The 72,089-nt window shown below is 33.6% G+C and overlaps 1 long non-coding RNA gene across 1 annotated transcript; it reads left to right on the top strand.

Moving 5' to 3' along the window:
- Positions 1 to 27,490: 27,490 nt before the first annotated feature.
- LOC131511436 (uncharacterized) lies at positions 27,491 to 46,740 on the top strand. Its single transcript, XR_009261522.1, has 4 exons — positions 27,491 to 27,548; positions 38,171 to 38,336; positions 42,254 to 42,307; positions 46,620 to 46,740. It is a non-coding gene; the product is annotated as an uncharacterized LOC131511436 (long non-coding RNA).
- The last annotated feature ends 25,349 nt before the right edge of the window (positions 46,741 to 72,089 follow it).

Genomic DNA, 72,089 nt, shown 5'->3' with positions numbered 1-72,089 from the left:
AGCTTCCCAGATTCCACTAGACTTTTGAATTACTTTAAGATTTTGCTTTAATTTATAATTGGATATTTACATTATTACCCTTGACTTTAATTTAAAAATTTGCCTGGAATATATGTGAAGTTATGTATTTGAAAATTTTTCCAAATTTCCTCATCGTTTGTGCAGTGTGTCATGTATATGGAGACTATAATTTACTTTTTGGATAAATATTTTATTGACATTTAACATAAACACATATAGAAAGGTATACACATCACAAATTGACAACTAGAGGAATTATTGTATTTGGTAAATAACCAATAGTCACGATCCACATCAAAAAAAGAATTTTAACAGTAATACAGAAACTTTCTTCATCTCTTCTTCACCCTACATTTTTGTTTTCTTATTTTTCATTCTTCTTTTTTCTCCTACATCTCTTCAACACTACCTTTTTTGTTTTATTGTTTTATTTTATTTTTATTTTTTTTTTAACATTTATTTATTTTTGAGACAGAGAGAGAGCATGAACGGGGAGGGTCAGAGAGAGGGAGACACAGAATCTGAAACAGGCTCCAGGCTCTGAGCTGTCAGCACAGAGCCCGATGCGGGGCTCAAACTCATGGACCCCGAGATCATGACCTGAGCTGAAGTCGGCCGCTCAACCGACTGAGCCACCCAGGCGCCCCTTGTTTTATTGTTTCAATTCTTGTCTTATTTTTAATATAAATTAAATGATAACTTCTTTTAAAAAGTCTTATAGTTTTAGTTTACACATTTCTCTATCCTTGACTCAATATTACACTATTTAAATATTATACACTTATTATTCTTCCTTGATATCTTGTTGTATAAACATTCCAATTTCACATTTTTTCAGTATTGTCTTGGGCATTCAACTCACTGCATTAATAATATATTGAGGAATAATAACATAATTTTTGTCAGTCCACAAAAAATAAGTGATAGCCTGACAATTTTAAATATGTATATACTCATGTTACTATTATTCACATCATGATATAAGTCATCTCCTAGACAGGTTAGAGCTCTGTTTTTTAAATTATTCTTATTATTATTATTAAGGGAGAAGGACAAGTAGGAGTATTCAAAATAAAAATCTTCATCCTCTAATTGGATATTTGGTTAATTACAGTTAATGTGATTATTGATACAATCTGATTCATTTTCATAATCTCACTGTTGGTGCTCAATTTGATCTACTACTATTACATACTGTTTTTCCGAGTTTTTATCTTTTTTATGATCAATTACATGGTTTTTTCATTATTTATTTTCCCCCTCTGTTAAATATTTTCATCCTTTTGCTATTTTTTCCAATGGTTATCTTAGAGATAAGATATCTTAGAGATTGAATTATTAAGTACAAATAGTTATTTTCACCACTCTAGAAACTTAGATTTTAAATTATATACTAATTCTTAACTTTTCTTCCTTTCCTTTTATGGGTTTTAATTCCATATATACTTTAATTGTCACAAGTTACTGTTATTTTATTTTAATGGTAAATTTTTATTATATGTACAGCCATATTTACTCTTCATAGTTTCATACCATCTTTTAAGGGCCTCCCTATAGAATCATTCTGTGCTTAAAAAATTTGTTCAGTATTTTAGTACATGCCTGCTAATGGTAAATTCCATCATTTCTTCTGTTCTAAAAATACCTTCATTTCCCTTCATTATTGAATGACACATTCACTTATTTAATTTCATCACTTTGAAGAGAAAGTTTTCCATTTACTGTGATTTCCATAATTTCTGTTAAGAATCAGCTATAAATCTCATTTAATGAGAATATGTCTTTTGTTGTTGTCTGGCTTCTTTTAAGATTTGTCTTGGTTTTTGTAGAACAATTGTTTTACTCTGATATGCCTAGATAAGGTTTTCTTTTCATTTATATTGCATGAGGTTTATACATCTTTACTATGTTCAGCCACCTACCTACTCACTTTCATAATTTTGCAAGTATCTTGAGAAATTGGTTGTGTGCCTGAACACCATCACATCACTATTTTTACCTCCATCCTAAAATACCATCAACAAATATTGATTATCTATCTTCCAGGAACTAACATCTGCCTGAGTAAAGCCCAGAATTTTGGTGTCTTGTTCTGGTCTTTAAATCAACAAATACCCCAGAGAAAACTTCAGCGTTTGAATATCTGCTTACCTCCCAGTATTCCCCACCTCCCTGAGATCTTCAACCCTATTATAAGAATGGCTTTAGTAGCTCTATGATCCTTGCCCTAAAGAATGTGTAGCTTTAATTACCCAGCTTTTCTAGTTATTAGGAGGTTGGTCTGTCACACGTTTCTTCATCTGCAACATGCACACAGGATCTTTCTGTTTTTCTTAAACATTCAGACTCATAACTCTGCCATAAGTCCCACTTTCAACCACTTTACTTTGAAGGATATTAGCAGGAGATATAGCATTCTAGTAGGATGATGTCAGGAGATCCTACTCAACAGCAAGAGTCCTTGAAGCAGCTCAACTGCAGATGTCCACAAAGGTACAAGGCTCTCCTTGTACTACCCATCATACAAGTGCAAGGGTTGCCCTGACTTAAATGTCAATAAAGGCTTCATGTTCCACAGAGCCTATATCTTTAGTAATGATTTCACAGCCCTAGCTTTCGGTATCTCTACAGGTGATATGCTGGCCATAAGAAAGAAAAGAGTGCATGACATCTCATTTAGTATTTATATTTTATGTTTAAATCCTCTCATCCTTTATGTGATTTACCAATAAGGAATTATTTATAAGTAATGTTGTATTAATAAATATTAATAATGTATTATTATATTTTGACACGTACGTCTTACCATGTTATCAGAACAGCAATAAAGAATTAACCAAAGATTGGATTTTCATGAAGCAAGGGGAAGAACCATAGCATTCTACTCAGAAGTACAATTTGATAATTGGCTCCATTTTGTGTCGCCTTATATATTTTAAAATAAGACAAAGTCAGTGTTTCTAATGAGTGGTGTAGCTCATGTTAATTCTTTCATATTGTTTTATTATTTTTGTTTTCAATGTATTCACTATATTCTTTTTGTTTGTTTTCTGAATGTTACAGTATTGCTCTGTTTTGTCTTTAATGCCTTTTGTTTGTTTTTCTCCAATTGGTAGTTATCTTCCTGATTATTCTTATTTTTATAATTGTCACTTTAAAAAACACAACTGATTGTCTTATACTTTTGCCAACATCTATATTCTTTTTAATATGAAAATTTAGAACTGTAAGAATTTAAAACTATACCATTTAAAATTATAAACTATATTAAACTATACTATAAAGCATTTAAAACTGTAAACACCCTGTAATAACTGCTTTAGCTAAATTTCCTGTTTTTATGTCATAATTTTACTCTTATTCAGTTCAATATATTTTTAAATTTTCACAATAATTTCTTTTTTGACTCATCCCATTGGTTATTTACCCCAATGTTTATAGCAACACTATCAACAATAGCCAAATTATGGAAAGAGCCTAAATGTCCATCAACTAATGAATGGATAAAGAAGATGGATAAAATACTACTCAGTGATCAAAAAAATGAAATCTTTCCATTTGCAATAATGTGGAGGGTACTAGGTGGTATTATACTAAGTGAAATTAGAGAAAGACAGATATTATATTATTTCACTCATATGTGGAACTTGAGACACTCAAAAGATGAACATAGAGGAAGGGAAATAAAAAGAAAATAAAAACAGAAAGGGAGACAAACCATAAGAGACACTTAAGTACAGAAAACAAACTGAGGGTTGCTGGAGGGGCAGTTGGTGGTGAGATGGGATAAATGAATGATGGGCATTAAGGAGGGCACTTTTCAGGATGAGCACTGGGTGTCATATGTAAAAGATAAATCACTGGATTCTACTCCTGAAGCCAAGACTACACTGTATGTTAATTAACTTGAATTTAAATTTTTTTAAAGTATATTATTTAATATTTAAATAGTTGGACACTTTGATTTTTTTATTGGATTTTATAGCAAAATCCACTTTGATAAAAAACATATTCTGTATTATTTTGATCAGTAATATTTTGATCAGTAATATTTCATCTGTAATATTTTGATCAGTTTGACTCTGGGACCAATAATATGATTGTTTTGATAATCCATGAAAAGTTGAAAAGAATATGTATTAGGCACTTACAATGATCAATGCATCTCTATGGCAGTATTTTTAATCATATCATGCAAAATATCTATCTCTGATTCATTTTTTGTGTTTCTATTATCAATTACTGAAAGGTATGTTAAAAAAATCAACTATGATTTTATATTTGCTATTTTTTTTCTTTTTTTCTCCAAAAAAGGTGAGATAGAATAGTGAGTATTGAGGGAGGATAAACAATTCTTGGCACAAAAATACAAAAAATAAAATAAAATAAAAAAACAAAAAAAAACCTGACAACATGCCCTGAATTTATCATGAGTTTGTCTATTCAATAGATTCCAGCTATAGAAAGGAAAATAAATAATTCAAATGAAATTGGAGGGTTTTTTGTTTGTTTGTTTTAATACATTAGACTAGACATAGCAATTACTGAACTAGACTAAAAATTACAGAACTTTTTACTTCAGAAGAGTTACCAGAAAATTCAAAAATCTTGCTGTAATTCTATTCAAAAGATAGGTAAAAATTAGTCCCCCAGAACATCACAGACTTATACATGGAGTGGAAGTTATAAAATGAAGTCATTCCGCTTGTTTGATACAGTGGTCACTTTAATAAAACTCATTGACATCTATATCTTCACCTTATTTGAACTTTCATGGCATAGACTGAGTAGACAATTTTATATTAACCAATTCCACATTTTCTTGATTTTTTTCTTACAACTCTGGTCCAATATCTTTTTATCCTTAACTAAAATGTTTCTTGAGGATAGTAATTGTTTTCTCCCTTAATGCTGTACTCCCAGTGCCTAGAATATGCCTGGCAGAAAATAAATACTCATTAAATATTTCCTGAAAAATGTCCTCAGTGACAGGCTAACTGTTGGAATTCTTCAAACTAGATGTTGGATCTTATTCTGTATTCATTTATGCCTTTAACTTAGATGAGTGAAACCTGATGGTGCTATAGAATTTCATACATGTGTTTATTTTTCTTATAACTGACATTTTTTTCTGATACCATAACTGGAACTGAGCATCTTTCCTTTTATGATGGGCCTTGGCCAAACTCACTGAATTCAGTTCCTTGTAATGTAATTGAAGGCTGATTGAAGATACCTACAATAGTAGGTTTATCAATAAATGCTTGCTCATAATTGCAACAAAATTAGAAATATGACATGTCATCATTAATGAATAGTCTATGAACAATACAGCAACTTTAGCTGTTGGCAATAACTAATGAAACATAAACTAAAATGTAATGCAAGTAATTAACTAGTTTTAAAAAATTAGAGTGATTTTAAATGCTACTTAGAATATTTTAAGTCTAATTTGAAATCTATGTCTAATTTAAGTGTAACTCAAATTTGAAAACTTCAAATTTAATTCAAGTTTTAATTTTAAATTCAATTCTAATTTGAATATTTTTCTTCTACTTTTTTTCTTATTCTTAACTATTCTTATCTGTCTTTCCTATTAGACACATATTAGATCTCTCCTCTCATATAAACTAGTTATATGCTCAATATGATTGTTTTAATTTCCTTCAGAAGGCTAAAAACTGAGCTACTTGACTAAATTTCCCAGTTTTCTGCTTTAATAACTAAACTGCATAATTTTTTACTCAAAGATTTTACTTTGGAATGTAGGCTCTTGTAATTTTGGAGGGTTTCTTCCTCTGATAAATTTAGTCTTCCCAAGTTTCAAAAAAATATGGTTTATAAATTTTTGCGAGTTCAGTTCCTTATAATAAAGTAAATCTAATTTTATGGGTGACTGAAATTCTCATCTTTTCAAAACTAAATCTTTTTATAATCTATCTGGTGTTTTCCTCCTTACTTCTTTCCTTTTTCTTCTGATTTTGAAAGAGGACAAGATTTTTTACCCGGTATTGTTTGTTTGTTTGTTTGTTTTGATGGTGAGAGGGGCAGAGGGAGGGAGAGAGAGAGAGAGAGAGAGAGAGAGAGAATGAATTTCAAGTAGGTTCCAAGCTCAGTGCAGAATCCAATACAAGGCTTGATCCTACAGCCCTGGGATCATGACCTGAGCTAAAATCAAGAGTCTGACACAACCAACTGAGCCACCAAGCCACCCCTGGTATTGCATTATTTAGAGATAAGGTAGAATTCTCAATTAGAAGGATATAGTTTATACTTTGTAAAAAGTTGTTTTTTGCTAGATCATGGGACTCTTGGCCATGGCTTATGCAATGGGCTGCAAAAAGGAACATATTTATTGTTATCATGGACAACCAAGTCTATCGAAGACATTGATTGCTGTCCCTTGAAATGAAAAAGATGTGTTGAGGTTTTTTTCTATATACTGTTTTCTTTTCTGCTCCTGATTTCATTTCTTATTTCTTGATCCTTATGAATGCTTGTTCTAAGGCCTCTTGAGAAATGAAACTTCCACCAAGTGTATTATAGTGATCCCAGCTCTGCTGAACAATTTGTTTCAGTTTTCTTTGTATTTGTTGTGATGACCAATATTTAACTGTGTTTTACACTCCCTTTTATCCCCATACCTTAGAAGACTGAGGTAATAAATCTTTGTTTTACATAGCATATCATATATTTAAAACAACAACAGTAACAACAAAACCCAAAAAGAAAATAAAAACTAAAAAACAAAAAAACAAAAAAACTGGGGTGGATATTATTACAAAATATACCTGTTCAGGGCACTAATAGAATAATAGAAAGGCTTTCTGTTTTTCCTCCACCCATGATTTCTACTTTTACTTCATATTCTTGCTGCTGCAAGTGTGACAGTTGTCTGGATTCAGCAGGAAAAAGAAACAAACAAAAAAACCAAACAACAACAACAACAGAAACCTTTACAGATGAATCCTTCTTTTGTTTCTGTTACCTGACTGGCAACGAGCAGTTGACCCTAATTTTGTCCAAATCTCATGTTTTTCAGATGTTCACAACTATCTAGTTTCACAGCATTATTATTTTATAGGGGTTTGAACATTCCTATATTATTTTGTGAGGGAGGGAGTTCAATATGTGGGCCAATTCTCTCTTGACATCATTTCCTTTAAAAGAGTTGACATTAGCATTAAAAGACAATTTACATATATTTTCTTATTAGCTCTGTCATGAACTCATATATCCATTTAATTTAGAAGACAAATTAGATTATCAAAGTTTAAGCTCAGTTGTATGGCTCTGAAACCTAAATACAGTATTGTTTCAAACAAAATAAAAGTATAATCTGATTTTTCAAGAAGCATATCTAGCAGATTGCATTTGAAGCAAAGCATTTCTGGTCTTGCCTCATCAGTAAGCCAAAGAGAAGAAAAACAACTAACTATAAAATAGAGGATTATCATTTCTCTTACTGTGTCAACCTCCAAAATTTATAGTCAAGTTAGAGTAGAAAAATATGAATGTTACCATCTCCTACCACTTAGTCTTATTTCTCCCACATAGAATAGTCAATTATTATTGCCAAGTCTCATATTTTCTCTATGGAAGCATATAAGAAATTCCATGAAATCCAACTCCTCCTCTGCATCCATTATACCACTTTCAGTGCAATGTGCCATTTCTTTTAACAGAGATGTGGATTCACATGGGAACATAAATTGTGCAAGCCAATATGAATCCAGGGTTTTTCATCCTCTTTTAAAAACCTACTTTTTGAGATAAAGTACTTTGAGAATATTTTCCTCTTTTCTTTGTGGTCAGTGTAATCTACTTACTTCATGACTAACCCTTATGATTCATTTAAGATGTTGGCATAAGGTTGATAGTCATTATTTCTAATAAAAATCAACCCATAATCCTGGTGAACTTCTGTGACAACAATCTAGGGTAGACGTATGCATGTAAATGCCACATTCTCTTCAAAAGAGATCTTCTCTACTTCATCCTCATTGTATCTTTATCATACTCCCTCAATTTTTCCAAAGTTCTATCATTCCACTAATAGATAATGGAAATATATTATAATTTAGGCAGTACCCCTAGCTCTAGAGACTTAGTGGTGAACAAGATATATTTTTCACTGGGGGAAGAAGGAAGAACAGAAAATAAACAAATAAATAGATAAATAGCACTATGATAAAATTAACATTTACAATCTTTATTTCTACTTTGTTTTCCTTGTCCAATCTCTCATATTATTTGTAACAAGTATTTGAAAATTTGACCCTCCAATCACTGATTTACTGCTCCTGGGGTCAAATGTAAACATCTTATTAAACTTATATTTTAGAATAGTTTTATATTTACTAAAATGCAGTGAAGAAGTACAGACATTTTCCATTTATGTCCATATGCATTTCTGCAATTATTAGCACTAATAATAGTGTGGTACATTTGTTACAATTAATAGACCAATATTGATAAATTAGTAACTAATGTCTTCAGATTTCCTTGGGTTTAGTGTAAATTCTTATATGCCATTCCAGAGTAATATGAGGCTTGACAATAATAATTGACTATTCTATTCGGGGGAATTTCCTTTACCTAACATTCTTTTTCTGTTCCAGGATCCCATCAAGGATACTTCATTGTATTCTGTTACCACGTCTTCTAATATACTCTTAGTTGTGATGGTTTCTCTGATTTCCCCTGATTTTGATGACCTTGATAGTTTGGAAGAGTACTGGTGAGATATTTTATAGAATGTCCCTCATTGGGATTTGTCTGATGTTTTACACATGATTAGATTGAAGTTATGGGTTTTATTGGAAGAAGAACATAAAGGTAAAGTGCTATTTTTATCACATCTTATCAAGGCTATATACTACCAACATCACTCATTACTGTTGATGTTAACCTTGATCACCTGCCTGAGATAGTGCTTGTCAAGTTTCACCACTTGTAAAGTTACTCATTTCCTCCCACTTCCCATACTGTACTCTTTGTAAGGATGTCTTTGTAAAGATGTCACTGTATGCAGCTATACTTTTAATGTGGAGAGGTATGATCCACCTACTAGTGGACAGAGTATCTACATAAATTATCCGAGTATTCTCTTACATTTATTTATCTATTCATTTATTTATGGACTTATGGAATTTTTTGGACTATGGATCTTGACATTCAATTTTGGGCTATAATCCAATCCTAGTTTCTTTTCTCAAATGTTTCCACATTTATCTTTTTTAGGAGCTCTTTTAGTTGGCTTGTGTGTCTCTTTGACATAGCTCATCATTGTGGCTATCCTGGGGGGTACCTCCTTATTTTCTGTCATTATCAGATGCTTCATGATTTTCTTGTATATTTCCTGCCCCAGTCCTAAAACATTTCTCTTTAGAGTACTTATTTATTCATTTACATATGTAAAATGATATTAGTAAAAGATGTCTGGGCTGGGGAAGTATTATTTCTGGGTCCTCTCAGATGACAGAGCAAGAGGATATGCATATAGTATATAAAATATACTAATTTCCTGAGAATATACATTAGCCATGATGAAATTCATTTACTTTACCATGATCCATTGAGTATCTATATATTATATTTTTCAGGTTAAAATATCATATCCTCTAGAAATTCCAGTGTTATTTTGTCTCCTAAATTTTATTCAGTTCCAGATTAAATATAAACATCACTTTTTGTTCTTTATCTTCCCAAAGTTAAATGTTTCTTTTGTATAGTTTCATACTTTCAGACTCATTATAGTAAATATTCCATATTATATTTGTGTATCTTCTACATTACATAATTAATTCTGAAGCAAAAGGCTCTTGGGTTTCAGCCAACAATTGTATCTTCTGTGACATAAATTATGCCTCACACAGGACATGCACTCACTTAAAATTTTTAAAAATGATTAAATAAATGAGCATTGTTAGGGACTGAATATTTGTCTCCCCTTCCAAATTCACATGTTAAAACCCTAACCCCCAAATTGATGGTATTTGAATATGGGGACCATGGGAGGCAATAAGTGAGGTCATGAGGGTGGTGCCCACATAAGGGAATTAGTGCTTTATCAGAAGAGGAAGAGACAGAAGAGTTCTCTGTCTCTTGTCTGATCACATACTGAGGAAAAGCCATGTATACATACAGGAGAAGATGGCCATAAGCAAGCCAGGAAAAAGTTCCTTATCAGGAACTAAATCTGCTGGTCCTTTGATTTTGGACTTCCAAAATTGTGAGAACTAAATGTTTGTGGCTTAAGCCACCTAGTGTATGCTATTTTGGTATCACAGCCTGAGCAGAATAAAATAAACATTAAAACATTTTTTTAGAGTAAAAATAATATGTAGTCTGTGTTAATATCCATCCCTTGACTAGGCAAGTGATTCAGAAATCTGGTAAATTAAAATTATATGGGAAAAATCATATGGGCTTTTAAGAGTTATCTTAAGCTTTCCCTTATAATATAAGGTATAATAGCTTTTTTCAGACCAATCTTCTACAAAGAAAAAAAGTTGTATAAGGCATTTTTTTTGAAGTGTGAGAAGACATAGAGGAGCTTAAAAAACTTGCAAGCACTTGAGGGCTCAAGGTCCTATAGAGCAAAAGCCCACAGAATAAAAAAAGGCATTGGGCAACATTCTTTTCTTTGAAACTTTAGCAAATTAAAGAGGTCATTAAGAAGCTGAGAGTCTGAGTAAAGCTCTCCTTAAAGTCAAGGATAGATAGATGAAAACTTTGGGAGTTTCTTGTCCACAAAAAAGAAGCAGACCTGGTAAATACCCAAGATTTTTGGTGGAACCTTCCAGGGCTATGCTGTAGGAGTAAGAGTGAATGTGAAATAGTCCAGTTCTAACAAAGAATAAAAAATAATTCAAATGGGCTTGGTTATTTATTTAGGCTAAGTAAAAATCTCCCTTGCACAAACTTCCTACAAGAAGCAAAGGAAATGCTCTCTGTAGGAAGATAACATGATCAATAGCTTCCAAATTTCTTCATCTTCCTTGCTAGAATCCAAAAAAGATGTCTCTTGGCTCTTCATGATTAGAATCTAGTGGGAACACTGGAAGTAAGATCTGTGAAAATAAAGTACCCAGGAGTTTCTAGCACTATGTAGACTGCAATGCAATTGAAATAGAAATCAATAATGATATAAAATAGCTGGAAAATTACCAAATATTTGGAGATTAAGCCACACCCTTCTAAGTAAGAAATTGGCCAAAGAAAAACCTCAATAGAAGTGAAAATTAGATTTTGAACAAAACAAAATTGAAAATAGAATTTATTGGGTCACCTGGGTGACTCAATCAGTTGACTATCCAACTTAATTTTGGCTCAGATCATGATCCCAAGGTCATGGGATGGAACCCTGTATTGGGCTCTGCACTACTTGTGGAGCCTGTTTAAGATTCTTCCTACCTTTCTGCCCCTCTCCCCTGCTCACGCTCTCTCTCTCTCTCAAACAATAACAATAACAACAAAAGAAAATAGAATTTATCAAAATTCATTGGATGCTGTGAAAACAGTGTTTGGAATAAAATTTATAACATCAAATGCATACAATAGAAAAGAAGAGAGATCTAAATTCAATACTTTATGGAACTAAAAATTAGAGCAATTCAATTCTCATGCAACACAGGAAAATAAATAATGAGTATTAGAGTAGAAACTAATGAAGTTGAAGACAGAAAAATAATACATAAAATCAATGAAACCAAAAGTTGATTTAAAAATTTTTTTTAACGTTTATTAATTTTTGAGACAGAGAGAGACAGAGCATGAACGGGGAAGGGCAGAGAGAAAGGGAGACACAGAATCGGAAGCAGGCTCCAGGCTCTGAGCCATCAGCCCAGAGCCCAATGGGGGGCTCGAACTCACAGACCGCGAGATTGTGACCTGAGCTGAAGTCGGACACTTAACCAACTGAGCCACCCAGGTGCCCCTGAATTTAAAAGTTCAATATAACTGATAAACCTCAAGCCACAATAACAAAGACAATTGAGAAAAAACACAAATTATTAATATCACAAATGTAATAGGGAAATTATCAGTACTGATTCTATGGACTTCAAAATAACAATAAAGAATACTATGAACCACCATATGCTCCCAAATTTGATAAATTAGATGAAATAAACCAATACCTTAGAAGACCCAAAATACCAAAACAAGCAGGACGATAAAAATCTGAATATGACTACATCTATTACAGTTATTTAATTAATAACTAATAAAATTCCAAAAAAGAGAGCATACAGGCCCCAGATAATTTCACTAGTAAATTCTACCAAACATTTAAGCAATAAATGATACCAATTCTCTCTAATCTCTTCCAGAATATAGTCATAGAAGAAACATTTCTGAGTTCACTCTATGAGGCCAGTATTACCCTAATACTCAAACCAGATAAAAACATTGCTAGTAAGAAAACACATAGATTAATACATCTCATGAACATACTTGGAAAATACTTAACAAATTATTAGCAAATCAAATCTAACAACATATAAAAATTATACAGCATGGCCAAGTGAGATTATTACACATATGCAAGACTGGTTCCACCTTCACAAATCAATTTAATCCACATCACTGATTAGAAAAGAAAACTCATGTGATAATGGCAATTAATTTGGGGAGGGGATGGCAAAATTCAACAATTATACTTTATAAAATTTCTCAGAATTAGATACAGAGGGAACTTTTTTAACTTGGTAAAGAATATCTATAAAATCTACAACTAACATCCTATTTAATGGTGAGACACTGAATGCTTTTCCCCTATGACCGATAGCAATGTAATGATATTCCATTTCACCACTCTCATTTAACCTGGTACTGGAAGACCGAGCTAGTGCAATAAGACAAGGAATAGAAAATAAAGGTATATAGATTGAGAATGAAGAAATAGAACTGTCTTTGTGGATGATGCAAAGTCAACTAGACAAGCACCAAAAAATGGAAAAAAAAAACCCCTTAGAACTAATAAGTGATTATAGACAATTACAGGATACAAGGTTAATATGCAAAGGTCAATTGCTTTATTATATACTAGCAATTAACAGTAGGAATTTGAAATTAAAATCATAGTAACATTTTACAATAGCATTTGAAAAATGAAATACTTAGGTAAATAAAATATATTCAGAATCTATATACAAAATCCAAAAAACTTTGATGAAAGGAATCAAAGACAGCAGAAGTAACTGAAATTATATTATGTTCATGCATTGAAATACTCAATATTGGTAAAACGTCTACAATCTTTCCAACTTGATATACAGATTCTACACAATCCCAAACAAGGTCCCAGTGAATTAATTTGTAGATATCAACAAAATGATTCTTAAGTTTATATGGAAGACAAAAGACCTAGAACAGCCAACACAATACTGAAGGAGAACAAAGTAGGAAGATTGATGACGTCAAAACTTATTATAAAGCTACAGTAAACAAGACAGCGTGGTATTGCTGAAAGAATTTAATGGAGGAAGGATAGTCATTCCAATGAAAGGAGCTTGAATATTTGGATATCTATATTTTTATAGCTGGACATAAAACCTATATATTTTATAAATTATAACTCAAAATGTATCACCAAACTAAATAAAAAATGGTAAGTTATACAATTTCTAGAGGCTAGCCTAGGAGAAACACAGGGCTTTGTTCAAGGATGACATAATTGCATACACAGAAAATCTAAAAGAAGAAACAAAAAAAAAACTTCCCAGAACTAATAAACAATTATAGCAAGATTATAGGGTAAAGGTTATTATGCAAGTCAATTGCTTTTGTATATAATATTAATTAATGAGTGGAATTTCCTAGTATAAGCTCATTACCATTTGCATTAGCACTCCCCAAAATGAAATACTTAGAAAAAATATAACAAAATATGCACAAGATCTATGAGGAAGACTACAAAATTCTGATGAATGAAATCAAAGAAGAGCTAATTAAATAGATATTCCATGTTATTGGATAGGAAGACCTAATGTTATCCAGATTCCAGTTCTTCCCATTTTGATCTATATATTCATTCAATCCCAAACTAAATCACAGCAAATTATTTTGTGGATATCAAGAAACTAATTCTAAAGTTTATATGGAAAGTCAAAAGACCCAGAAAAGCTAGCCAAATATTGAAGGAGGAGAACAAAGTTCGAGGACTGACACTACCTGAAACCTAGATAACCTAGATTGTAGTAGATACAATCCACAAAAGAACCATAAGTTGGTTTTCATTAAAGTTAAAAACTCCTGCTCTGTGAGAGACGATGTCAAGAGAGTGAGACGCCAAGCCACAGACTGGGAGAAAATATTTGCAAAAGACACATCTGCTAAAGGATAGTCATCCAAAATATATAAAGAACTCTTAAAATTCAACAGTAAGAAAATAGGAAACTTGTTTAAAAATGGACCACAGACCTTAACAGACACCTTACCAAATAAAATATCCAGATGGCAAATGAACATATGAAAAGGTTCTCAGTATCTTATGTCACCAGGGAAATGCAAATTAAGACAGCAATTGTATACAATTTCACACCTATTAGAATGCCCAATATCTAGAACACTGACACCACCAAATTCAAGGTTGTGGAGCAACAGGAACTCTCAGTCATTGCTCTTGGGAATGCAATATGGTACAAACACTTTGGAAGACAGTTTGTCAGTTTCTTACAAAACAAAGCACATTCTTAGCATATGATCCAACAAACATGCTCCTTGGTATTTACTCAAAGGAGCTGAAAACATATGTCCACATAAAAATCTGCACATGGATGTTTAAAGCAGCTTTATTCATAATTGCCAAAGCCTGGAAGTAAGATATCCTTCAGTGGATGAATGGATAAACAAACTATAGTACATTATTCAGTATAAAGAAGAAATAAGTTATAAAGCCATGAAAGGACATGGAGGAACTCATATGCATGTTGCCACGTGAATGAAGTCAGTGTGTAAAGACTATCTACTGCATGATTCCAGTTATATTCCATTCTGGAGAAGGCAAAATTATGGAGACAGTAAAATGATCACTGTTTGCCAAGGGCTCTGGGGGAGGGAAGAAAAGATGAATGATTGAAACACAGGAGAAGAAGTGAAACTGCTGTTTTAATACAGTAATAGTGGATACATGTCATTATATATGGGTCAAAACCAACAGAATGTATTATACAAAGAGTGAACCCTAATGTAACCTATGGATTTTAATTAATCAAGTATTAGTATTGGCTCCTCTATTGTAGCAATGTATTATGCTAATATAAGATATTGATAAAAGGAGAAATGAGATGAACCTGGGGGAAGTGATATAAGGGAACTCTCTACACTCTCCACACAATATCCTTGTACACCTAAAACTGCTCAAAAAAATCTATTAATTAAAAAAAGAAAAGAGGAGTATATTTTGGACAAATAAAGTCATATTCAACAAAGATAAAATTTTGCTTTGTCAAATTAAAAGTTAAATTTATAACATGCAAACAAGAATGGAGCAGTTCTAAAAAATGCTTAACCTAAAGGAAGGCAATTTAACCTGAAAGAAAGCCAGTGGGGTTAGTTATTTGAGTACATGATGGTACAGGAATTCTCTTCACATCAGAGCAGGCAGTCAACAATGATGTGCTCAAAGGCAAGCTTTAAGGGAATCAGAGGAGGTGGAGAAAGACTAATAATGACTGTTATTTATCTGGAAATTTAGCAAATATGAAAAAGAATCCTTGCACAAGTGAGTTGCACTCCTTAAAAATAGAATATAAACCATTACATATAAATTTTTTAAAAACCAGGCACCCTGTCTTTTGTACATGTAAGTCAAGTGGATGGAATACAAAAGACAAAAATTACAAAGGAAAATGTGTGAAAGTTGACTAAGGAGAGCACTGCAAATGAGCCAAAGGTGAAAGTGATCATAGCTATATGCTTTCATTAGAGATGCAAAAGAGGAAGTTCAAAATTAAAACTCCTTATGGTGGATAAAAATGGAAAAGCTCAATCAAGGTGATAAGTAAAAAGGCCCTTTCTAAGGCAGCTTCCTTTTTACAGCACATGCTCATCTATCTTGGAGACACTGAGCCAGAGTCACTGTCAGCCTAGATACAACTTGGTTTTGTCAAAGAGGGAGGAAAGATTGCAGAGAAGGAGTTATTAGGGCATTGAATGATATGTACAGTTGGATTTAATTAGGGCAAAGTGATAAGTGATGGTTTTAGCACAAGAATTAACACAGATGGTCAAAAAAGACAAATTTAGTATCTTCAATCTGGAAAATGTCAGGCTTAGCATAGATAATGAAGTCCTAGAAAATAAAGAATGAAATGAAGGCTGTACTGAAATGGCAAATGATTCTAGGAAGGAAAGCATGCACACACTATTCTTAGAATTCCTAAATAGATAATGACTATATTAGCTTAACTCAGATATCTGCTATAGCAACATAATGAGTATGAAAATTGGAAACTTGTCAAGATAATAAATACCAAAAATTTTTAGTTTTTTCATTTTAAAAAGAGAATGATAAAGTATAATGTCCATAGTCCAAATTTTATATCTCTTGTTATTAAATCTTTCTATCCAAACATATTTATAACCTAGCTCATTCTAAAGTGGTAATTAGATATATAGATAATATTTATAAAAGCTGAGTCTAATCATTATTGATTATTTCTTGGAATAATCTGTAAATTAATACTGAAAATAATTGTTAGTTGTCTGCATTTTCTATGCAATATCAATTCTAAGTCAAATGCTACTGTGAAAAGAATTGACATGCTACTATTCAAATTTGGGGTTTTCCAAAAGGCAATATTATCAACTGAAAACACTTGAGATTTTAGGTAAAGAAGAAACTAGTATTGTTTTTTTAATGGATGACTAAAAATAATGTATCTTTTATTATATCTGAGATACTTAGGTTTTTCATTTGAACTCCATGAACATTTCAGTGCCTATAATTTTACATTAAATGATCAGTGACACGGTTTTTTTTATCCAGGTCATTGCTTAATAGAAGTCTGTGAAGGTAAATGCTAGTTGATAAAGAAACTGCCGACATATGGATAGTACAATGATGCTAGATAAAATACACACACACACACACCACACACACACACACACACACACACACACACACACACACAAATACACATCACAGAGGAGGGGGGTGAGGAGAGAAGGGGGAGGAAGAGAAGGATGGGTAATAGGAAGGAAGAGAGAGAGAGAGAGAGAGAGAGAGAGAGAGAGAGGGAGAGATGTTGCTGTCTACAAACACAAGATAAATATCTTTGTGGCCAAGATTCAGAATGAAAATGAAAGCAGTAACAGGGACTGCAGCCAGACCTCAGATTCATACACAAGTATTTAAGAGTTTTATTCAGAATATTGGAAGCAGTATTACCACTTTTAAGGCAGAAACTGCTATTGGGGCACCTGGGTGGCTCAGTTGGTTAAGCATCCGACTTCTGCTCAGGTCATGATCTCATGGATTGTGAGTTAGAGCCCCATGTCAGGCTCTGTGTTGACAGCTCGGAGCCTGGAGCCTTCTTCAGATTCTGTGTCTCCCTCTCTCTCTGCCCCTCCCCCATCATGCTCTTTCTTTCTCTCTCAATAATAAATAAATATTTAAAAAAAATTAAAGCAGACACTGCTATTGAACTCTGTTCATAAGAGTCAAAAAAAAAAAATCTGTAGCCAAGTTCAGCTGTCTATATCTTAAGTATTACATCTTTAACACAGTGGGAAATATCAAACCACCTAAAAATGAGCTCATTGTTGACTAGTGCTCTCAGAAGCTAGGGAGAAGGTATAGGAAAAAAAATAAAACAAAACAAAAGAAAATAAGCTAATAAAACAATGGAAAGATGAGCTGAAAGAGGAAAGAGAAAAACAAATTAATTCTTGATACACCTGAAAACAAAAATCCAAAGAACACGAGAAAAACTAACACTAAAAAAGTAATAAAAAAATTAGAATATAATTTCATTAAATGAAAATAAGAGAGCAATTTGAAAATAATCATTAAGACTTAAATAAATGGGCACATGTGTATTGATGACTTACAATCCACCTAGAATTAGTTTTTCTGTAGAGTGTGAGATAGTGATCATTTCATTTTTCCTCTATACCTACTCAATTGCCTGAGAATGGGTTATTAAAATGATGTTCCATTTCCTCCTGTCAGGCAGAGCCATGCTGGTCATAAATCAAAGGACAATGTGCTTGAGTTTGTTCATGGGGTCTATGTTCTGTTACTTTTATTTATTGTCTTATCCTCAGGCAGTGTATCTTAATGGCTATAGCTTCATTATAATTTGGATATCAAGTAAAGTAAATGTTCCCTCCTTGTTTCCTTTTTGAAGACAGTCTTAGCTATTCATTGGTTTTTTGTACTTTCAATGTGAATTCTGCATTCAGCTTGCTTAGTTTTTTTTTTTTTTTTTGAGATTTTGTTTGTGATTGCATTTTATTCATAAATCAAAGAAAAAATTACATTTATTTAAAGTACTGATAATCTGTTGCATGAACAAGGTCTATCTCTCCATTTACTTATCCTTTTTCTTGGTAGTGTTGTGTAATTTCTTATATTATAACAATTTATTTAATATTTCTGGTGATACTGCAAATAGTATTTTATTAAAATATGCCTTTTTAAATTATTTTTTGCAAATATGTAAAAATAATACTTTTTTTTAATAAATAGCACACAGCTACCATTGTTAGTTATGTATTTGTTTACTTATTTATTACTTATTTTCAGTTGCTCTCATTAAAATGTTAGTTTCCTGTGGGAACTCTTGCCTTACTTACCATTCTATCTTCAGTATTTTGAAAATATATGGCATACAACTGATCTTAATAAATATACACTGCACAATGGGGCACTTAGGTGGCTCAGTTGATTAAGTATCTGACCCTTGACTTCGACTTAGGTCATGATCTCATGGTTTGTGAGTTTGAGCCCCACAACAGGCCCTGTGCTGACAGTGTGGAGCCTGCTTAGGATTCTCTCTTTCCCTCTCTCTCTGCACCTCCCCTACTGGCTCTCTCTTTCTCTCTCTCTCTCACTCTCTCAAAATAAAGAAAAATAAACTTTAAAACATGAAAAACAATAAGTATTCACTGCACAAAAAATTTATTGAATGAATTAAGAAAAGACCATACTTTAAAAAATCAGTTGGTTAAGCCTCATGAACGATTGTACTCAATTCTCACTTTTTCTCATTTGAGTTTCTTGCCCATTTTAATAACCTTAATTCAGCATCACCATTTTAAACAGGTACTTTGCCCCATCTCCTACATACTTCATGGAATATCACTTCCTTTTCCTTCGGTTCTCTCTTTTGAAAGTCTTTCTAATTATGACTAGATGTGTGTAGAAAAGATAATAATGCAGATAGATGGACAATGGGAGTATAGAGAAAAGAAGAAATGAGAAAAGATCAAGAGAGAGAAAAATCAAGATTTACAAACAGACAATTATTTCAATTTCTTCTTTTCCATCTGTTCCCAGAAACTCTTTAAGGAGGAGTGAATATTTCAAGGTCTGGTAATGCACACTTCTATGCAACAGGAAGGCAACTTTGGATTTGACTATTATATGCACACGATTAATGAAAAACAGAAAACTCTCAAAATGAAAATAGACATAAAGAAATCAAAAACATCAATAAAACTTCAAACACATTAATTCATGAGATATACTTGTCCCCATGACCATCACAGGATAACACTTTATTTTTGCTTATCCTTGGTTTGTTTTGTTTCACTCTAAGAGGCTAACAGATATTTCAAATGGTGTCCAACAGCTAAGAAGAGTTGAGGTCTCAATGTCTAAATTTCTTCATATCATTTCTAGGGTCTTTTCTTTCTCTCACTGGCATACTTCCCCTTAGGTAAATATTAGGCTCACCTTAGCCTAAATCTTGGCTCATCTTTCAACCAAGAATTAATTAACAGCCAGTTCCCAACTCTTGTCCTAGACTTGTGAGAACAAGTACAGGTATTGCTAGTCATATCACATCTGTAATTATTTACATAGTACAAATAAAATCTCTTGAAATCATGAAAATTCCAAGTTGTTGGTGGCCACACATCAACTACTCTTTCAAATACAATTGATATTAATTTTATTTTACTTAATAAAGGAAGTAACCACACCAGTAGGACAAAAACTATTTTGCAGTTGTGGCTGAGAAGGGAAGAATGCCAGTTTATATACCCATCAAATGATATGCCTCTCTACTGAGACTTCCAACAAAGGTGTTAAATGCATCTCAAAAGACTTGATACAGTTAAATTCTTACAGCTGACCTCCTTTTTCATCTTTGACAATACATTCAATAATATGAAAATAATGAAAATTAAAGAGAGTTGTTGGGAAGTTACGTTTTTCATGTGATTAAATTGCTCACCATCTTTAATAAAAAGCAGTATATAGTCAAACTGAAAAATTCACAAGTTGGAAAATATATCCAGTATTCAGAATATAAATTAGTTTGGGTTGCACATAGGAAGTGAAAATTAGAAATCCTGATTCTTTATTTTACTAAAGTAGGATAATTATTGGGTGTTTATTTTAGGATACCAAATAAAGAAAATGCCCAATCATAAAATCTTAAACTGGATTAACTCTGCGTAAATCAATTTCAGAAGGAACTACAACCACATAGAAATCCAAACTGCAGAATATTTTTCAGCTCTCAATTATGAATAACTTTTCCAATGCAACTCAGGTGACACCAGGTTAGAAAAACATACAAATAGTTAAGATATTTCTAATGTTTTCTGTGAATATAAAGAGTGGTATAAAATTTTTGTTTCATCTCCACTGCTCTAATCTTGTTTAATTAATTTCTTCATTTGTGAGGTATAAAACTGTATTTAATAACCTTAATGAGCACTACCACGATCTTCACATATATACAAAAGTGCAGAAGACAAATCTCCACCCTTTGTGATCTTCACATCTTCCTTAGGGAGATAAAATTGGTGTATAAGGAAAAATAGGAGAGTTAGTTTTAACCATTCAATGAAATGAATGAAAGTCAATGAAAATGATATGAACAAGTATTATTATAGCACTATATTCAAAACATTTTCACATAGCACACACGTAAAATTATGATATTTATGGCACTTTAAGGTAGGGAGATGGCAATTTGCAGCCGGACCAGTCTAGGACCTCTGGCCACACGCATTTTCATCTGGATGCTGAGAAAAGGCACACACCTGCAATGCATTTGTGGTACATCCATGTGTACTACCCAGTTCACACCAGGTGTCAAGCCTTGCCTCAGGGAGTACCCAAGGGGGAGGAGATTGGTAGGAAGAGTGTCTTCTTGGATTTGTTAACTTCTGAATCTTATTTTAGATATACATCAAGTCATACATGAAAATTCTAGATTAATAATAAAAATAGAAGAATCTATGGAAACATGTAGAACAGATTAGAAGAATATCATGTATGAAGAAAACAGCTTGGGCTAAGCCAAAACTGAGGTTTTTAAGGTACATGTAAAAATGTGGTGAGAAGTGTCACTTTAGTAGAAGCTATGATTCAATATCATGAACTAAGATTTTATGTGATTCACATGTAAGAAGAAATGATTATTAGAATATTTGAAAAGGATCTGACAGTTTTATGAAATAATTTGTGTCTTTGGAGGTGTTACAGCAGAAATTGTACGTTTTCCTACTACAAAAATCTATAAATTTGTCTGTGGGCAGGTAAAACTTATGAGCAAATTCTGTGTTAAGCATGTTGTTAAATGAGCTAGGCTGTGTCTCATCATAAACAGAACCTTGATCCAGAATCACATGTTTATGACAGCAATAATTCTGAACACCATTTTGGCTTTACCTCATTCACTTTAGAGCATCATCACACATATGAAGTAAAGTAAAGTGCTGTTTACTTTAGTAAAATTGAATATTACTAACTGTACTAAAATTTTTTAATAAATTAATTTTTAAAAAATGAAATAAAGAGTAATTTCCCAATAAAGCATTTATACTTCCTAAAAACAAGAACTAGTTGGCTTGGCTCTCTTAAGAATGCATGTCTTATCTACTAATAAGAGCATGTTCTTGATCTGAACCACAATTTTTGGAACCTTCAACAGTTTCTCACATGTGCGAGCAAAAGCACATACACAAACCAAAAGAGAGTAGTGAAAGTGTTCTTTGAAATTACTTTATTTTACAAGACCAAGTACATGTTTATATGATTAAAAGACGGTGCAGGGTGCCTGCAGTTGGTTAAGCATCCAGTGTCAGATCAGGTCATGATCTAGCAGTTTGTGGGTTTGAGCCCCATGGACACTGTGCTGACAGCTCAGAGCTCAGATCCTGAAACCTGCTTCAGATTTTGTGTCTCCCTCTCTCTCTGCCCCTCTCCTGCTCTCACTCTGTCTCTCTTTCTCTCTCTCAAAAAAATAAAACATTAACAGAGTTTTGTTTTTTTTTTTTTTTTTTTTTTTTTTTTTTTTTTTTTTTTTTTTTTTTTTTTATGGAAGGTTCATATACTAACACCTCCAACTTCACTCTTTTTATTCAAAGTAGCCATTCAATCTTGGACTTTCTGAGTGAATTCTTTGGAAAGTTCACAAATTCTGTTGATTTTTTAAATAACTTCATATATCCTGTGAGAGGCAGTAGGGATTTTCTGTTAAACTTTGCAATATATGTTACTTGAGGTATTAATATGATATTGTATTTTTTGTAAAACATTACTAGAATTGATGATACTATGTTAAATTCTAGATTACTATAAAGGCACGAAAATTAATAAATTTATCTCCTATATAAAGAGGAAATATGTAAAGGGCCTTTGAGAAGCAGTGATTCAAATTCTGGAAAATCAAGGGTTTTAAAAATTTTAAAACCATGTAGACATCTGATAGATAAACAGAATCCTTTCTGGAAAAGTCAATTAAATTTTATTTTGGATTTTCATTTCCATCATTCGGCAGTATACTTTGGATACAGAAATAGGTTTTAATCAATTTTCTATGTTGCATGAAAGCTATTACAAATAAAAATTTCAATGCAAAATAGAATTTTTCTTGATCATTTACTCAAAGTATGACCCTATAGTTTAAAATATCTTGAAATGATTGATAGATAGATAGATAGATAGACAGAAGAAATGTCTATCACTGGTATGTAGATTTTATGTGCCCTCAATTTGCACTCTACTGTTGAGTTTATATTCACACACACAAAAAATGGTCTGTCATGTAAGCTACAATAAGGTCTAGTTTTAAACCAGATCATAGATAAGTACTACTTTGTTTTTTTGTTTTTTTTGTTTTTATTTTTTTCCAATTAACCTTATATCAAGAGATCTGGTCACACACTTCAATACCTAAATAAGGTTTGTGAATGTAATAGGGTAAAATAATATGACAGCAGCATACAAAAATATATTTTATATTGTTAGAAACCAATTGGGATGATTTGTATGTCAAAACAGCTGGGTAATTCAGTCCAATGTTAAAGTACTAATAGGGTGGGAGGCAGGGCAATCATGTCCTGTGTTCCTTTATAGAATGAATCGTTGTTCCACATTGAATCTTTGCAATGCAGTGTGAAGGATGCTGACACAATCAATAATTCCTTCTTGAAAAAAAAAAAGGTTCAAAGATTCAATGTGAATAACATTATCCTATTTTCTCAAAAGCCCTTTCCTGCATCGAGTAATATGGGTTCAGACAAGAATTCCAACTGAGTTGTGGCATAAAAAAAGATTACAAGGATTCAGTAGATCAGCAGGAAGCACAAAAAGAAAGCATCCTTTCTTGCAACTAGCTTGATTAAACCTAATGATCTAAGATAAAATAAGATAACTGACTTATTATCAATATCTTCCCTAAGACTTTGCTTTCCTATTTGTTCAAAGTGAACAAATATATCTTGCTACGTTTTCCAAAAATGTTTTGCTCTCATTTTTTTTTTTTTTTTTCTTAGACTGAAGACCCTTTATTCAAGATTGGGCCATAAAACATCAATCACATAAACCAGAATGATTCCCTCCTATGATTTTGGTGGAAAATCTCTGTGACTCTGTTCCCAATCCACCCCCCCCCCCAACAACAATTGATAAAACTTAAGGGAGGTAAACTTTTATTTCTCATTTTCTCAAAAATGGCTAACAAAAGAATCTGCTAATATAGTAATTATTTTCAATTTATTCAATAAGAAAATATTTATCTCTGATTAATATTTGATAAATTAAGTAAATGTTATTTTATCTGATTACTTTTAAGATCAAATATCTCCACATATTTTAATTCTTGATTCATTGGAAAAGAAATAGGTGGTAATGTATAAATAGGAAAAAATAGTTAACTTCTTAAATAAAAATTACATATTATAGTTTTGAATATATAATCATACTATATAGTCCTTTTAATTCTAAAGCTTAAAGGTTTTGTTCTCTTCGTTTACATGTTATGATATAGATGAAAAGATATGGGACACAGTTATAGCAGTTGATTTTGAGCCAAAAGATTTTGGCAGCATCTAACATTGTACTGATAACCCCATTAACTGAGCCATTTCTTTTGATCATTATGAAGATATTACCATGAAAATCCAGCCAACACGTGAAACAGGAGATGAGCCATAGTGTCCAGGATAATAAGGAAGCTAAATTTTCATCACTGGAAGTGACCCAATTATATTTCACTATAAATAACATCTTTTAGAGCAACACCTGATAGAAACGTTAGAAATACAGACATTCCACAGCTTTTTTTTTTTTTTCAAAATAGTCTTCTCCATTATTTCAAAGGATTGATTTTTCCCACTCGTTTGTCAGAACAAATGGTGCTTAGTTGGTCTAGTGAAACTTAGAAGTAAATTAAATTTCGGAGACTGGACTCCAGAATGTTAAAATCAGTCGATCTCATTTTAGCCTAATGCACATGGAGTAGCATACATGGAGGTTTATTTTAGGTTATTCCACCATCAAACTTACATACCTACATCACCTACTTTTGAACACATCTGTATCCCATTTTGGAATTAGATACATAGGCTCTGTAGCATGTATAGATTTTCAAAGTAGTCAATTTCTCCTTATACATAGTTGACTTCCCTTAAAACCACAGATTAATTCTTAAAGTGTACCACTGATAATACTGGCTAAAAGTTTCTGAAAGAGTTTAAATTTCAGGTAATTATAGCATTGGTGGATGATCCTTATGTTACTTTACTGGGACTCAGAATGCATAATACAGTATTATTTTTAGAAAAGAGGACTGATACCTGTTTATGTTATTTCAAATAATGTCATGCATAATGATGCACTCATAAACTCTTAATGGTGTTTATATATTCAAAATGATCATAAAATATTAAAAAAATAGAATTCAAAATTTAGAATTTAGAATTTAGTCTTAATATTATAATTATGGAATAAATAGATGTATATATGCAGCTATTATAAAGGAAGAATTTAAATAGAAGTAGGAGTTATTATGAAGTAGGTACACTTGATTTCTGATCTTTGCTATGGTCAGATTTGATTTTGTGTTTTTGAAGAAAACCTTTCTTTTGCTCTTTTAAAAAATATTTACTTACTTACTTATTTTTTATTTATTGTTATTTTTATAAACACTTGTGCCAAGAACTGACCTACTAATATCACAGTTTATGGATTAAGATATTCAAAATATGTTACAATGTCTCTGAAATTGGAGAGACAAAGGAAATTTAACATAAATTTCTACAATAGCTTCATGTTAGTATAAAAATAAATACAGAGATACATTTTAAAATACATTTCTACAAATGACTGTGATCTAATGATATAACTGCAACATTATAACATTAGTGTTGAAAAATATGATAGATTCCTAATTTATCACATATTTGTTTTTCCAACACTAGAAGTAATATTATTACATATAAAAAGACTGCTAAGTGACCTTGAAATTTTGGTGGTATTTTTTAGTTATTCTTAGAAAAGTGGAAATAAATCCCGATTTTCACCCTGCATTGCTCCACATTTAATACTTAAAAAAATTTTTGCAACAACTTCTGAGAATGTTCTCAGAAGTGAAATTCATGCAATATCAAGAACAACATCAACAGCAAGAAGAACAAACATATTTTCATGAAATATCTAACAAGGTGAACCAAAAAACAGCTATATAAATTTTCACAGATTTACAACAGTAAATAACATTAATAATTTCATGACCAAAAAAAAAAAATGTAACTCAGTGTTTCTTTTAGATCTGGGAAAGACAAAGACATAAACAAAAGCTATGGAAACTCTAAAAATTCTTTTGAATTTAAAGGGAAATATGCTTTTAATTCTGGAAGGCAGGGTGGATAACTCAGAGTCTTCAAAACTTCTCCTGTAAAAATTCTGTTCATCACTTTTCTTAAATTTACTGTGACTTATCTTATTTAAATAAATAATGTGTTTTAATAACAGAGGACATTTAATAAATGATGTTACAAAAGGAGAAAACTATCATGAATACAATGCAATGGTATCCTGTTTGGGACAGCCAGAAAATAGCTATTTGAAATTTACTTTTTGAGAATAATATAGTCTCCAAAAGTGAAAAACAAGTTTATCAAGTTAAGGGAGACAAGTTCTAAATGTGAAATTGAGACTAAAATTTTGAATAATTCCTATAAGGAAGAACCCAAGATAGATACAGAGGAATCTACCTAGTTTCACTGTTATTTGGGGGAGCAAATAATGAAATTTTATAATTTTTTAAAAATGTTTATTTATTTTTGAGAGAGAGTGAGACACACACACACACACACACACACACACAGAGAGAGAGAGAGAGAGAGAGAGAGAGAGAGAGAGAATCTGAAGCAGGCTCCAGGCTCTGAGCTGTCAGCCCAGAGCTCAATACACAGCTTGAACTTGTGAACCGTAAGACCATGGCCTGAACTGAAGTCAGACACTTAGCTGACTGAGCCACCCAGTTGCCCCAATAATAAAATTTTAAAAGCCACATATTTCCAAAATAAAATAAAAGAGGTGAAGAGACATCTAAAAACAATGTAAGGATGCCTAAAGCCTAATATGTCATGGAAAAAGTCTCAAGTTGAAAAATGAAGTAATTGATTAAATTAAAAAATAAACTTTTATTTTTGAAAGAGAGAGGGAGAGGGAGAGAATGCAAGCCAGGGAGGGGCAGAGAGAGATGGAAACAGAGAAACCAAGGCAGGCTCACTTACTGTCAACCCAAAGCTTGCCACAAAGCTTGAACTGTGAAATCAGGGCTTGAGCTGAAGTCAGACACTCAACTGACTGAGCACTCAGGCAACACTGATTAAGCTTAGAACAAGAAAAATATCAAGGAAAGAACGGACTGATTCCTTATTACAAATGGTGTGACGCTAACAATGGAAAATGGTGAAAGCTGAATGACTCAATGACTCAGCTCCTGTATTGCTCCCCCTCCCCCTCCTGTTTAAGAATGATACTCATTCTGAAAACCAACAACAGCAACAGCAACAACTTGAAGCTGTATCGGTTTGTGGATACCAATGTAAGTATATTGATTATAAAATGAATAATCTAAATCAAAGTACATTTATTTGTCTCAACAAATTAGATCTCAACGTACATAACTAGGTTTATAAAATTGTCAAATTATTGCTGTGAGTCTTATAAGGATTGTCAGGTCACGAAAAAGTGACAACAAAAACTGAAGATGACCAAATGTACCAATTTTCACCAGGGGAATAAAGTGTATTACACAAAACCCTGATTGGAAAACTTAATGCCCATTTTAGACAAGATTATGAGATGGGACAAGAAAATAAAAAGAGGTCAATTATTAAAAATCATTGCTATGTAGACAACAAAAGAAGTTCAATATGATCCAGCGCTTGAAGACTGTATTTGTTTTCTAATGCTAATGTAATAAATCACCACAAATTTGGTGGCTTACCAAAAATTGTGCCATGGAAAAAATTATTGATTGAATTGAACCATTAAGAGATGAACAACCAACCTTGAGATGAGAAAGGAGCATCTTTTCTGTTTTCAACTATTTAAAGATTTCATACAAATAATTAGATTTATTTTGCTTGGCACTTTTTAAAATTGTTTAAAAATATTAAAAATTGATAGATTAAACATACCAGGAGAAAGCTGTTTAGTTATATAATTTAGAGTATGCGTTGTCCAAGAAAGATCCCCATCTTTGAAAGTCTTTGGGCATATTTGGATGTTGGAGAGGAAGGTCAAGCAATGGAAAGGAAGTTGGAGCAATGCTTTCCATGTGCTTCAAATTATGTTTAGAGTAGTTGCAATTTCAAGTTTCTATGTATTTCCATGCTTATTTTCCTGAATCTTATAATAACAAGAAAGAACAAGAAAACACATTCTATATATTTGTTTAAAGAGATATCTTCCAATATTTTGTTATTAAAAGGAAAACATTTTATCTCTCTTTTAATTCAATTTATTGAAATTCAGATGAAGTAAAAAAAAAAAAGGAATAGGACAGATCTTGTTTCAACGTTTGCTATAAATGTAAATTTTGGGCAAATTGACAGTCAGGTACATGAGATCATCCAGGGAGAGTTTTTAGGGAAATAAAGAAAAAAGTTTGAAGAAATAAAGGAACTAACCCCCAAATTTAAAGAGTGAATTGAAGACAAGTTTTGGAGAAGAAAATAAGATATACAGAGAGAATTATCATTTCCATTAATTTGAACAAGAAGAGGATGCCAGTCACTTTAGTAAGAGCTTTGTCAGTGAAGCTGACAGAATAAAAATCAGATTGCAGGAAGTTGAGAGAAGAGAATGGAAGGCAGTAAAGAGGACAGGAATACTGGATATAAAGTACTCTTATCAGAAGATTCTGAATTAAGAAGGAAGTAAACATGGTTATCTTAAAGGAAGTTAAATTATAAGAACAGACACTTTTAAGAAAAAAAAAAAGCAGGTTTATGTGATGAAGGGGGAGAAGAAATGATAGGAAAAGGAAGAAAGGCAGATGTGTTGTCCTTCACATAAAGGAAGAGGACAGAATTCATTGTACAGATTGTAGAATTAGCTGCAGAGAAGGTAAAGAAAGTTTCTTTTACCGGAATATGAACAAAGGTGTAAGAATTACTTCATTTCACATGATCAGGCTGTTAAGATATTTTGCTAATGGGTACAATTTTCTATAATGTGAAAAGTTTATAATGTATGAAAATAGAGCCTTGAAATTTTAACTTTTTATCTTTCAAGAATAAAATGTAGTGGGTAACCAGAGAGGCACTTCTATATCATTTATTAAGAACTCATCATTAAATACCTAGCCATAATCATCTATTCTTCTCAAATATAAGCATCAGTGTGAAGATATCTATTTATAATAATTATACTCATGTAACCAATATGCTATTATGAGATTAGTTATATATGTTATTTTTCAAGACTAATTAAGAGGTATAGTTCAGACTCAATTTGTAATGTGGAATGCCTAGAATAGTAGAAAAAAGGGGTTCTAGGAAAAGTCTGCAGTTAGCAGGTGATTTCTTTAATTTTTCTTAAGTTGAAGAAAATATATTTTCCTTTAAAAGTTTTATCTTTCACTTCTGTATACTGTCTTTAAAGTGATTTTTTTAAGTCTAGAAATTGGCCATTTAAAAATGTTTGTTCATTTATCCCTCACATGTCAGTGCTATTATTTGAAACTGGCTTATGTATATCAATAGGCTGACAACACTATAGAAATGACTTAAGAAAGAAGTTGTGATTTAATCCATTATTTTAAATATATTCATCTTCTAAATAACTATCATTTAATGTTTGCTTACATAAGGATGATCGTTTTTTATATATGCAAATGTCATTTTCATGAGCTTAATAAACATACAGTCAACAAAACTAAAATCTACAACTCTTCCAGAAACATTTCAGTTATTATCTGTCATCTCTCTCTGTGTCTCTATCTATCTATGTATCATCTATCTATAAAGATTTCTAATATCATATGCTGCATGATGATTTAGGAGGGGAAGAAGAAAAATTTTTTGGAGGAAAACATGATTTCTATACCATAAATATGGTATAGATAAAATGTTAGTGATTCAGACCATTAGGGTTACTATAAGAAATTATCAAACTGCATAGCTTAGAAACAACAGAAATTTCTCATAGTTCTAGAGTCTGAAAGTCCAAGATCAAGGAGCCAGCAAATTTGGTGCCTGTTGAGGACATGCTTCTTGGTTCACAGACTTCCAAGTTCTGGATGTGTCCTTCATTTAAGAAGGTTCTTGAAAACTCCCTGGGGTCTCTTTTGGAAGGGCACTAATTCCTTTTTAAGGACACCATCCACAGGAACTAATCACCTCCCATAGTCATTATACCTCCTAATACCACATTTGGGGGTAGTATTTCAACAAACGAATTTTGTGAGGACACATTCAGTATATAACCATTGATATATACAAGAACATAAATATATTAAAACAAATACCTATAGAACTTATCAATTTGAATCTTTACTATATTTTAGAATCAGTCAAAATGCCCAGATTTTTTAAAACAGATTGTCTTAGTCAAGGAATATTGTGTGTAGAAATCTAACATTAAAATAACAAAACTTTATATCTTTTCTTGTATCCATTTTGAGGAAAGTTAAAAAAAAACAGAAAAAACAAAAAACCAACAACGAGAAAAACCCCACACGCACACCTATACATTTTCATATGCTTTGTCTGAAAAGTCAAAGAGCACCACATGGCAGAAAGCCTAGAAGAGCATAGAAAAAATATATATATATAACTTTCTTCATTCAGGACCTAGTATCTGGCATGTACTTGTGGGTGCTGACACTGAATAGTTATAAAATTTGAATTGTGTTTTATAGTAAAAAAAAATGTACTCTACAATTTCATAATGATTCAACTGCCAGTACCTCTCTCTAATTCTGCCACTTCCTGCTTTGGGCCTCATGCCCTTTTTCTGTCCTTGGTTTTCTATGCTATAAGGTAATTCCATAACCAGACAAATTACAATAGGTTCATTTGATTGCCTCATTGCTTTTTAGCATGAAGGCATAGTTGAGTAACTTTTACTGAATCTACTGTAAAGTAAATTGCATTGTAGTGGGACACCAATGCACATTACTGTTCATTGTAGGTAATAAAAACCTGTAGATTGTAAAGAGGGCACCATTTCCAAACTCCTACCCAAATTAGGAATCTCCTCTACAATATTAAGAGTAGATGTTCATCTACCCTCTACCTGAATATTTTTACAAATATAAAATGTTAACTTTCAACATATTAAACTTTATGTATGGATAGCTCCAACTGTTAAAACACATTTCATTCCTTTAACCAAAACCTGAACTCAATTAGCTCCTGGCCCTTCCCCTTTTGTTCTATTTCTGAGAACATATACTGACTTAATCTCTTCTCTTCAATATTATAGCTTTATAAATAATTGAAGACACTTCAGGATTCTTATAAATAGTCTGATGGGCTTTTCTGTTTGCCTTCTAAAGTCCTAGTTTATGGCTGTATTCCTGGAAGAGCACTTGTCCATCTTAGGAATTATCCCCAATTTTTCATTTTTAAAAATAAAGTAGTAATAAGAATTAGATAAAATAAATCAGAATTGGTTTAGTAGATCTTTAGTGATTCCTCTCATTACCTGGCATCATCTACTAGTGTATATGATATATGCTCAGTAAGAGTTATCAATTTAACATGTGATTAAATTTGAAAAATGAGCAAAGATAACTCATCATTCTTTTCCTGAGGGCACTTGCTGATAAAAAAATATAGTGCTAAGGGATAAGATAATCTAGAAGCAACTAACTCATTCCAGCCCTGTGTAGTAGTAGGAAAATTATTCAACCACGATGTCCTTGTAAACCACCTGTGCCAGCCAACTCTGTCATGGCCTATCCTTATGAGATGCAGGAAGTTGCCAAGCTACCTGTTAGTGCAGTCAGTAGGAAATGTGGGAAATTATACATCAGACATATGTGCAATATATGTGAGAGATGAAGTGAACAGTACCACCATAGAACAAGCAGAGAAAAATATGAATGTTTTTGTAAAAGCAGTTTAATCAATTCCATGAGTGGTATAAATCTGCAATTGCTTATTTTATGTTTAATGCCATTTTTTTTTTAATTTGGATTTTAGGTGCCAGTGGTTCAAAAAAGTTAGGATGAAATCAAATAAAAATTAAGAACTAAATTTCTATTTCTCAGCAAAATTATAATAAATATAAAGGTTGCACAAAACCTGAAAAGAAGCAAAATGATATTTTACCATATGTAGTTGCAGAATATGCATTTTCATATCACTCTAACTTATGACTTCTTAGTAAATAATTTTTCTTCCAAATTAATTTTGGTCTTTTTGACTCCTAAGTTTTTTTTTAAGTAAAAAAAAAAAACTCAATTATTGCTATAGCATCAGTTACAAGAGAAGCCATTCACAAACACTTAAATGGTGCCAGATTTATACTAATAGATGTATCAAGTAGAAAAACATGGAAGATTATTCAAGTAATAATTTAATGTTTTATCCAATAAATCAAATAAAAGTAAAGCTTTTGGAAGTTCACTGTACATGATTTTGAAATTTTGTAAATTCAGTTAAAAAGTTGTCCATTGAGTAAAATTAATTGTATTATGTAGTAATACTATCAGTAATAATATTAACACTAACAAATTTCAGTGACTCATAGAATTTTGATAAGAACAATTTTTTTTTCTAAATTACAAATTCTATTCAGCCAATGCGGTTGAAATTGGTCATGTGAATAAATAATTCATAATTGCATCCAAATGAGCAGTGATATTTTTGCAACTGAAACAAAATCTGTAATTGTCAAAGTATACATACAGAAATCACTGAAATACATAATTTTTTTGTGATGAAGTTGCTCAATCATCATCATCACCATCATCATCATCATTTCTTTAGTGCAGCAATATGCATTTTCACTTTGCCAGACATCAGTTAAATTTTAGAAAGTTTTGAAATTGCTAAAGGGTATTTTGTAAATCAACTTCAGTAGACTGTAATTCTATTGAACCTTTCATAAGTGAGTCCTCTACATTTGATCACATTTGTTTCAAAACTGACTGGAAATCTTCAAAGATGTCAATGAACAAGAAATAAAAAGAAGTCATCTGTTTTAGTTTTAGAAACTTTTAATTATTGAAAATAAAGCTTGTGGGGCACCTGGGTAGCTCAGTCTGTTGGGCTTCCGAATTCAGCTCAGGTCATGATCTCACCGCTCATGAGTTCCAGCCGGCATCAGGCTCTGTGCTGACAGCTCAGAGCCTGGAGCCCACTTCAGGTTCTCTGTCTCCCTCTCTCTCTGCTCCTCCCCTGCTCGTGCTGTCTCTCTCTTTCAAAATAAATAAACATAGAAAAAAGTTTAAAAACAAAAGAAAAGGAAAGAAAAGAAAGCTTGTAAACAAGACCATGTTATAGAAATACACTGAAATTTATTGCTACAAAAAGTTATGGAGGAAACAAATTGAATGATTGATGGGAGTTTCCATATGGTACAAATTTTAATTCTGAAATTCTACAACTGTTCCTTGCAATACATTTTGAGAAAAATATTTTCATATCGTTCCTATTTATTTTTATTTTTTTTAGTCTTTATTTATTTTTGAGAGAGAGACAGCATGTGGGCAGGGGAGGAGCAGAGAGAGAGTGAGAAGCAGAATCCAAAGCAGGCTCCAGGCTCTGAGCTGTCAGCACAGAGCCCGATGTGGGGCTCGAACTCACAAACTGTGAAATCATGACCTGAGCAGAAGTCGGACACTCAACCGACTAAGCCACCCAGGCGCCCCTCATTCCTATTTTTTGATTAGATACATTTATATTATACAGTGAAACTGAATTCTACTGAGGTGGCCTAATTGCCACATCCAAATTTGGCAATACTTTAAAAATAAATATTTAAAAAATAGCTTTTTCAAAAAAAATTATGTTGAAAATATTCCTATTTTTAAAAAGTCTCTCTGAATAAAGATAAAAGACTGAAAATACTTGGGCTGAATTTTTATATATTTATAGATGATTAAAAATTAGGATTAAGAATATTAGCACAATTATTAATTACCACAATCCTGAGATTTCCAGGTAACTCAGAACTACATACTGTTTTCTCTATTATAAAAACACATAGAGACAAGTGACTAGAAGTGATAGAAATTTAAAATGTATTACAAATAAACTGCAGCTTTCCAGATCACAAGCAATTTATTAATTTTTTAAATTGGAAAACATTATACAGAAGTTATTATAAAATCATAAATCTTGGTATTCAATTATTCTTTTCACTTGCATACTTCGGGACTGTTTTGTAATTTTTTTCTGTGAGAATTTTTCAACTTTGCTGGTAAGGTTTGCGCAGGTTGGTCTTGTCAAAATAATTTGCAATTTATAAAAAACTATAATAAACAATTACAGTAGTGTCTGAAAGGATGTATTGATTTGACTAGAAGTCAATTCCAGTGCTCTCCATGGTGTAAACCAACACTGCTGGTTAAAGTATATGACAAGTCACCTCCCTCTCTTCACTCCTGTTTCAATCTTTTTCCTTTCGGAGATATTGATCTCAAGAGCAGTCTCTCATAAACATCCTTCTTGCTAACCTATCCCAAGGAACCTAACTTTCAACAATAATGTCAACAAGTGTTATTGTGAGGATAATATTAACACTGTGCCTGTACTGTAGTAAGCACTGAATTCCAAATGACTTACCAAAGTGTCTATCTTCAGGATGATAACAGTTAAAAGCCAATAAATATGCTGAGAATGTCTTGTCAAAGCAGAAGTTCAAGGAGCTCATTCATTTAACACTACTTTGTTGAGAACGTATATAGTAACTAACTTTGCTTATGCTGTGAAGCCCTGAGGGGCATTGAGTATTGCAGCTCTGATTTAAGTCTCATATTCTACTGATTCAAGAGAGGTTAATTCATAATTATACTAATTATACTAAATATAGTAAAGAAAGGGAAGCTCCAATTACCTATTTATTTATCGATATATAATAAATTATTCCAAAAACTTAAATGTGTTAAAACAACATTGCTTATCATTTTATGCATCAGATATTGAGAGGGCTCCGCTTGCCTGGCATGACTAGGGCTGGATGATCCACTTCTGAGATGGCCTTCTCATTTACTTAATTGGTGTCTCTTGTGTGCATCAGCCTCCTTCTGTCTCCCCTTGATAAAGAGAATATTTTATCCTTTAAGATATTTCATCTTTCACACCCACACCAGCCTAGCCCATGTCTCCAATTTCTTGATGATTATTCTATGTCTCTTTGTTCCACATTCTGAGTTCTTGGTTCTCTCCTTCTTTTCCATAGGAAACAGACCATGATCATAATGAAATAAGCTTCTCAGTATGTTTCCTGTATAAACAAGTTTAAGGGCTCAAAGACTTATTTGCATTTTATATTATCTCTGTTCCTTTTTGTTGAAGCTGATATAATGTGTTTAAGACTTTGTGAGCCTGTAGTGTATCAGATTTTAATCCACTCCATTATATGGAAATCATATCCACATTTCAAGACAAGTTCTGTTCTGATTTGGCTCAAAAGTCAAGTTGGTATGCAATATTTCCCTTAAGATTCTTACAAGTGTTTTTATCTGGTTAAAAGGGTCAGTGTGGCATGCCCTTAAGATTCTTAGAGGCATGCTTTTGTGGCAGAGAGGGTCTGAGAAGATCTTGTAAGATTCTACGAAGTCTTAACAGGGATGGCCTTAAATCTTCTAGAGGTATCCTTAAATCTTCCAGAGGTATCAACACAGGATACTGAAGCCATTCTTTCATAAAAGTGACCCCAAAGCCTACTGTTTGTTCCATACTAAATTAGATTCTTTCTCTTTTTACCTTGATAATCTCTAGCAAAGAAGTAATGGAGATGAAAATTTTCTGAAACCAGCAAGTCCTGGGTCCTCTGCATATTTTTAAAAATTTTTGCTCAAAAACTGGGGCATCTGTGTGGGTCAGTCAGTTAAGTGTCCAACTCTTGATTTCAGCTCAAGTCATGATCTTCCAGTTTGTGGGATCAATCAAGTCCCAGGTCTGGCTCTGCACTGGCAGCATGGAGCCTGCTTGGGATTCTCTCATCTCCTCTCTCTCTGCCCCTTAGCCCACACGCTCACACACACTCTCAATCTCAAAATAAATAAATATACTTTAAAAATTAAAATTCTTCTCAAAAACTGAATGGTTCCTTCTTTAGCTGATCCCTGTTCTCTATTTTATAAACAGGCATGTAGAAGAGACTATTGAAACTTTCTAGATACTACCTGGAAATTTTCCATGCCAGAACAAAGGTTTATTATTTACCCTTGCTATTTTCCACTTTATTACAGGTGACAGTGTTGCCAAAAATCTATTCTACTACATTGTAAAATCCCCTTTCTCCCACTTCCAATAACATTTCCTCACTCATCTTCAGAATAATCACCAGAAGTCTCCTCAAAGCTCTACCAACTTCTGACTGACAATCTCAAAGCAATGAAACCTGTTTTAGGTTTTGTTATGGAATTAAATCTACTACCCAATTCTCTTATAGCTATCAATCTTGTTAAAATCAGCCCAATATTTAGTCACTTAATATAACTATTTCATTTTGTTCATAATTTTGTGGCTCAGGGGTTGGGTTTCTGTTGTGGCTGAGACTGCAGGATCCACTTAGAACAGGATTTTTAAACTCTTATGTCTAGTGTCTTGATGTCTCTTTGCTTCTCTCTCCCTACACATGGTATCTCTTCCTCCAAAATGGCCTGAGTTATTCCAATTTTTGCCATGCTGTCTGATGTCTCCCAGTACAAGTTTTCTAAGAAAAAGCATTCCAAAAGGTCCAGGCAAAAGCTGTGAAACTTCTTATGACTTAGCTATACTGTCATTTCTGTTGTATCTATTGGTCTAGCAACCTACAAAAGTCAGCCTATATTCAAAGATGGTGGAAAAAAAAAACCTCACCCTTTCAATGAAGAAATAGTATGCATTTACAGGAAAGGAGGTAACTATATTTTGGTCATGTAACAGAGAAGCTAACAAAAGTTGTTAGCACCATAAAACCTGAACAAAATTAAGTACTTAAACAAAAAACCTTAGTGTTTAATTTGCAATCACTTTATCTGAATAATATTAATAATCTGAATTAACTGAATCCACTTACATATATGGTTCAAATAATTTATAATACAGAGAGACACGGGTAACATTTCCCAGTAAATCTTCAGACAATCACATTACAAAAGGTATCCCTTAGAAACTGCTTGCCCTAGTAAATTTTAACCCGCATTTACCTCTTGAAGTCAGGAGATAACTCCACTAAGAACAGATCCAACCTCTCTAAACCTTGAACTACTATACAGTTCTATAAAGACTCTGGCTACCAGACTAAAGGTCAATTCACTTAAGAAATCTAGATCTCAGGTGGATTGAGTTAAGAATAAAGCTCAGAAGCAACTTCTCTTACAAATGCAAAGAATTAATGACCACTGATTTCTTATTTGCCAAGTTTGATCTTCTCCTGGGAAAAGAATGGGACCCTGAACAAGTGCTAATGGGTCTGTGCCCTCAAGGCAAGATTGGCCTTTCGGTGGTTTGGAGTTTCACATACTAAGTTTCCTTAAGCACTTTAAAAATAAATCCACTCTGTGAATCTAAACATTTTCTCAAAAATGTGTAAGTCCATTACTTAACACTACAAAACTTGGTATAAAGACTCTACAAATTTTTAGACTTAGCCTGTTACAATGAGGACATAAATTGCTTCGTTAGTATTTCTATCCTAATGTCAGAGGCTTGTATGGCAGGAAAAAATCTCATTTGTTTCTAGAGGGTTGGCACAGAAACAAGAAACCAATAAAATTCACTCTCCTCAAAAATGTCTTCAGGTAATTTGGGAGGAACATCAGTAAAGAAACGATGACCTGAAATCCACAACACTGTGCGATATTACTAATGAAAATATTAATTTAAAATCTCCAAAGTAATCTGCTGTTTTGCGTTTCAGTTTGCTGCTGGCAATGTTGCCCTCTTTTTGGATTTGGTCTATACTCATAAAGTTCACTGTTCCATTGTTGCTACCTAATTATTTGCTTGCTTGCTCTGAGTTGCTACCTAATTATTTACTGTTTACTTTTCCTAGACTTCATTGGTATCATCATCATCATCATCCAATGAAATCCAGCTATGGATGTTGTTTAATTATTGGCATCAACAGTATTACTACCATTTTTAGCAGGTCATCTGTAAAGCCTGTTCTGTGCTAAATAATTTACATACATATTTTACATTAACAACAATTCTGTAAGGTAAGTATTACACTGAAAGAAGAAAAAGAAACAACTAAAGTCATTAACTCAAGTATTTAAGAATGCTGAAATATGGGGAAAAGCTAAAAATGAGTATCTGCAGGAAGTAAGTAGCTGAAAGATTTTATAAGGCTGATTAAAAAGGGCCGCTCAAAGTTTAGTATTGTTCTGAGAATTGTTCACTGCTCAGATTCTTGAAAAATATGGGGAAAACAAGGTATGTTAATCATGAGACGAGACATAGGAACAGGAAAATGGGAACTTAATTTCATCCATTGGCTTCTTAATTTGCATTTAGTAATAAGGGATAAGGAGAAACATTCAGATGCTAAGATTCTTGAAGGATAACTAAAATTTGGTATTTTGATTTTCTATGATGGTGGCCATCATCTCTGGAGTTAGTAGTTAGTAGTTACAAAGAAGCATTTAAGACTCTGAGCAGAATAAGATATGGGAATACTCTGCTGGTGGGGTTTTGGAGTGATGGGCGTTCAGAGCTGATGGCCAAGAAAGAATTAAGACATCTTTGGTTCAAAAAAGGTGATTTTATTAAAGCACAGGTGATGAAGGACCATAAGGCAAGCTAAGGGTCAAGTAAAAGCTAGCACATTGCCCGACCCCCCCACTCCCAAAAATAGGGATATGTGTAATATTCCTCAGGCACTCCTGGTTTCTCAAGAACAAAGGAAAGGAGAGGAAACAAATGGTTAAGTGATAGAGATCACAGTCATGCAGGACATGAGACTCCATCAGTTTATACAATCTTAGTAAATTATGAGAAAAAAACAATCTTATCAAAAGCCTAATTTCTAGAAACCTATGGACTCAGTTTCATGGAGCCCTAATATCACCTTCCCCTCCATAGTGATGTGGGGAAAAAAAGCAAGAAGGAAATGGCAAGTAAAATTGAATTTCTTTATAACTGCAGCCCATTGGCAAATACTTGAGGCAAATATAGAGTATAACATTTCTCCAGAACTCCCAACTGTTCTATGTTAATGCCTTACTAGAGGGAAAACAACCTTAACTTGACAATAGCCAGGTCTCAGGTATCTTTGAGTCCTCTTTAGCACACCAAAGTCCTTCTGGAGCCATGACTTTTGCCTTTACCTCCCCCAACTCCACAGTATATAATCAGTCACTTTTCACAATCCCAGTGCAGCCCTTTCTGCCCACAAATCCTGTTCCCGTGATTTAATAAAATCACCTTTTCACCAAAGACGTCTTCAAGAGTTCTTTCTTGTCAGTTGACTCTGGACCACCACCCCCTACCACCACCACTCCAAAATCTCATCTCAGGGGCAGGATCCGTGAGCAGAAAGAGCAGCACTGGGGTTGTGAGGAGTGACTGGTTGCATACTATGGAGTTGGGGAGGCAAAGGGAAAAGAGAGGCCTCCAGAAGGACTTTCATGTGCTTAAGAAGACTCCTAAAATACCAGAGGCCTAGCTATTGTCAAGCTAAGGTTGTTTTTCCTTTAGTAAGGTTTAACAATAGGACAGTAGGGGGTTCCTGGAGAACTAGGCTCTGTATTTGCCTCAAGTATTTGTCAATGGGCTGCAGGTTAAAAAGAAATTTAATTTTACCTGTCATTTCCTTCTTGCCTTTGTTCCCCACATTACTGTGGAGGGAAGGGTGATGCTGGGGCTCCAGGAAACTGAGTCTATAGGTTTCTGGAGATCAGGCTATTGATAAGATTGCTTTTTTCTCATAATTTACTAAGACATATGTAAACTAATGGAGATTCATGTCCTTCATGACTGACCTCTCTTATCAGTAAACCATTTGTTTTTCCTTTTCCTTTGTTCTGATGCAGCCAGGAGTACCTGAGGAGTATCATACATATCCCACCCTGAGGTGGGGTGTTTGTGGGGCATTGGTTGCCTTATGCTCCCTCATCATTGCTAAGCAACATAAGAAAGGATCATTAATAGACCGTGAGATGTCCCCTTAATATCCTATTTATCTTTCCTAGTCCTGATCAAGAAAGCAAATCCACTGGATTAAGACAGTTGTTTAAAATGCATTTGCTAATGTTCAAATGATCTTTATGGATTGGTTCTTACTTAGGTCTCATCTTTACAATTTTGCCAGGGTTAAGTTTGGATGATAGAACAAATGCTAGAAATATTCTCAAAAATTTTAAGTGAAATTGCCCTATCTATGCTGATTTAAGATTTTAATCTGTTTGTTTCTATTATTTTGTTAGCCAGCAATAAAAGCATGGAAAAATAGGAATGCTGTGTAGAAGAATAATACACAATTAACACATAATGATTTAGTCAGTGATTACCCAGGAAATCATCAGATATAAACTGGGCAGATATTGGCCATCTCTAGGGCCTCTGATGTAATAATAAAACATAATAAACAATTGCCACTAATTGCACTTGAGATATTACTAATATTTAGAAACAAAAATTAAAGACAGTTTTTGTACCAGATTGTATACTTGAATTTGAGTATGCTTATTTTATACTGAGAGGTATACAATTATTTAAACATATTTGTATTACTATATTTTACTTTCACATAATAAAATTATGAAGACTACATGTTTCTCATAGTCTGTTAGGTTTTTAATTCCTTATTTAGTTAGAAATTACTTAAAATTTGGAAAAGAACAATCAAACTTAACTATTTATATTGTTCTTCTTTTTAAAAGGCAAAGAAGCAAATCTTCTTATTACCTGGTGACTATTCCAGGAAACCCACAAAGAGTTTTATACATAAAGGACATCTTAATAGTTGTATCTATTATAGGGAAGGAAACTAATTTTTCCTCTACCTTGTCTGAGCTCTTAGCTGAGACTCTTATTAAAAAAAAAAAAAAAAAAAAGATTGACAGGAGAAAAACAACAGAAGTTTAATAACATGTATAGTACATGTATATATTAGGAGATAGCCAGGAAAAAGGAATAATTCAAAAATATACCTTTAAAATTTAGGATAGTATTTACTATCTTAACAGAGAAAGGAAAGGGGGTGGATATAGGCCTCTTAGAAGAGAAGATATGGTTTTTAGGAAAATTGAATGGGCCCTTAGAGAAATAGATAGAAGATATGATAGTTTGTAACAATATTTGTCTGAGGGTGGTGTTGACTTCTAGTCTCCTCTCCTGTGATAGCAGTCAATCTTCCCTGGTTGACAAACTCCAGGGAAGGGGATTATGACAATTCAGTTCCTTTTGGAGGATCTATATTTAGGCAAATAAGAGGAATTCAAAGAAAGATTCTCCCTGCATTTGTTGTTTTCAGAGAGCTACAACTGAAAATAATATACCAAAGTGGCATATTGTGGGGTGGCATGTCCTGAACTCCTACAGTCATATTTTGAGGTGACATATTCTACTACCTTTTACACTCTTTTGAATTTGATCTTGAAAAGTAGGAAAGTAATATTCAAGAAAAAATGACTAGAATAAATAGTTATTGGAAAATATTGGGAACAATGATTATAAGGAACATAACTTTAAAAAGAATAACAGATTATTTTCCTGGCAAGGAATAATTTTGTTTCACAGAAAGAAAGAAATTCTAGCCCTTCTTATATATAGCATTTTACATTAAAAAAATTATAAACTTTTCCTTATGAATAAAGAGATTAATATTGAGTCAAATAAATCAAAATTTTAACACATTCATGGTTTTATATTAAGGTATATTAATCATACCTTCATAAATCATACTTTTAGGTTACATTATAAATGATTTTATCAACATATTAAGCCAATGCATATTTATATTACAATTCCTATATCAATTAACTGTAATGTCATCTTTGAAAAATATACAAACCATATCTATTATCTTGTATATATCCATGTCTCCCTGTAATTATTATGCTAAGCATAGTCCCAAACACTTTTTTATTAACACCTTTAACCAAAGTTATCAATTCTTGTTTCTTCCCTTCAGAGACAGAGAAAACTGGAAGATAGAAAATCACAAACTCCATAATTCTTTATTTTTGTAAGTGTATATTTTATATCAACTTCACAAATGTTAAAGTAAATAAGGAAAATAAACACACACATATATATATAGCATTATCAAAAGGCATTTGCACATTCTACAATGTATAAGAATAGGGTAAATAAAAAGTTTAGACACTGAGGTTTATAATTTTTTCTTAATTTGAAAATGTTCATATACTCAATCTAATATTAGTGTAAGGTCTTAAAATTACTTAAAAATATGAAAATTATAATTGAAATAAACAGTTGGCTCTTATTATATGTAATATTTTAAAAATGTGTATTCATTTATTTTGAGACAGAGAGAGAGAGAGAGAGCGAGCTTGTGAGCACAAGCAGGAGAGGGCCAAAGAGAGAAGAGAGATAATCCAAACAGGCTCCATGTTATCAGTGCACAGCCCAATGAGGAGCTCAAACTTGTGAACCATGAGATCATGACCTGAGCTGAAATCAAGAGTTAGACACTTAACTGACTAAGCCACCCAGGTGTGGTGCCCCTACCAGTAATGTTTTAAGAATTTATTCATGAGATTAACCTTTTAAAAAGATATCCATTTTCACAAGTTATTTGATTACAATTTTTTATTTTCAAAATCATATATATTTGTGAAAATTAATGACAGCTCATTTGACCCTCAGAAGTCAATGTAGAAAATTTATTAATATTAAATAAGTTTTAATTTTAGTATTGCATATACTAGAATAGTGGTTAATGTTAATAGTGGTTGATGTTAATTTTACATAAAATGTAGAAGGAGATGGATATTTGCATCAATATACCTAACAATGCTAATTTGTTTAAAGATTCAAAAATTGATCAGATAAAGTACACATTATTAATATAATTCATAAGTATACATAAACTAAAGTGCAACTACTCCTTAGATCTTGTTTAGAAATACTCTTGTTTCGACAGAGCTTTTTCTGATCTAGTCACTAGCTAACAAAGCTATCACTCTATTACATGCTCAGTTGAAGATTTTTTTTAATATAGACTATTTTTTAAGCAAAAAATAACAGCAAAATAATTTGCTTTCCTTTTATTTTCTTTTAAAGTTTATTCATTTTGAAAGAGACAGCATGCAAACAGGGCAGACAGAAATGTAGAGAGAGGGAGAGAGAGAGAGGGAGAGAGAGACAGAGAAAGGCAGAGACAGGGAGAGAGAGAATCCCAAGCAGGCTCCACACTGTCAGTGTGAGTCTGATGTGGGGCTGAAACTCACAGACCATGAGATCATGACCTGAGCCAAAATCAAGAGTAGGACGCTTAACTGACTGAGCCACCGAGGCAACCCAATAATTTTCTTTCTTTATGAAACATTTGAATATGTATCCAGATATGTATATATTCTTAAGATTGCAACCATAATAACAAAAAATATGACTAATATACAAAATAACCAAAGAGAAGGAAAAAACAGAAGAAGAACACATATGCACATACAAACATAGAGGAAAATTAAGAAGAAGCTTATTTTAGACAAAAATTATTCTTACAAGTTAATTATCATCCCTCTGCAAGAAAGAATGATTACAGGTAGAAAGCCCATTTTGAAACCTGAACATACACACATACTGGCTCTCACAGAAGAGTTAATAGAGATTATTTAAGTAAAATAACCTCTCTCTCAAATGATCCCCTTTTTAGATAGATATGGCAATGCAACCTCCTTACCAGATTTGTAGCCTTTGTGTCTTGACACCTTTCAAATAAACACAATTTTTACATCAAAATCTCTTCAAAATGGCTATTATAATTATGAATTCTCCAAGTGAAATGCCTTGAAGTGTTCAAATAATTGGGGGTATAGGCACCTATGCAAATAGTGCACCAGCTTGTTGTCAGCTTTCCAACTGACAGTTGTCTATTGCCTTCCAGTGGTGAGGAATGAAAAACACAAGTGAGCTCCCCCTAATCAAATCCTTGCACTCTTGCCTCACCTTAAAGGGTCCTAGCAGTGATAAAAACAAGTAGAGGAATCTCATCCAAAGATGATAATAGTGATGACATAAAGGTTTGAGCAGCACACTGACACAAAATGGTAAAATACCAGACAGGTGAAGAACTTACCACACTTTCCAGCCACAGAGGCCTATAATAAAGGAGAAATAGTTTTCTTGGCATGTCCTATCTTTATCAATATTTCCCAGGCATTAAATCTATGGGATGAGAAAAACTAAATCAAAATCAATTAGTTTAAGCCTTCATTAAAAACTTTTCAATGTGAGAACACTGCAAGATGGATATTGGGAAGGAATAATTAGCATACAGATTTATAAGTTGGGAAGGTCAGTCAAGATTTAGTTTTGTTCTCAGAATTATTCACTTAGAACTAATAAATGAATTCAGAAAAGTTTTAGGATACAAAATCAATATACAGAAATCTGTTGTATTTCTATATACTAATAATAAGCTATGAGAATATAAGAAAACAATTCCATTTACAATCATATCAAAAAAAATATGTAGGAATAAATTTAACCAAGCAGATAAAAGATCTGTATTCTGAAACTGGAATACACTGATGAAAAAAACTGAAGATGACACAAACAAATGGAAAGATAAACTGTGCTCATGGATTAGAAGAATTCATATTGTTAAAATGTCGATTCTACTCAAAGCAATTTACAGATCCAATGCAATCTCTATCAATATAACAATGGCATTTGTTCTGCAGAACTAGACACAGTAATCCTAAAATCTGTATGGAACTACAAAAGACCTCAAATAGTCAGAGCAATCTTGAGGGAAAACAACAACAAAGCTGGCACTATCAATCTCCGAGATTTCAAACTGTACTACAAAGTTATAGTAATCAAAATAGTATGGTCCTGGTACAAAAACAGACACAGAGATCAGTAAAACAGAATAAAGAGCTCAGAAATAAGTCTATACTCCTATAGTCAATTAATCTATGACAAAGAAGGGAAGAATATGTATTGGGGAAAAGTTTGTCTATTTAATAAATGGTGTTGAAGAAACTGACTTTTAGCTACACACTAGAACACTTTCTTATTTAAAAATAAATTGTATGGATGGAAGACTTAAATGGAAGACCTGAAACCATAAAACTAGAAGAAAACAGGAAGTAAGCTCTTTGATGTCCGTGTTGGCAATATGTTTTTTTTGTATCTGTGTCTTCAAGCTAAGACAACAAAAGCAAAAATAAACAAGTGGGACTATATCAAACTAAAAAGCTTTTGCATAATAAAGGAAACCATCAATAAAAGGAAAGGGTAATCTACTGAATGTAAGAAGGTATTTGCTAATGGCATGCCCTATAAGGGGTTAACACCCCAAATATATTAAAAAAACTCAGACAACTCAATAAAAAAAAAAAACAACACCTCATTAAAAATGGGCAGAGGACCTGAATGCATCCCTGTTCATCAAAGTATTATTTATGATGAGCAAGATATGAAAACAATCTAAATGTCCATCAACAGATGAATGCATAAAGAAGATGTAGTTTATATAAACAATAGAATACTATTCAGCAGTAAGAAAGAATAAAATCTTGTCATTTGTAACAACATGGATGACGTAATAAGTCCCTGGATGGATGAAATAAGTCAGACAGTGAAAGACAAATACTGTAGGTTCTTACTTGTATGTGAAATCTATGAAAGAAAACAAACAAATAACAACAACAACCAAAATAGAAATAGACTCATTGATACAGAGAACAAACTGATGGTTTCCAGAGGGGACAGTAGTGGTGAGGTGGACAAAATATATGAAGAGGAGTAAGAGGTACAATCTTCCAGTTATAAAATAAATAAGATATGGGGATGTAATGTGCAGCAAAGGGAATATAGTCAATAATATTGTAACAACTTTGTATGGTGACAGTAACTAGACTTATTGTGGTTACATAATAATGTATATAAATATTGAATCACTATGTTGTACACCTGAAGCTGATACAATACTGTATGTCAATTAATCTTCAATTAAAAATAAATCTCAGAAGGTGTGTGCAAACTGAGATTTTGTTAATCTTAGAACAGGATGCACAGACAGCAAGATTCAGTTTAGTAACCACTGGTTGGGCAATTTGAGTTTAGAAAGAATGTAAGGAGAAGAGTCTGTAAGTGAAGATCTTACTATGAGCATCAGTGGAAAATGTTCCATTGTTCATCATCATTTATGCCAGTATTTGTATTTTACAGATGAAGAATATAAGAACAGAATGGCTAAACAGCTCTTTCAAACTAAGTTATCAAGGTAGAGGCCAAACTCTTATGATAGAACTCCACCGTAATTTAACTTGAATATAATAAGATTTGCTTGTTTTTCTTCCCAGACCCCATTACCAAACAGATGTGAAGTTCACCAAAGTTTATATCTTCTGTGAGCTGGTGTAGAAGATATGGCCTCTGATAATTTTGACATTCTCAAATGATTAAGATATTTTTTAAATGGTTTAACAAATGAAAACAAACAAATAAATCTCTCCATTTTTAACATAGTTAGTTGAAAGTGAACAATATTTTTGTACTAATCTTGAAATGATATAACACTGTATTTTGTGTGATTGAAATGTTTGAACTCCACTTAGTAGGTTATAGAATAATTTTTTTTCCATCAGAAAAGGGTTTTAAAAAATCATTTACAATTCACAGTAAAGAAATTATAAAGCATGAAGTGTCATTTTTCCTTGGTGGTTGCATTTTAGAATAGGGCAATATCTTATATTATGGGACTAACTGTAGTGTAGAAAAGCAGATCATGAATGGAAAAAAAAAAAAGAAAAGAAAACCAACAGTAAGTTCACGATTAAGAATTATAGGATTCCCCTAGTCCCTAGTTCTATTTCTATTTTCCCTTGTTATTCCCCATTCATGTTTGCTCCCAATTCTGGTGTCTCTCCTATGGTACACATGGCTTCTCTTTGTTCTAGGACACTTCTTTCCCACAGTGAAACATAAACTTTGCTGTTTTGAAAATAAGTGTTAGGTCTGATAATAGGAGGCATTTTGCCTTCCAAAATAACCAATGCACAGGTTTTTTGTTTGCTTGTGTTTTCTTATTATTATATGAGAGGCAGGAGGGGCAGAGAGAGAGAGGGAGAGAGGGAGAGAAAGAGAATCCCAAGCAGGCTACACACTGTCAGCTCAGTGCCTAATAAGGGCTTGGACTCATGAACTGTGAGATCATGACCTGAGACAAAATCAAGAGTGGGACGCTTAACTGACCAAGCCTCCCAGGCACCCCACTTGTGTGTCATTTTTAGGTGTGTATTTGCTTCCATATGTTGTTTTTTGTTTGTCCTTTTTCTTTTGCCAGAGAACTAGTAACCATCAGAGATGAAGAAGCATAAAATACTGAAAAATACATCTAGTGAGTTACATTAACTACTATAAATGAACTAAATATTTATCTACTAACTGCAGGTTCATGAATTTGCTTCAACACTTCTCTTTTGTATGCCCACTGATGTAAAACTAATATGCCATAAACTCTACCAAAACTCTACCATCTTTTTCCCCATCCAAGAATTACCTTAAAAGACCATAGCCTGCATCCAAAAGCCTTGTAAATATCCTCTTATTTCCTTGATTTGAGGCAACACTAAGGTGCTGTTGAATGTTAAAGTTCTGTACTCCTTTATTATTGGAAGTCTGATAAACTTAATTTTGCTTGATGTGCACTTTTTGTTTCTGGAAAGCCCACAGTCAATAATAACTAAACTAAAACTAATCTCAATGCATTTTGTTTCTCAACCTCAAAAACATCATTTCTACCTAAATCACTAATTTTTTAAAAAAGAAAATATATAATAAATCCGTTTTTCTGTTTCCTCTGGGTCAGAAAGGATTTACTATTTCTTCTGTCCTTCTACTTTCACATTATCAATAATGGTCACAATCATTGCAATTGTGCATTAATAAAGCCACTCCTGATGCTACTGTATTATTTCTTAACTTATCTCAATGCACAAATTTCTTCCCTCTGCTAGTTTGTACAATAATATAGAAAATAATAAAATATTATATTATGGTAAATTAGTAAATGCCTCACTGCTTTAAAAAAATAAAATTTCTATGTCACCAGAACTAAGAGTATTTGAATAAGCATTGATCTATTTAACTTTATCTCATAAAACCATGTTCTCCAAGCTGTATATATTTTGGTTTTTTTTGTGAATCTTTAGATGATTTACTTGTTCTCAGCCTGGATAGAATCTGCATTTCATTTAAAACAGTATTAAAAATTCTCTAAAAAAGACACACCTTAGATGTGAAAATAAAGAAAGTTTGAAAATAAAATTTTGGAGAAAGATGGACCTTGTAAAGGATTAATCAAAAGAAAGTGGATGTTCTACTAATATCAGATAAGGTACATTTTAAGACAAGAAGCATTACCAGAGACAAAGACCAACGTTTGATATTAATGAGTCAATCTTCAAGACTATACAATAATTCTAAAAAAAAAAAAAAAACGACCAGGAAGCAAGCAAGCAAAGGCACATCTGAGTGGCTCAGTCAATTAAGCGGTTAAGCATCCAACTTCAGCTCAGGTCATGATCTCATGGTTTGTGAGTTTCAGGCCCACGTCAGGCTCTCTGTTGTCAAGTTGGCACCTGCTTTGGAATCTGTGTCTCCTGCTCTCTCTTCCCCTCCCCTGCTTACGCTCTGACTCTCTCAAAAATAAACATTAAAAAAAGACTATACAATAATTCAAAACATGTATTCAAACTATATGAAACAAAAAGGATATAACTGAAAAGATAATTGGAAAATAAGAGGCAACTCCATAATCCTAATAAGACTAACAAATCCAATTAGAACATCCTATTGTTTAGAAATATTATTTCTAAATAATATTTAGAAAGCGCTATATCTAATATGTACTAAATACGTATATAATTCAAATACAAACATTTTTGTCATAATGACTAAAATCAACAACACAAGAAACAACAGGTATTGATGAGGATGTGGAGAAAAAGGAACACCCATGCACCATTGGTGGGAATGCAAACTGAAGCATGCACTGTGGAAAACAGTATGGAGGTTCCTGAAAAATTAAAAATAGAACTACCCCCAAATCCATTAATCACTCTATTGAGTATTTACTTCCATACAATAACACTAATTCAAATTGATACATGTACCCCTATGTTCATAGCGGCATTATTTACAACAGACAATTATAGAAGCAGCCTAAGTGTCGAGCAATTGATTAATGGACAAAGAAGATGTCTCCACACACATAGTGGAATATTATTCAGACATAAAAAGAATGAAATCTTGCTATTTGCAACAACATGGATGGAACCAGAGAGTATAAAGCTAAATGAAATACGTCAGTCAGAGAAGAGATGTGATTTCGCTCATATGTGGAATTTAAGAAAGAACACAAATGAGTAAAGGGTAGAAAAGAGAGGAAGACAATCAAGAAACAGATTCCTAACTATACAGAACAAACATGGTTACCAGAGGGGCAGTGGGTGGTGAGATGGGTGAAATAAGTGATGGAGGAGTACACTTGTGGTGATGAGCACCACGTGATGTATGGAATTGTTGAATCACTATATTGTACACCTGAAACTAATATGACACTGTATGTTAACTAACTGGAATTTAAATAAAAATTTTAAAAAGTAAACATTTTTATAAAAAACGACTATATGCTGGCCAGAAAGCATCAACAAATTCCAAAGGACTGAACATATATAAACAAAATATAAAATTCATCCATTTTTATGAGATAATTATAATTTTTGTATCTTCTTGATGAATTTACATTTTAAATTACAAAGTGACCTTTTTTCCTATGCTAATTTCTTTCCATTTAAAGTCTATCTTTCTTTGCAATAAAGTCAGAGAAGAGCTTTTCATTATCTCACAGACACAAAAAAAGTTAATAACTGTTGACTTGTATTCTCCCAAATGATATGCTGCAGTCCTAATCCCCAGAGCCTGTGAATATAACTTTATTTGGAAATAGTCTTTGCAGATGTGGTCATATTAAGATGAGGTCATACTGGAGTAGAGTAGGTTTGGCCTTACTCCAAAATGACTGATGCCCTTATAAAAAGAGAAGACAGAGACACACAGGAAGAATGTCATGTGATAACAGCAGTAAAAATTGCAGCAATGTGGCCATACACCAAGGAAGGCCAAGGACTGATCACTACTACCAGAAGCTCAGAGGCAAGGAAAGACCCTCTCCTATAGGTTTTGGAGGAAGTATGTCCATATCAACACCTTGATTTCAGACATCCAGCCACTAGAACTGGAGAAAATAAAAGTAATTATTGTTTCAAGTCACTCACCTTGTGGCACTATTTTAAGGTAACCCTAAGTAATAAACACAATATCATTTAACAAATATTTATGATTTTAAAATGGAATAAAAGGCATTTCTGTAGGAACTTTAAAGCTACAGACAAAAATCTATAAATATGATTATTTCAATATAACACAATTAATATTTAATATATTTCTAGAGGTATTGACCAAAGTTCAGAGAAAAGTAAAAGAAACAGATTGAAGGATTAAAATGGAAATAATAAATAAAACATTATTGAGGTTTTGGGGAATATGGCAGAGCAGCATGGAGACTCTCAGCTTTTATCATCCCTGAAATGCAGCTAGATCAGCACCAAACCATTTTACACACCTAGGAAATTGATCTGAGGATCAACACAACAATGTACATAACTTGAGCTACAGATCTCAGGAGGTACATGGTATGGAGAGGTGAACTGGGGGAGAGAAAAGTTGCGACGGGTAGGGAGCTGTTTTTTCCAAGAAAGGACAGAGAAAGGGGAAGGGAGAGAGTGCAGCTCACCGGGAATGTGCAAGAAACACCCCACCCCAGAAAGTAGCTGGAGAGAGAGAGAGTGAAAACATTTACAGGGGACTCAGCAAAAAATCTGTTCCCCAAAGATACTGACGGGGAGAAGGGAGAGGGCTTCAATACCACTAGGATGCTATAAACAGTGGAGTGCAGAGTCCGAAATTCCAGAGCTCAGTGCCTGGCAATGCTTTGGTGAGGAAATAGGGTGAGTCCCCAGGAGCAGGCATCAGGGTCCAAGGAGTCTGTGTGTCACATGGGGAGAAGTGGTTCCCCTGCTTGGAGAACATTTGATAGAGGTCATATGGCCTCCCCACAGGCAAAGATCCCAGAGGACCCCAGAGAGCAGCCACATTTGCTGGTATTGGGACAAAGACACCAGAGTGCGATTAAACCTGGCACGGGTGGTGTGTTGTGATTCATCAAAATCTCGGAACTTCTGCCACTGCATAATTGCATGAACATTTTCTGGGGCAAGCTGGCACCCAGCATTACTCAGAGACAACTTCTGCGTCGGTCCAAGTCACAGGAGTCTCAAAAGTGAGGGGCTTTGAAACATAACCCCATCTGAGATAAAACTCTGGAGAGAAGTGCTACATGGCAGGCAGAAGGCTTAGACACTAACAAGGTAGAGGTGGCGAGTGGATGGAGGCCTGAAACAAAGGAGGGGTGCTAGAGGTCAGGTGCCAGAGACCAAGAGCTGGGCGAAGCCATTTCCACCTTTCCTGAACACGCACATACACGCATACCTGCGTGTGCACCACAAGGTCCACCCAATAAGCTAAGCAGCGCCACCTAATGAAGAACAGAGCCATTACACTAAGCTCTGCCAAACTGCACTCTTGAAGCACATCTCTTGGAAGACCAGCACAAGTCTCACTGCCTGCTTAGCATTTGGACTATAGAGTGTTTCATAGTTTGACTTTCAGGGGAAACTGTCTACTTTATTCAGGTTTCATTCTGTTCACTGGTTTGTTTATTGGGTTTTTGCTTGCTTGTTTGTTTCTTTGCTTCTGACTTTGTTTAAATTATTTCTTTTTTTTGTTCCTTTCTTTTCTTTTTCTTGGACACAGAAAGAGAAACAAAATTTATTTACTTTTTTTAATTAAAAATTATTTTTTAATTATTTTTTTTATTTTTTATTAATTTTTTTATTCTATTTCATTTTCTTTATTTCATTTTAGTCTATTTTGTTATATAAATTTTCACTTTAATTTTTAAATTTTTTCTTGCCTTTTTAAAAATTTTCTTTTCTTTCCCTTTTTTCTCTATTCTATCAAACTGCTTTCAACAAGCAGACCAAAATAAATTTAGGATCTACCTTCTTTTATTTGATTTTTTTGTTTTGTTTTTAATTTTTTAATTTTATTTTTTTAATTTTAATTTTATTTATATTTTTCTTTCTCTAAAATGACAAAATGAAGGGATTCGCCCCAAAAGAAAGAACAGGAAGAAATGGCAGCCAGGGGCTTATTCAATACAGATAATAAGCAAGATGTCTGAACTAGAATTTACAACCACGATGACAAGAATACTGGCTGGAGGGGCGCCTGGGTGGCGCAGTCGGTTAAGCGTCCGACTTCAGCCAGGTCACGATCTCGCGGTCCGTGAGTTCGAGCCCCGCGTCAGGCTCTGGGCTGATGGCTCGGAGCCTGGAGCCTGTTTCCGATTCTGTGTCTCCCTCTTTCTCTGCCCCTCCCCCGTTCATGCTCTGTCTCTCTCTGTCCCAAAAATAAATAAAAAACGTTGAAAAAAAAAAAATTTAAAAAAAAAAAAAAAAAAAAAAAAAGAATACTGGCTGGAGTTGAAAAAAGTATAGAATCCCTTTCTGCAGAGAAAAATGAAGTAAAATCTCATCAGGATGAAATTAAAAATGCTATAACCAATGCAATCTCGAATGAATGCCATGACGGCAGATTGGACGAAGGAGAGCAGTGAATCAGCGATATAGAAGACAAAATTATGGAGAATAATGAAGCAAGAAAAAAAAAGAGGGTAACAAAGGCAAAGAGCATGATACAAGACAGAGAACTCAGTGACTTACTAAAAAGGAATAACATCTGAATTGAAGGAGTCCCAGAAGACAAAGAGAGAGAAAAAGGGGCAGAAGGTTTGTGTGAGCAAATTATAGTGGAAAACTTTGCTAATCTGGGGGAGGACACACACATCAAAATCCAGGAAACACAGAGAACTCCCATTAGATTCAAAAAAAACCAACCATCACCATGACATATCATAGTCAAATTCACAAAATACACAGACAAGGAAAGAATTATTAAAGCAACAAGAGGGGGGGAAAGTCCTTAACCTGTAAGGGAAGACAGATAAAGCAGACCTATCAGCAGAAACTTGGCAGGCCAGAAAGGAGTGGCAGAATATATTCAATGTGCTGAATCAGAAAAAATATGCAGCCAAGGATTATTATTTTTTTTAATGTTTATTTATTTTTGAGAGGTAGAGACATAGTGAAACCAGGGGAGGGGCAGAGAGAGAGGGAGACAGATATCTGAAGCAGGCTCCAGGCTCTGAGCTGTCAGCACAGAGCCTGGCATGGGGTTCAAACCCATGAACTGTGAGATCATGACCTGAGCTGCAGTTGGATATTTAACCACCTGAGCCACCCAGGCCTCCATATCCAAAGATTCTTTATCCAAATAGGCTGTCATTCAAAATAGAAAGAGAGATAAAGAGTTTCCCAAACAAAAACTAAGGGTGTTTGTGACTACTAAACCAGTCCTGCAAGACATTTTAAGGGGGATTCTTTGAGTGGAGAAAAGATGAAACAAAACAAAAAAGATCAAAAGTAACAAAAGACTAGAAAGGACCAGAGAACATCACCAGAAATTCCAACTCTACAGGCAACACAATGGCACTAAATTCATATCTTTCAGTACTCACTCTAAATGTCAATGCACTAAATGCTCGAATCAAAAGACATAGGATATCAGAATGGATAAGAAAACAAGACCTATCTATATGCTGCTTACAAGAGATCCATTTTAGACCTAAAGACACCTGCATATTGAAAGTTAGGGGATGGAAAACCATCTATCATGCTAATGGTCATGAAAAGAAAGCTGGAGTTGCCATAGACAACTAGATTTTAAAATAAAGACTGTAACAACAGATGAAGAAGGGCATTATATCATAATTACGGGGTCTATCCAACAATAGGATCTAACAATTCTAAATTGTGATGCCCCCAGTGTGAAGTATCCCAAAATATAAATCAATTAATCACAAACATGAAGAAACCCATTGATAATAATACCATAATAGTAGGTGACTTCAACACCCCACTTACAACAATGGACAGATCTAAGCAGAAACTCAACAAGGAAACAATGTCTTTGAATGACACACTGGACAGGATGGACTTAACAGATATATTCAGAACATTTCATCCTAAAGCAGCAGAATACATATTTTTCTTGACTGCAAATGGATAATTCTCCAGAACAGATCACATACTGGGACACAAATCAGCCCTCACCAAGTACAAAATTCCTAGAAACATATAAACCACCAAAACTGAAATAGGAAGAAATAGAAATTTGAACAGACCCATAACCAGTAAAGAAAGTAAATCAGTAATCAAAAATCTCCCAACAAACAAGCATCCAGGGCCAAATGGCTTTTCAGGGCAATTCTACAAAGCATTCAAAGAAGAGTTACTACCTATTCTTTTGAAGCTATTCCAAAAAATAGAAATGGAAGGAAAACTTCCAAACCCATCTACGAGGCCAGCATTACTTTGATTCCAAAACCAGACAAAGACCCCACTAAAAAGGAGAACTACAGGTCAATATCCATGATGAACATGGATGCAAAAATCTAGCAAACCAGATCCAACAATACATTAAAATAATTATTCATCACAATCAAGTGGAACATATTCCTGGGATGCAGGGCTGGTTTGTATCTGCAAATCAATCAATGTGAGCTTATATTTATTATTATTATATTAATAATTAATTATATTATTTTATATAATTATTATTTATATTATATTAATAAAACAAAGGATACAAATGAAAGATATTGATCCTCTCAATAGATGCAGAGAAAGCATTTATCAAAATAGAGTATCCTTTCTTGATAAGAACCCTCAAGAAAGTAGGGATAAAAGGATCATACCTCAAAATCATAAGAGCCATATACAAAAGGCCCACCACTTATATCATCATCAATGGGGAAAAACTGAGGTCAGGAACACAACAGAGATGTCAACTCTCACCACTGTTATTCAGAATAGTGTTGGATGTCCTAGCCTCAGCAATCAGACAGTGCAAAGAAATAAAAGGCACCCAAATCAGCAAGGAGGAAGTCAAATTCTCTCGTCACAGTTGAAATGATACTCTATGTGGAAAACCCAAAAGACTCCACCAAAAAACTGCTAGAACTGATACATGAATTCAGGAAAATCACAGGATATAAAACCAATATACAGAAATTGGTTGCATTTCTAAACACTAATAATGAAGCAGCAGAAAGAGAAATCAAGGAATTGATCCCATTTACAATTGCACCAAAACCCATAATATACCTAGGAATAAACCTAACCAAAGAGGTGAAAAATCTATACACTGAAAACTACAGAAAGCTTTTGAAAGAAATTGAGGAAGACACAAAAAAATGGAAAAACATACCATGATCATGGACTGGAAGAACAAATACTGTTAAAATGTCGATACTACCCAAAACAATCTACATATTCAATGCAATCTCTATCAAAATACAACATTCTTCACAGAGCTAGAATAAACAATTCTAAAATTTGTTTTCTAAACCAGAAAAGACCCAGAATAGCCAAAGCAATCCTGAAAAAGAAAAATCTGGAGGCATCACGATTCTAGACTTCAAACTGTATTACAAAGCTGTAATCATCAAGGCAGTATGGCACAAAAACAGACACATATATCAATGGAACAGAATCAAGAACCCAGAAATGGATCCACAAACATATAGCCAACTAATCTTTGATAAAGCAGGACAGAATATCCAATGGGAAAAAGACAGTCTCTTCAGCAAATGGTGCTGGGATAACTGGACAGTGACATGCAGTAGAATGAACCTGGACCACTTTCTTACACTACACAAAAATAAACTCAAAATGGACACAAGACTTAAACGTAAGACAGGAGGTGATCAAAATTCTAAACAAGAAAACAGGCAACAACCTCTTTGACCTTGGCCACAGCAACTTCTTACTTGACACGTCCCTGGGGGCAGGGGAAACAAAAGCAAAATGAACTATCAGGACCTTATCAAGATAAAAAGCTTCTGCACGAGGAAGGAAACAATCAGCAAAACTATGAAGCAACCTATGGAATGGGTGAACGTATTTGCACATGATATATCTAATAAAGGGTTAGTATCCAAAAATCTATAAAGAACTCACCAAATTCAACTTCAAAAAACAAGTAACCCAGTGAAGAAATGGGTTGAAGATATGGATGGACACATTTCCAAAGAAGACATCCAGATGGCAAACAGACACATGAAAATATGTTCAATATTGCTCAAATCACCAGGGAAATACAAATCAAAACCTCAATGAAATACCACCTCACACTGGTCAGAATGGCTAAAATTAACAACTCAGGAAAAAAAAAAACTGATGTTGGTGAGGATGTGGAGAAAGAGGAACACTTTTGCACTGCTGTTGGGAATGCAAACTGGTATAGCCACTCTGGAAAACAGTCTGGAGTTTCCTCAAAAAATTAAAAATAGAACTAACCTACAACCCATTAACTGCACTACTAGGTGTTTAGCCAAAGGATACAGGAGTGCTGTTTTGAAGGGGCATATGCACCCCAATGCTTAGAGTAGCACTATAGACAATAGCCAAAGTATGGAAAGAACCCAAATGCCCATTGGCTGATGAACAGATAAAGAAGATGTGGTATATATATACACAATGGAATAGTACTCGGCAATCAAAAAAATGAAATCATGCCATTTGCAACAATGTGGAAGGAACCAGAGTGTATTACGGTAAGCGAAATTAGTCAGAGAAAGACAAATGTCATATTACTTCACTCATATGTGGTATTTAAGATACAAAACAGATGAACATAAGAGAATGGAAGCAAAAATAATATAAAAACATAGAGGGAGACAAACCATAAGAGACTCTTAATTACAGAGAACAAACTGAGGGTTGTTGGAGGAGTGTTGGGTGGGTGGATGGGCTAAATGCTCAGGGGTATTAAGAAGGACCCTTGTTAGGATGAGAACTGGGTGTTATATGTAAGTGATGAATCACTAAATTCTATTCCTGAAATCATTATTACACTATATGTTAATATCTTGGATTTAAATTTTAAAAATACTAATAATAAAAGAAAAAAAATTACCACAGTATTTGAAGAATATATAAGCTTATATATAAACATCCAACAAAACTAAAAACAAAATATTATGATTTTTTTTATTTAAAAAGTTGTTTATTCATTTTTTAAAGACAGAGAGAGACAGAGCACAAGCAGGGGTGGGGCAGAGAGAGAGGGGGACACAGACTCTGAGGCAGGCTCCAGGCTCTGAGCTGTCAGCACAGAGAGCCACATGGGGGTCAAACCCACGAACTGTGAGATCATGACCTGAGCCGAAGTCGGACACTCAACCAACTGAGCCACTCAGGTGCCCCAAAAATATTATAATTATTAGAAGTGTTTAGCAGGATTAAAATGTATAAACACATAATATAACATAAAATATCATCTATAATATTAGTAATACATAGGAATTGACTTAACAAATTAATGAGCCATGTATATTTATACAGGGCAGAAAAAAATCAGAAAAACTTTTTAGGATATACTCTGTTAATGTATAAATTTCTTATTATAAATGTACTAATATTTCCATACAAGTACTGAAAATTTCAAATAAGTTTTGAAAAGGAACATAACAAAACTTCCCTAAATTTTATAGAGAAAGTGTTCTCCTCTATCTAGGGCAATTTTTTAAAAAAGAGAAAAGACAGAATCTCATACAACACATATTATTAAGTCATATCACCAATTACTCTCAAACAGTTCTTCTGTCCTCCCAAAGTCATAACTTTCTCTTGCTATTGAATTTTTCTCATCAGTATAAGAACACGTCTTAAATACCTCATCTTTATTGAAAAAACAAATATGTATGTCACTGCCCCACTTACTGTTACCCATTATTTCTCCACCTTTGCAGTTAAATTATTTTTTTAAGAGGTGTCTAACTTGTTTTTTTTATAAATCCCTTTTTCCCATTCTCTATTAAAGAAACTGTGCTCAGGCATTCCTTGTCAACATTCTACCAAGATTGTTCCTGTCAGTGCCACCAATGACCTGACCAGGATATGACTAAGTCCACTGAGCATTTGTTAGCTTTCATCTTTTACTATAGCACAGTGTCTTGCTTTCCCTCTTTTTTTAAACTTTATTTATTTATTTATTTAGAGAGAGACACAAAAAGTATGAGTCGGGGAGAGGCAGAGTGAGAAGGAAACAGAGAATCCTAAGCAGGTCCTAGAGTTCAGTGTGCAGAGCTCAACTCAGGGCTTGATCACATGAACCTTCAGATCCTACCTGAGCTGAAATCAAGAGTCAGAGGCTTAACCGACTGAGCTACCTAGGTGCCGCTGCCTTCTTTTTTTTAATTTTATTAATTTATCTATCTATTTATTTACTTATTTTATTTGTGTGTGTGTGTGTGTGTGTGAGAGAGAGAGAGAGAGAGAGAGAGAGAGTGTGTGTGTGTGTGTAGCACGCAGGTGCCAGGCGCCCTTACCCTCCTCAAAAGAAGAAGAGCGAGGAGGAGGAGGAGGAGGAGGAGGAGGAGGAGGAGGAGGAGGAGGGAAAGAAGGAGAAGAAGAAGAAGAAAAGAAGAAGAAGAAGAAGAAGAAGAAGAAGAAGAAGAAGAAGAAGAAGAAGAAGAAGGGAAGAAGAAGAAGAAGAAGAAGAAGAAGAAGAAGAGGAGGAGGAGGAGGAGGAGGAGGAGGAGGAGGAGGAGGAGGAGGAAGAAGAAGAAGAAAGAGAAAGCACTAGATGGGGAGAGGGGCAAGGGGCAGAGGGAGAATATTAAGCAGGCTCCATGCTTAGTGCAGAGCTGAATACTGCTCTATCCCACAACCCTGGGATCATGATCTGACCTGAAATCAAGAGTTGGACTCTTAACTGACTGAACCACCAGGGCACCCCTGTCTTGCTTTCATCTCATATCACCATTCTGTCTTTGCTGTTTCCTTCCCTTCTCCCAAATCTTTGAATGCTGTCTAGTACAAGAACACAGACATATTACTCTTTTCTTCATCTAACTCACTAGTTTTGCTGATCTTATCAAGTCTTAACAATTTAAGTGACATGTCGATTTACACATTTATAACTTCAGCCCCAACTATTATCCTGAACTCCATACACATATAACCACTAAAGAATTTTACACTATGACATGCTGAGATCTCTGGATTAAAAAAAAAACAAAACAAAACACTCTTATAATAGTGTGAAGGATTGATTAGAAAGTTCCTCCTGGAGGTAAAGCAATAAATGTGATATTACTGTAGAGCAAAAGGGGTACAGTTTGAGACTGCTAAATCTAAAAAATGTGCAGTCTGGATTGGGAAAGGAGGTATTACGAATGAGAAGTCAAGGTGAGAGTGAGATTTCTCTTTTTGTTGACTTTTAATATGTTCCCAGACAAGCAAAGGAGAAAAAGAGAGAGAGAGAGAGAGAGTGAGAGAGAGAGAGAGAGAGAGAGAGAGAGAGAGAGGCAAATCACGAACAAACTGATGGTTACCCAAAGGGAGGTGCATGAAGGGATAGGTTAAATAGGTGATGGGGATTAAGGAGGGCACTTGTGATGAGAACTGGGTGTTGAGTGGAAGCACTGAATCATTATATTGTACACCTAAAGCTATTATTGCATTGTATGTTAACAGGGTTGTAAATAAAAACTTACAAAAATAAAAAAAGAATATCTCTGTGCAGCAAGGTATGGAGCTTGATGTGGCACAGATGGTTCAAGTGACCATAGGTATCTTGAAAGGAAATATCCAATATGTATAAGAAAGTTTAGAGCTTAGAAAGAATAAAAACTAAATCATCTAGGACTGGCCCGGATGTTGAAAAAGGTTTGTGGCTTAATAGTGTTCTTGAAGGCTTTCTTAATATGAGAAAAAAGTAGCCTACAAAGGAAAGGGAAGCATTTACAAAGTAATTTTTTAAATTTATTTTTTAATTTACATCCAAGTTAGTTAGCATATAGTGCAACAATGATTTCAGTAGTAGAATCCTTAATGCCCCTTATCCATTTAGTCCATCCCCCTTCCACAACCCCTCTAGCAACCCTCTGTTTATTCTCCATATTTAAGAGTCTCTTATGTTTTGTTTCCCTCCCTGCTTTTATTTTTGCTTCCCTTCCCCTATGTTCATTTGTTTTGTATCTTAAAAGTCCTCATATGAGTGAAGTCATATGATATTTGTCTTTCTTGGACTAATTTCACTTAGCATAATACCCTCTAGTTCCATCCCTGTAGTTGAAAATGGCAAGATTTCATTATTTTTGATTGCCAAGTAATACTCCATTGTATATATACACCACTTCTCCTTTATCCATTCATCCATCAATGGACATTTGGGCTCTTTCCATACTATTTACAAAGCAATGTTAAGAAAACTAAGAAGATGAGATTCAAAAGTACTGCAATATGTCCCTAAATGGCTTCAGTAATAAGTCATAACTATTGGGGTGCCTGGGTGGGTCAGTCGATTGAGCATCAGATTTTGGCTCAGGTCATGATATCATGGTTCATGGGTTTGTGCCCTGCATCAGGCTCTGTGCTGATAGCTTGGAGCCTGGAGCCTGCTTTGCATTCTATGTCTCCCTCTCTCTGCCCCTCCCCTGCTCGTGCTTTGTCTCTTTCCATCTCTCAAAAATAAATAAATGTAAAAAAAAAAGTCACAACTATTACATAACTTATTACAGAAAATATTTGAAGAGGCACATTAAGCTTAGACAAAAACCAAAACCAAAACCAAACAAACCTCTATTTGCTGTTTTTTTTTTTTTCCCTTCCACCAGACAAATTCCATTTTAATCAGGATTGGTGAGGTTGGTGAGCTGGTGTTAGAACCACTGAGATGCTACTGCATCAGATCTAAAGGGTATTTCTTTGTGCAGTTATAAGGTGGAGTTGCTTGAGGAAAGAGAAAAAGAGGAAGAAGGAGGGAGAGATTAATGACGAGGTAAATACAGAATAGTCTATATGGGGGAGCAAACAAAACTTTCCAAAGAGCTGGCAATAGGAAGCAGATTGATTTAAAAAATAATTCTGGATAATTCATAAACTACATTCAACTCTGAATAAATGCATAGCTTCTTCACAAATAGTACCACGGTTGCAAAATAGCTTACTAAGAGTTGTCAGTATTAATATTTATAGAAAAAGAACATTCTGTATAATGTCATTCCTACATCAACTATGTTACAGGTTTAAAATTAATTGATTCATGTAGTGATATAATGACATTATAAATTTCAAGATTAAATAATTTGATCCATTTATGACTACAAGTATTTTAACAAATTCAATGTATAAACCCTTTTCAAGTCTAAATTAACAGTTTGAAAAGCTTAATCATGAAAACCTATGCATTATATTTTGATTTCTTTTCAGTCTAGAGATTTTATGGTCTGAGTTACTTGAGAAATTAAGGGAAAACAAGTTGATCATAGTTCTTACATTTGTCATAAAATTATTACAAAGGCTTTTCTGCATAAAATCTTCATTTGCACAAATATCAGAGTATCTTATTGATAACGTTTAACTTCTTAATTATGTAAAGAGACCAATTAAATATGTTATTTGGATGTACTGTTGTCCCTGAGAATATTAAGGCTCTAATGGTAATGCAAAGATATCTCAAATCCTCAATTTGTAATTAGTCCACAAATAATATAGCTACAAAGTTTCAAGAAGCATACATTTTTCAGTCTAATTTCCATCATAATGCTGTATTTCAGTCATAATGCTGTATTACTTTTGAATATTTTAAGTGCACATATTCTACAAGAACCCTATCCTACATGAGAATATAAACATAAAAATCAGTTAATTGAGATTGATGTTTTACTATCATGTAATGCATAAATCTTGTTCAAGTTTCAGTAATTTGTTTTATGTCAAAATGATCCAATTCAGTATCATGTCAAGATTTTGTTGTCTTCTATATGTAATATCTTTCACTCTGGAAGTTTCTCAAATCTTTTGTTTACCTTTAAGTAGTCTGTAAAATATCCCTTTTTTTGGATTTGTCTGACATTCTTTATGTTCAGAATCAGGTTATGAAATTTTGCTCAGTATATCACAGAAGTAATGCTGTATTCTTTTCATTGCATTTTACTGGATTTCTCCCATCAATCTTGATGTTAATTTTGACACTTGATTAAGTGATATCTACTAGGTTTATCACTGCAAAATTGCTTTGCCCTATTTTATTTAATACATACTTTATAGGAAGATACTTTGAGGCTATGTAATATTTTATTCTTCATCAAATATATACACAGTAGTTTTAGTATGCATTCACAAATCTTTTCCAAATTATTACTCTGAAGTTTGCCAAATGATAACTTTAAAATATAATTCTTCTTTCTATGTGTCTTAGTGGATATTTCCTTGTTTATATATTCTTTAATTTCTGTCTATCACTAAAACACATAGACTTTAATTTAATGAAAAGGGTTATAATCTGTGACCATTATTCTTTAATTTGATACTCAAATTGTCCCAGTTTTGGCCAGTGGGAGATCTTTCAAATGGCTTCTGATCCTTTAGATATTTCCCCATCTTAATTTGAGCATTTCCTTAATTTTCAGTACAAGATGTTCCAGGTTTATCTTATACTTTCTGTGTCCCAACCCTATAATTAGTATCTCTCCAAGGAACCCTGGTAATTTATAGTGATGAATGGTATTTATAACTCCAAATTTGTGCATTTAAGTATGCTCTATACTATTGCAATGCTACTTATTCTAGGTCTTCTTAGTGGACATTGTTTTGTGACTAATATTTTTAGCAAATAACTATGTTTTTTGCTCATTTTTCCTTCTGGAATAATATTTTCTTAATTTGCTCATATAAGTTTTTTACTTATTAACAGAAAGGTATTTGTATACATAACAGTTATAAATTTTCCACTCATATTTAATGTTCCTCACTGTGTTTTTAAATAATTTACTTTAAGTTCATAAAAGTAATTTGATCAATCATGAAAATATAAGGTGTTTACCTATATTTACTTATGAAATTTTAGTTTATTTTTACTTGATGGGCATAAACAATCTTTCTCCCTTTTAATGCTCTGTCTACAATATTCAATTTGTATTATGTTAAAGTAGTTAACATTCTCTAATTTATACGTTCTAGCTTTTCACAGCCCCTATATTGTTAAGGGGTTTAAAGATATGACTTTTGCAGCAAAGTAGTCTATTTTTTTCCCAATATGTGATTTATTAATTTTACATCATACTTATCCAATCCATTCTTAGTTACTTTTACTAATAACAGATTTGACCTTGTTTTTGATAACATATTTTATAGTTTTCAGTTTATCTCTTCTTATTACCATTATTCTTTATTTTTGTCTTTTTTTAAGGTTTTATTTTATTTATTTGAGAGACAGATAGTGTGACTGGGGAGGGGCAGAGAGAGTGAGAGAGAGAATACCAAGCAGGCTCCATCCTGCCAGTGCAGAGCCTGAGGCAGGGCTCAAACTCATGAAACCACGAGATCATGACCTGAGCTGAAACCAAGAGTCAGACACTTATCTGACTGAGCCACTCAGGCTCCCTTCTTTATTTTTGTCTAGATTTGATTTCTTTTCTTTCTGGTTTTCTTTCATCCATATTAAATTGTACAAATTTTTCAACTACTAGTTATCTTAATGTCACTATTACTAATAGTAAGTTTAAAAATGATCCAATATATTATTTTAGTAATAGATTATTTACTATTTATTGGTCAATTGTTCTACATTATAGCATAGCCAACTGACAGATTCTGTGTCTCCCTCTCTCTCTGACCCTCCCCTGTTCATGCTCTGTCTCTCTCTGTCTCAAAAATAAATAAATGTTAAAAACAAATTTAAAAAAATGGGGCACCTGGGCGGCCGAGTCGGTTAAGCGTCCAACTTCAGCTCAGGTCATGATCTCACAGTCCCTGAGTTCAAGCCCCATGTTGGGCTCTGTGCTGACAGCTCAGAGCCTGGAGCCTGCTTCAGATTCTGTCTTTCTGTGTCTCTCTCTCTCTGCCCCTCCCCTGCTCATGCTCTGTCCCTCTGTGTCTCAAAAATAAATAAAAACATTAAAAAATTAAAAAAAAATAGAGTCAAACATCCTCCATTTCTTTTATTTCTTTAGACTTCTGTAAAAAAATGTCTCAATTTACTTCTGGGATATAGTTCTCCAGAAGAAAAGTAATACTCCAATCTGATTTACTTTATCCCACAGGGGTAATATAGGTAATATAAATTCTTGTAAGAATATTTTTTATCATCAGTTAATGATATAAGAGAAACACATATTTTTGTAGCAAAACGATTAGCCCACCTTTATCCTCATCATTTATAGAGAGAAGCATGTAAATAAATTAATATTTTAATAAGCACAGTCTGAAATTAGAACAACAGAGCCTTGAATCTACCTGTTAGGATTGAGAGAATTTGAACGTATATAATATGTCTTTAAAAAAATGGAAGTGATATTAAAGACTGATTTGAGGAAAGTGCAAGGATAAGAATGAAGTCTGGTAAAGAATGGCAGAAAGAGTAATTTATGGAGTAATATAAAAATAAAAATGAAATTTTCTTTAAATTACTTGTTATATAGTATGAACACCCCTATGTATCCATGAAAATCTTCAAAATATCCACATTTATCACTAATATTTTGTAGAGTTGATTATCTCTTCATCTATAAGTACTGAGTTCAGCTTTAAGGTTAGCATCAAGAAAAACTATAGAATATCCATGATGAGTAATCATATATGAGCCAGAATACTTTGAAAACTTTTAATTTTTCTGTTAGTTAATTAATTATTTCTTAATGTTTACTTCGAGAGAGAGAGAGAGAGAGAGAGAGAGAGAGCATGTGAGAGAGCAGGGGAGGGGCATAGAGAGAAGGAGACACAGAATCTGAAGCGGGCTCTAGGCTCTGAGCTGTTAGCACAGAGCCCAATGCAGGGCTCAAACTCAGGAACCGTGAAATCATGACCTGAGATGAAGTTGAGCATTTAACCGACTGAGCCACCCAGGCACCCCACCTGTTAATTTATTTTTAATATAGATATCAAGTAGCTCACATTTTTTTTTCTATTCTCTTGTCGTAGGCTAAATAACACCTCCAAAATCCTGCTCCTGGATCCTATGAATCACTTTATATAACAAAAGGGACCTTGAAGATGTAATTAAGTTAAGGATCTTGAGATGGAAAGATTATCTTGGTTTACCTTGGTAGAACATAAAGGTAATGACAGAAGTCCTCATGAGAGGGGAGTTGGACAACAGAAAAGAAGGTAATATGAAGACAGAAGTAGGGATTGAAGTGATGTAGCTACAAGTCAAGGAATGCCAGATTCCATCAGGAGCTGGAAGAGCCAAAGACAGATTGTGCCCTAGAGCCTCAAGAAGGAACCAGCACTTTTTGGGGCACCTGGGTGGCTCAGTCGGTTAAGTATCCGACTTCGGTTCAGGTCATGATCTCGTGGCTTGTAGGTTCAAGCCCCATATCAGGCTCTGTGCTGACAGCTCAGAGCCTGGAACCTGGAGCCTGCTGCAGATTCTGGGTCTCCTTCTCTCTCTGCCCCTCCCCCACATGTTCTCTGTCTCTATCAAAAATAAACAAATGTAATAAAAAATTTTAAAAAAAAGAAGGAACCAGCACTTTTGGCACTTTGACTTTAATCCTGTAAGACAAATTTGGATTTATGGCCACCTAATAAAGTAATTGCGAGAAATGGTAAAATTAGAAGGCTATCTAGGCAGAAGAAAAAGAAATATATAGAGCACAAATTGGAAATGAATCCAGAATATTGTAGGAACAATAAAAATGTAGACATGGCTGGAGAATATTGGATGAGTGGAAAATATAGCAGAATAAAATATGAATGTTAGGTAGGGACCAGCTTGAGTAGACCTTTGTCAATTAGAGCTAGAAATTTAGATGTTTTTCTTTAGCAAATAGAAAGCTACTGAAAATTGTGAAAGAAAGACAAAATAAGACAAGGCAGGGCAGAATCCGGCAGGATAGGACAGGAGAAGACAGGGCAAGATAACAACAACAACAACAACAACAAAGACAATTCAGGACAAAACAAGTCAAAGCAAAGAGAAAAGAAATGACAGTCAAGTAGACATTTTAATAGTATAAACTATTGAATCTGGAGGCACACAGGTATGGCAAATACAAAGGCATTTTTAGTGGTCCAAGAAAACTTTCTGAAGTTTTAGTCCTGCCTCTATCTTTGTTAGGATATGATTAGGCACGTCTCTTGTTGTACTGTCTGCACTGAAAATTAAGCTTCAGCTTCCTTATGTTAAAACAAACAAAACAAAACAAAAACAAAACTAACGTCTTACTTGCCCATTTCATCGTTACTGTAAAAAGTAAATTCAGAATAACTGTATGTAAAATACATGTAAAATTGCATATAAAAATCCAATTCCAAAAGTGAAGTGACTTCTAAATAGGCAAACAGCATTGCTGAAGAGCACCTCTTTAGTATACATTCATCAGTCAATGGACATTTGGACTCTTTCCAGAGTTTGGCTATTGTTGATAATGCTGCTATAAACATTGGGGTGTATGGGGGCGCCTGGGTGGCTCAGTCGGTTAAGCATCGGACTTCAGCTCATGTCAAGATATCACAGTTTGTGAGTTTGAGCCCCATGTCGGGCTCTGTGCTGACAGCTCAGACCCTAGAGCCTGCTTCAGATTCTGTGTCTCCCTCTCTCTCTGCCCCTTCCCCACTCATGCTCTGTCTCTTTCAAAAATGAATAAACATTAAAAAAATTAAACATTGGGGTGTATGTACCCCTTCAAATCTGTATTTTTGTGTCCTTTGGGTAAATACCTAATAGTGCAATTGGTAGATTGTAGGGTAGTTCTATTTTTGGTTTTTTGAGGAAGCTCCATATACCGTTCTCCAGAATGGTTGCACCAGTTTGCATTCCCACCAACAGTGCAAGAGGGTTTCCCTCTCTCCGTATCCTTGCCAATACCTGTTTTTTGTATTGTTAATTTTAGCTATTCTGATCATCAGAGAATCTGTAGAAAGATTAAACTGACTTCTAGTTAATTTTAGGATTGCCTCTCACCTCCTGTGTATTCTGAGAAATTTAATAAATTCTGAGTTTCAGTTGTTTCCTACAAAATGGTAGTAATGACAAGTTTTTGAGTGATTAAAAACTATCATGTGATAAGGTACATAAAACATATAGCACACACAGGCTCATACCAAACAAGTATGTAATAAATTATGTTTTTGAGTAGTAGTAATTTGATAGTGGTTTGATAGTGGTAATGTAGTTGCAGCAGTAGAATTAGCATAAGTCAAGCCATACCATCATGCCTTTGATTATGAAACGCTTCAGGACAGTCTGCGTGCAAGTATGTTCTATTTGTTTTATACTCTTAAAAGACATTTAAAAAACACTTTCCACATTAAGAGTTTTACTACTAATTGTAGCATAATTTTGCCTGATTCCAGCCTAATCCAATGCTGGTTTTAACCAAAATGAAAAATGAAATAAAAAAAAATGAAAAAAAAAAATAATTGGGACGGGCTTAAGCTTACTTTCTGTTTGCAATCCTGCATACATTGAAGTAGCCTGGAGTAAAGGAAAGAGTTTAAAATGTGCATTCAGACTAACATGATTAATAAGCAATACTTAATTCTACTAACACCTCAGGGCACCTGCATGGCTCAGTGGGTTAAGCTGCCAACTCCTGGTTTTGGCTCAGGTCATTATCTCACAGTTCATGGGATTGAGCCCCACCTTGGGCTCCGTGCTGACAGCATGGAGCCTGCTTGGGATTCTCTCTCTCTTTCTCTCTCTCTCTGACCCCCCCCCCCACCACTTCAAAATAAATAAATAAACTTAAAAAATAAGTCTACTAACACCTCAATTCCCTCAGCTGTAAAATGGCAATTATACTACCTGTGTTGACTGGGCTTAAATGTGGTATAATTTAAAGTTCCTTAAACATTGCTTGGCATACAGAAGATACTCAATAAATAATAGCTCTTTTCATTATCTTATTCAAAACCTCACTTTTATCTGCTACTTTTATTGGAATTGCAAAAATTATTTTTGAATCAAAATGACTATGTGTTTCATATCTATTTTTCCTAAAGAGTGAATTGTGAATTGTGTATTGATCATTCATTTTGGGTCACTCTTTCACATGTCTTGGACATTTTGCACTTGAAACAATGTCTGAAATATGTGCACTTTATCCTAGATATCCGAAAATCGTATCAGATGCTTTATTTCTTGGAGTTTGGATTAATCTCAGTTGAATTAGTAATCACTTACTCCTTTGCTGGGCAAGTAGCTTCATGGTTTTCTGTTTTTCTTGCACCTCTAAAGAAACTGCCTAAACAGATAATAACAAAAATGACAAACTAGTCAAAGCCATTTTAAAATGTAATTTGTTTTCTTTTCATTTTCATGCTTATTTTTCATACTCGGTTTTCCTCCCTCCTTTAGTTTCTCACGCTTTCTCCCAGTTGGTTACTTAATTTTTTTTTTCATTTTTTACGAGGTCATTCTTACAGTTAATATTTGGCCAAAAATGACTATAATTCACACAAATTCCTACAGCTATGTTCCTCTTGCGGTTTTAAATGCCTTTTTTTTCCTTCTATAATACTGCTTGTCTTCTTGTATACAACTCATTCTCTCAAACTCCTTCTGTCTCTTCTAGCTGTTTTTCCTGTTGAAGTTTTCTTATTAAGACCACCAGAAAAACTTGTGGTCACGCAAAGCTGGCTTTATTAAAATTTCAAGGCAGAGTGCAATCTTTGCAGAATCTCAGGAATGTCTCAAAGGTGAAGTCTGGAGAAATTAGTGATATTTGGTAAAATGGACAATTTGCTAGAAAAATTGGGAATTCATCCTTGGAACATGAATCTATACAATGTTAGAGTTAAATCAGTCTATGCTTTTATCCTAGAAAATATGGCCTTAACAAGCTACTGTTAAAAATTTTTTAACTCAAGTTATTTTGCATGGCATTGTTTGTTCAGTTTATTTTGTGAGTCATGATACACTTGCTTTCCAAATTTTGGCTTTTGTTCTATTTCTCACTCCTTCTTCCATCCCCCTTCCTCTTCTTTCTTCCCTGTGAGAGAGAATAATACCACCACTTAGCAGTTGGGGAAATATAATCAAAGTCAAGTCTTGGCTAGTGAGCAATAGAAATAAATCTGAAACATGACTCCAATCCAATACTCTTTTAGCCATTGCTAGTAACATTCCTAAATATGCTAGAAAACATATTTTTAAATAATTTACCATTTAGATATGTATGCTTTTAGTATAATAAGTGATGAAAATTAAGACCAAATTAAATGACTATATATTATAGAAAAAAATCATGACCTAGGACTTTTTTATGATATTGCATGGCCAATACATAATTTTTTCATGACTGATTTTTTAGTGGTTAAAATGCAGACCCTAAAAGTATACTTTTAGTAAAAGCTCTAAAGAGTTCCTTCACTGGTGTAGTTGCTACTTTATTTCAAATAGTATAAGTTGTGAAAAGAAAGGAAATTTGTGTTGTTATAGATTTCAAATGGAGTTATGGGACTCTCCTTTATAGGAATAGATATCATTTATTTGAGAAATATTGCTCATGAAGTTAAAGTACAGGAGCCAATGAAGGAGAATTGGATTAGAGATGAGCAGATAAGTTTTCTCCATTCCCTTGATGTTCCTGGAAGCAGCATGATAAGTGCACAATGTATTTGTTCAAAATATACAATCTCCTAAGACTGAAATAATGTTCCTTTTATGCACCAACATAAAAGACAACAACAAACTTTAACATTAAAAACAAAAGAAAGTCTTTTTCTGTCTGAAAGCATTAAAGGTTTCTGATTTTTTATTAGATAACTCTGGGACTTCACTTCATGACAGATAGGTAAAATAAATAAATAACTTATACACTACAAAAAAAAACCTAATTTGATGAATATAAATGAGGCAAGATAATTTACTCAGATGTTACTTTGCATTTAATCTTTTAGAGTCTCTCTTCCATAAGTTAGCCATACGTTGCATTTACTTGTCTGAGGCAATTTTGCTGTCCTAGTATCAGATGCTGGTTCAAGTCAATGATTCTTCCTGTGATTTGTAAAAACCTAAAATGACTAAACTAAATATGCTAGAAACTTCAAAGAGTAAAAGAAAAACAAGGAGTGCTTTTTAGAAGAGCAGGGATGGAGAGACAAAGATTGTCCAATCTTGAAAGAGATCCTTGAAGAATGGGAACCTGCTAAGCATTAAGTATTGGCCTCAGAGCAGCTGTGTGAGTGGTTCCTCAGGAAGGCGGGGCCATAAGCACTAAAGTGTCTGATTTTTGTCTGTGTTCCCCGGCTCCAAGTTTGGTGTGAGAGGCTGAGAACCACCGAATCTCAAAGCATTCTCAGATTAACCAAGTAGCCAATCAGTACTTTAACAGTGTGTGAAAATCTGGGCCTTCCAAATGACTCTGCAGGGAGGAAAACCTAATAATCTAAGACTGTATTTTTCACTAGTCCTCAAGGATGCAGAGAAATTACATTCAAAGTCGAGTTAGTTGTAACATCTCTCTAAAAAGTGATAAACTACAAATATTTATACAGGACATGATGTTGTTACCTTCTGGGAAGAATGAACTCAGATACACACAGAGAACCACAGATCTACAGGCAAACTTAGAAGGAATGTTTAAATTTTATAAGCTGTGAATAAAGACTCTAATATCATACCTTATGCTATGGAATATTGTTTCAATTCCATTGAAAGTGAAACACACATACACACAAAATAATGGCCTTTTGTAGTCCTAGTGTGCTTTGTAAGGCTGCCTTGAAGTGGGAATTATAAAATACCATGAGAAACACCAAAACCACTTCAATGGGTTTAGCAAAATGATTAATTTATTGGCCACCCAGACTTAAAATTAAACCTGGTGTTACCATTTAGAGAGCTAAAACACACCGAAAATGACAGAAGTACGCTGGTAATTTTAAATATGTTACAAATCCACAAACCCTTAATTTTTCTCTCTCTTTTATTCCTCCATAACTTCTAATGAAATCCCAAAGTGGCAACAACAACAACAAAAATCACCTCCCATTAGGAGAAACAATAAACAAAGAAAATGTCATAAGACTAGTAGAAACATACTATTATATTATGATCAGTTACTGATCCCTACAGGAAATCCATGTTGGGAAATTTTTCCAAAGAACAGAAAAGCCATTCTATTAAGCTTGGACTACAATCAGTCTCAGAGAAAATCTTTGGGATGCTCCCTAAGCCAAGAGTACAAAAAAAAAGGTTGTGGTATAAAAGAAATTCACCTAACTCCAGGGGCATGTGTTTACATTGTGATATTGAAGACCTACTTCTTCCCTGGGTTGTAGGAGACATGAAGTGGTATAAAAGAAAATGATGACACTAAGCATTTAAAATTAAAGTACTGGTTCAAAATGCATTTAATAAAAATATATTATCTAGCCACTAGTCCTAGCCTGAGGAGGGAAGTAATGACCATTCACTAATTCCAGAAAATTTTAGACATTTTCTACCTCTAAAGATACTGGAGCAAAAGACTGGCACTCTACTTAGGTTCCAGTGCAAAGAACAGTAGTGGGATGTAGTGTGCAGTCAATATGTGCATGCTAAACAATGATACCCCAAGACTTTCAAAA

The sequence above is a fragment of the Neofelis nebulosa genome, chromosome 5, assembly GCF_028018385.1.
Source record: "Neofelis nebulosa isolate mNeoNeb1 chromosome 5, mNeoNeb1.pri, whole genome shotgun sequence".
Taxonomy (NCBI): domain Eukaryota; kingdom Metazoa; phylum Chordata; class Mammalia; order Carnivora; family Felidae; genus Neofelis; species Neofelis nebulosa.
Note: the sequence above shows the minus strand (reverse complement) of the source record. Positions and strands in the feature narration are given on the sequence as shown.